At 41.2% G+C, this 72,089-nt stretch overlaps 1 protein-coding gene across 1 annotated transcript; it reads right to left on the bottom strand.

Moving 5' to 3' along the window:
• Window positions 1-735: 735 nt before the first annotated feature.
• On the bottom strand, window positions 736-48,248 carry LOC120045887 (E3 ubiquitin-protein ligase NEURL1-like). The gene is made up of 5 exons (XM_038990816.1): window positions 48,140-48,248; window positions 47,166-47,413; window positions 46,312-46,633; window positions 844-1,545; window positions 736-767 (listed from the first exon to the last, which is right to left on the bottom strand). Exons 1-5 carry the CDS (start codon window positions 48,246-48,248, stop codon window positions 736-738), a joined length of 1,413 nt encoding a protein of 470 aa, XP_038846744.1.
• Window positions 48,249-72,089: the final 23,841 nt, after the last annotated feature.

Consider the following 72,089-nt stretch of genomic DNA (forward strand, 5'->3'; position numbering starts at 1 on the left):
GAGTGTGGATATGTTGGAAGTTTTGCATCACAGCTCAGTACCTAGAACAGATAGATGCCCAATGAGGACATGATGCATTTCTCACTATGAATGAGACTAGGATCTGTAAATTAATTCTGTCTATGTTTTAGTCCCCATGTAATTATTTAGCGTTCCTTCATTGTTTGCTGTAAATGATAGCGAAAAGTTTTTTTTATTAAATCAACAACAACTTTCTCAAATATTCAAATAGAAGTGGTCATAATTAATCGTTCTCTGTGTCACTGTTGACAACTTTGTGGAATTTCTCAAAGGCCATTTCAAAAAGTGCCTATTGGATAATGCAAATAAATGCAACCCCCTTTTTTTGCAAGAAAACTAGCTGACCGATCTCAGTGCCATCTGGTGACAAAATGGGAAGGACGTTCCGGAAATATGGATATTGAACGAGAAAAGAAGGGGAAAAATTCCCTTTTAAAATGCATTGGCCAATCAAAACCTAAACTATCGTCTTTCCTATAATTGAATGACTTTGGTACATAGGAATCTATCCTCCACATGTCATTCAAGGATCAGACACTGAAGTTGTTTCTTAAATGGGGAAAAAATACTTTATCTGAAAAGTCTCACCATTTTCAGTTAAACAACAAAGATTAATATGATGTATTTGCTAGAGTCGATTACATGAGATTGACTTTATGAAAACAGATTAGCATTGTATTAACACATAATGAAGCCTTAGTTTATACTGGAATTTCACTTGATGCACTTGTCATAATCCCTTAACTCTGACATGAGTTTAACAGAATTATCATAACAATTTTACAAAACCGTTCAGTGTCACAAACCCTCCAATAAACTCACCTAGGATCCTGAGTTGTGTAACGTCTCCATGCAGACCAAAGAACATCCATAGAGGTCTGGAGTTGTCCACACACACCTGCATCCCCGCGTTGATCCCATTGAGGCTAAGAAATACCTCCCCCTCCACGTTCACCCCGAAACCCAGGATATCACTGTTATGCAGGGGCGTCCCTACCCGACACACCGCCCAGAATTCCTTGCGGTCGACCAGAGACTCCGGGCTGTATGGCAGGTCATTGGGCCGAAGCCCGGCCGGGTCGCACGACGTCATGCCGTAGGAGAGTGACCCGAGACGAGTGCCACCCGCCTTGGTCACTTTCACAAACACACTCTCTCCACAACCCAGTGGCCGGCTGGTGAACACCAAGGTCCTCTCGTCACCGCTGCGGTGCTCCACGCCCCGGGTCACCGTGTTCTCATCGAGGGCTTTGACGTTGGCACCTCGGAGTGGGTGGAAGTGGAGATCGCTGTCAAGAAGCGAGGGGAGCAGGGAGCACTGCTGGGAGTTGAGGGAGTTCTGGGGGATGGAACAGGAGGTGGAGCTAAAGGGGTGCAGGCGCTCCTCTTCCTCCTGCTGCTGGTGGCGAAGGTCACACAGTCTGATAGAAAGGCGAGGGTCGTCTGTGTCCCGCCATAAGGACGCCCGGTGGGCCGCGGTGAAGGAGTGAGGACGCAGGCAGTCGAGAGGCACCATCTCACTGTCTGTAGGGACAGAGAGACACAAAAGCAGAATGGTTAATCATCTGATTAACACTTTTCTTATAAAGTCCATGAATCAAATGGTCAAATGTGTGTAAAAAAACTTTCTATGTTAGTACAATGCACAAATTTGTACACTGAAGTGTCTTTTTATTTTTATTTTTACATTGGAATATAAGTATTATGAGCTGTTTGCCTAAAGCTTTTCAGTTGTCTTTCTTATGCATTCAAGATCTACTTTACTCACTGTTATGAAACATAGTCACAAATGCACAAATAGCTAAATGTGCATGTTTATGTGTTTAGAAATAGAAGCGTTAAAGTGGGAAGGGACATTGCTGGGGGGTAATGTCCATATCAGAATTAAATAGACATAATAGCGTTACATAACATTGACTGAATGAGCAGTTCACTTGTCCCCACTACAAAGACCAAAAAGCTCAGCTGTGCCCTGGACGGGACAGTTCTACACAATATCAGAGTCCAAACATTCCAGCTGTTCCACACACTACACAGATACCATTAAATAGGCTTTCAGACTCCATATAGCTAACCATTCTGTTAAAAGCACTTATCAGCCTCAAACAGTTCTCATGGAATGTTAGTGCACCCAGAATTAAGTATGGGAACTAAAATGGTTTAATGTGCAAGTCTTTGGGTTAGTACAGTATCTTCTCATGCCACTACAAGTTAAGCAACATGCATAAACATGTTTCAAAAAGCTATACTCAGTGGCCAGTTTATTAGATACACTCATCTAGTACAGAGAGTCAGACCCTCCTTTGCCCCCAGAACAACCTGAATTATTTTTGGGCATGGACACATTGCTCAATTGGTATCAAGGGACCTATTGTATGTCAGGAAAACATTCCCCACACCATTAAACCATCAGCCTGTACCATTGCCACCAGGCAGGATGTGTTTATGGCCTCATGCTGCTTACGCTAAATCCTGACTCTGCCATCAGCATGGCGCAACAGGAACCGGGATTCGACGGATTAGATCATGTTTTTCCACTCCTTAATTGTACAGTGTTGTTGATCAGGTGCCCATTGGAGCCAATTTTTGTTTTTAGCTGATAGGAGTGGAACCCGGTATGGTCGTCTGCTGCAATAGCTCATCCGTGAGAAGGACTAACGAGTTGTGCGTTCCAAAATATCATTCCGCACACCACTGTTGTACTGCGCCGTTGTCCTTCGACCACATCAACAAACTGTTTTCGCCTACTGGAGGTTTTTTGTTTGTTGCACCATTCTCAGTAAACCCTAGACACTCTCGTGCATGAAAAGCCCAGGAGGCAGGGCGTTTCTGAGATACAGGAACCGGCACAACTGGCACTAACGATCATACCACGCTCAAAGTGGATTAGGTCATTCACTTTGCCCATTCTAACATTCAATTGAACAGTAACTGAATGCCTTGATGCCTGCTTTATATGGCAAGCCATGGTCACGTGACTCACTGTCTGTTGGAGCGAACGGGCTGGTGTACCTTATAAACTGGCCACTGAGTGGGTTTATGCACGTGCAGTGACGTGTATACACATGACCCGACTTTACATAAGTCACATTAACATTGACTTTCAGTACAGTATGTCCTCTGTAGCCATTTGAACTATCCCATATAAAAATACTATATTATAGTGTGGTCTAAATACTATAGCATTCACTGTAGTGTTTTTGCATACTTTACTGTAGTGCTAAGGGCTGAAGTCCGCAAACACATTAGTGAATATTGTAGTATTTACTGTAGTGTTTTTGCAGACATGACAGTAGTATATTGTAGTAACACCTGCCGACTAGGGTTAGCCAAAATGGCACAACTACCAGACTACGCCTACTGTTTAATGAGGAGAACACCTCAAATCACAACAGGTTTGTGACAGGCCACCGATTGAGTTGGGTCAACAGTTTGAGCAATGCAACAGACCAGACAACATATAAAGTCCCACAGTTGACAGTGCATGCCAGGGCAAAAACCAAGCCATTGAGGTCGAAGGAATCTTCCGAGACAGGATTATGTCAAGTTACGGATCTGGGGAAGAGTACCAAAACATTTCTGCAGCATTGAAGGTCCAAGAACACAGTGGCCTCCATCTTTCTTAAATGGAAGAAGCTTGGAACCTCCAAGCCTCTTCCTAGAGCTGGCCGCCCGGCCAAACTGGGCAATCGGGGGAGAAGGACCTTAGTCAGGGAGGTGACCAAGAACCTGATGGTCACTCTGACAGAGCTCCAGAGTACCTTTGTGGAGATGGGAGAACCTTCCAGAAGGACAACCATCTATGCAGCACTCCATCAATCAGGCCTTTATGGTAAAGTGGACAGACGGGAGCCACTCCTCAGTAAAAGGTACATGACAGCCCACTTGGGGTTTGCCAAAAGGAACCTAAAGGACTCTCAGACCATTTTTGGCATGAATAACAAGTGTCATGTCTGGAGGAAACCTGGCGCCATCCCTACGGTGAAGCATGGTGGTGGCAGCATCATGCTATGGGAATGTTTTTCAGTGACAGGGACACTAGTCGGGATCAAAGGAAAGATGAACGGAGCAAAGAGAAAAGAGAGATCCTTGATGAAAACCTACTCCAGAGCGCTCAGGACCTCAGACTGAGGCAAAGGTTCACCTTCCAACAGGACAACGACCCTAAGTACACAGCCAAAACAACGCAAGAGTGACTTCAGGACAAGTCTCTGAATGTCTGAGTGTCCCAGCCAGAGCCCGGACTTGAACCCGATCGAATATCTCTGGTGAGACCTGAAAATAGATGTGCAGCAGCAAAGCTCCCCATCCAACCTGACAGAGCTTGAGAGGATCTGCAGAGAAGAATGGGATAAACTCCACAAATACAGGTGTGCCAAGCTTGTAGCGTAATACCCAAAAAGACTAAGCTTTATACAGAATTCCCTGCTACAGTAGGTGACGTGGATGTGGGGGAGGGTAATTATGGCAGGTGTACCCTCTATATAACTCTATGGCAAGGTATTTATACAGGCAGGTTCGAGGGTGCCTCCTTTCAATGCAAGTTCTTCACCCGGACAGAGTTGAATAGTTGAGCACGACAAACTACTCACAAACAACAACCAATATGAGTCATTGAAATGGGAGTACAAGTCTTTTAGCTTATCAAAGAGGATAAGAAGAGCATTCTCGACATTGTTTTGTATATTGTTGATATCGAAATTCTAACGGCTTATTCAAACAGACATGGAGTCTCCTGAGCTGTTCTCTTTGGTACGTGTTGTGTTATTTGAACATGTTAATAAGTGTTGCACTTTTTGTGCTTTGCCTTTGTTACGCTAACTAGGCCTGCTTTATGACTATGTGTGTTACTTTTGTTAGCTTTATATTGTTTGTTTGCTTGCCATACTATGCTATGTAACGATTGATAAATTAGCCTGCTATAGCTTAGGCCTATCATGCCACATGATATTGCACCCCTTTCTGGCCATTCATTAACTGCTGCTATATTTATGCATAGCTTTGCCAAGTTATATGCTTATTGCATATTGTCATTGATTTTCTTTTAACAGTCGATTAATTATATATGTTCATTGCTGTTATTGCCTGTTATTCCCACCTTTCTTTCCTTTTAGATCAACCATACTCATTTCTGCCTCCGCCTGCTCTTTAACTGGAATTCCATAGTAGATGGGCATCACCATAACCCTCACCTCAATCAGTTACAATCTTGTAATTTAAGAATATTGTGACAAGCTAGGAACCAATGCTTTGGTCAGTGTTTCTCTGGACACGCTGATTTGGGGAGGGCATGTATGAAATGTATAAAAGCACCCCTCGGTCATGTTCAGGTGAGAGCTTTGTACCTGGAAGGTCCTTTGTGTGTGTATAGGCTGTACGGTGCCGCTGCTGTTGGCTTATTTCTGTAAGCAACCACTTCTGGTCACCGTGCTGTCTTGAAATAATGTTTGGGGCGTGGTCGATTGTTCTGAATGGGATGTGTTGTTCGACCATCAGTAGGCAGGTTTCCATTGATCCAGGGTGATTCCACAAAAGCAATGTCGCAACAACAACAAAAAATTGCGACATATGTAATGGAAACTGCAGATATAGGGGAAATTTTAAAAGCTCAAAAACATTTTTATCCATTCGACAGGGATGGATTTTGTTCAAATGTATTGTGACAAATGGTAGAATGATTTGTTTTTCAAATAAATGATTTCCCGAATACTTCGGAAGTTATGCGGGGCACGTGATGTAGGCTAATCACATAACTATAAGCGCTATTCTAAATGCCAACTGCCTGCAAAACCCCCCCCCCAAAAAGTGTTTCTTTGCAGGGCAACGATTGTTCGTTCTGACTTTCAATGCCCGGATTGCTTCGCCTTGCTTTTCAAGTTGGCTGGCAAGTTTCACCATCCGATTACTTCAGATCTACAGGAACGCAAATTTCACCATGGCACAGACCGTGGCGATACGGTGGCACATGATAATTATTAGAAAATGGCAAATATTAGTCTATTGCATTCTATCCACGCTGGCTTTCATGGTCTACATGAAATATGTGGACAGGCGTATAGGCGGTCACCAATTTATTAATGTGCAATGGAAACACTAGATTTTTATTGAACACTAGATTTTGCAATTTTTTGTTGGTGTGACATTACCTCCAGTTGTTTCCATTGACATAAGATGGTTCAATGGAAACTAACCCTAGCAGACAATTGTTGCATCTATATCAACTTTCTAAATGGCAACAAAAATCACTGGACAAGTTAATGGAAACAAAGCTACTGAGTTTATTAAATGTGACAGTATTCAAGATGTCATTATATAAAGCCACTGCAATAATGCCCTTTTGTTTTCAGTTGGTTTGTTTGGAGAGATTTTGCTGGTATGAGGTCCAGGTAGTTTTTTGTGAAGTCATTTGTATTTCTAAAATATCTGTTTATGTAAATACAGTGGTTAACTTATTTTTTTTAACCATCAGTAGAACAGTATTGTTTATCACTGTTTTTGGTCATCTTGTGAACTTGGTCAGCTAAAGCTCTGTGAAAGCACTGTTGTATATCAGAAAGCCATCTATTGGAAGTAACAGATCTAAGTAATTTTGGTGTACTTTTGTTAATGTGTTATTTATGTGTGTTAAACAAGCCAATCGAATCCTCTAAGCTTAAATAAAATGTAGCTTGTTCTTTATATCTGACTCTGTACTGTTTCCCTTTAATGGACCTAGCTAGAATGTGTCTAATGTTAAGATATTACAACTCTAATACACATTTTATATTTTTTCTAAGGTGTTGTCTGGTCGTTGCATTTCTCAGAACTGTTGACCCAACTCAATAGTTGGTCTGTCATGAACCTGTGAGGTGTTCCCCTCACTAAACAGTAACAGGGGTCGTCTGGTAGTTGAGACATTTTAGCTAACCCTAGTTGGCAGGTGTTACTACAATATACTAGTCATGTCCACAAAACACTACAGTGGATACTAAAGTATACTACAGTAATATCTGCAATACACTAGTGAATACTATCGTATACTAGTAATTTCTGTAAAAACACTAAAGTAAACACTAGTATACTACAAAGTCTGCAAAAAAACACTAGTGAATACTGTGGTATTTAGAACATAGTATATAATAGTATTGTTTCATGTGTGTTAGCTGTAAATGGGTAACATGTTTGAACTAAGACCACAAAGGAAATACTTAACTTTGTATTATTCTTGACACATATCTAAATGAATTGTATTCACGTGTGGTTGTATTCTTTTTAAACAGTCAATCAATCAAGGGATATTACAATGTGGAGTATAATATTCTACAGTATACTACAACATTCTATATTAAGGACTACACGATCGAGGGGGTAACTCAGAGTTAATCCCCAGCATGAGCTCCCCAAGGACAGCACTTTCAAATCAAATCAGCATAAATAAAGCTAGCAGTCAAATCGATCTTAAAATCCTAAAGTAAGCACTATGTGGTCGAGGGATAGTACAGTGTGTAGTATAATATTCTACACAGTATACTACAAAAGTGTATAGTTAGCACTACACGTTCGAGGGATACAATATACTGTATAGTATAGTATTCTCCAGTATACTACAACATTCTAAAGTAAGAATTACATGACTAGTGTGTAGTACAGTATTTTACTGTATTCCACAAACGTCTATAGGAAGCACTACACGATCGAGGGATACTACAGTATAGAGTATATGATTCTATAGTATACTACTGTTAACTACAGAATTCTATAGTAGTAAACATATTTGTTTATGTGGGATGTGTTTGGGTGGTATAGAGATGGCCAATGCTGCAACTGAAGGGACAGACATTCTGAAGCACCAACAATCTCCCCTTTCCTTTGGCTGTGCTCAACACCAATACATAGGTCTCCCTTAGGGATGAAACGGTTACCGTTCCACGGGAAAATTCCCAACGGTAGTATTTACATTTCAAATTGTAAGTATCATTAAAACCGTGTTTGAAAAACTCACGGTAAATACTGACCAGCATCAACCAAAGTTAGCAACAGTCTGACGAAGGCGCAGCATGCAATGTGGGTTTTATTTTGTGTGACAACATGGCGGAAGGCAGTGGCAGCGCTCGGGGGATTTTTCAGCCTTCTAAGAGGACCACATCTGAAGTGTGGTCTTATTTTGGGTTTTACAAGAGTGCTGAGGGAAACTTAAAATCGAAGATGGTCACCTTGTCTGCAGAACATGCAACAAAAAATTGTTGCGAAAGGGGGCAACACAAATCTCGAGTCATCTTCATGACCACCACCCAGTACTTTATAGCGAATGCAAGGTAAGTTCACTTTTAGCTCAATGCATGATGTGGGGACTTCGGAATGGGGGAAAATGTCATGGTTTGTCTGTCTAACTTGCTAATAGCTTGTCAATAATGTAAACTGAAGCTTTCAGTGTTACACGTTGTTCCGCTGCTGTATGCGTCATGTGTCTGCAAACTCTATTCATCCATTGCACACGATAACACGTTATGTAGTTGTCACCCAACCAACATATTTTGTTCATTTAAAATCCGGCAGTCGTCGACTTGGTTGTAAAAGTGTTCCAACAGGAGACACGCTATAGAGTCCTATACAGACTCCTACATTTATGTCAATTGTTGGGCTCATTGCAATTATTATCACTGCTTTCTTAAGACTCATTCATATTTATGTAAATTGTGCATGGTGTCATTGCATATACTAAATGCAACACAGAAGATAGACTGTGCGTGTGTGTGTGAATAATACTTATAATATAACACCAACAATAATACATGTGCAATTCCCTTGTTTACAGAGTGGGCGTGCAGCAGGCAAACCCAGTGATGCTACGGGTCCCTCCTTATCTACAGTTGTGACACTGACACTCGAGCAAGCATTTAAAAAGGCAGGCTGCTTATGCACCCACATCAAAAAATGCTCAAGACCTCACTGCAGCCCTTTCATATTACATTGCAAATGACATGATGCCATTTCAAATTGTTGAGAGGCCTGGCTTTCTGAGGCTGCCGTGCCTCACTACAAAGTGCCATCATGAACATTCTTTTCCAAGACAAATCCCAAACCTGTACATCCAGGTTAAAGCTGATGTTGGAAAAAGTTTGGCTCAAGGTGGTTTGCTGCAACTACTGACCTCTGGACCAGTGAAAGCATGGGTGGTCAACCCTACATCAGCTTCACTATCCATTACCTCACCCCAGTCTGGCAACTGGAATCAAACTGCCTGGAAACAGTTCTTCCCAGAAGATCACTCGGCTCACAACAGAGTTTTTTGATAATATGCTGGAAGAGTGGGGATCAACAAGAAAGACCTGGTCTACATAGCCACAGACAACGCAACAAACATGATCAAGACTTTTGAAGAGTTCCCAGATCTGTGACTTGGGTGCATCGGCCATATTTTGAAACTGGCCATCTCAAAGGCCCTGAAAATTCAGAGAGTTGACACAGCAGTCAAGGCCTGCCGTCATCTGGTCCAAGGCTTCTCATGGAGCTGGAAGAGAAGGAGAGAACTGAGAGAAAAGCAAGCTGCCCTCAACATGCCACAGAAGGCTCTGATCCATGATGTGGTGACCCGATGGGATGCTTGAGCGTTTCCTCAGCCAACAGCAGCCAGTCTGTGCGACACTGGCTGGAGAAAGAGGAACATGGCATCTGATGCCGACATAAATGTCATGGAGCAACTGTGCCAGCTCCTTGAACCTCTGAAGCAAGTGCATCTGTAAACTTGCTCAGACACACAAGTGACACTGTCAGCCATCAAGCCTGTCCTGGACCACATCACCCGTGATGTTCTGGTAGAAAAGGATACAGAGCCATCCCTGACCAAGGAGATGAAAAGGGTAATGAGAGAAGACCTTAACAAACAGATCCACAGAGAAGGCAAAGAGAGTCATGCACATGGCTTGTTTCATTGACCCCCGCTTCAAAAATGTGCTTTTTAGATGAGCCTGAGGCTGCAAAAGTTGACACTGACAGCTGTGTCCAGGAAGCCTTGAAGCTGGCAGCTGCACAAGTCAGGGAAGAACCACAAAGCACCAGAGGCACCTCCACCACCAACACCTCCACAGCGGCATCGGAGGGGAAAGGCCTGGCTGGGTTGCTAAGAAAGATCACCTCTCTGCTGCCTTGTTGAGGTAAAGAGGGTCAGATTCCGACCACCCCAAAAGACAGAGTGGAATACCTCTGTCACACATTCCAGCAGAAGAGGATCCACTGTGTGGTGGAGGGGCCATGCATCAGAGCTGCCTCACCTTGCCAGGGTTGCCAGGAAGCTTTTGTGCATCCCAGCAACCAGCGTGCCATCAGAGAGAGTGTTCAGTGCCAGTGGGCAGGCACATTGTCTCCCCTCGCAGATCACTACTTAAACTGGACAACGTAAATATGCTGAAATGTTTACATTTCAATCTCAAGTGAACAAAGACGCAAACATACAGGGTGTTAGGCCAGCAGCACCTTATTTCTTTATGAAGGAGAGAACGGACATACAATCAGTGCTGTTCATTTGATTTGTTTACATATTTTGTGTTGTTATTTTAATGTCAACACATGCACATTGGATTTGTTTACATATGGTTGTATTGTTCTTACATGCACATTGCTTACTTGTGTTGCTTTTATATGCACATTTGATTTGCTTACTTAAGGTTGTATTCATTAAAACCTACACTAGGGAAACTTTTACCTCTCATGGCCACATGGTGCCATCTTTAATGTTAATCTTATTATTTTAATATTTATGCACACAAAAAGTAATTAGTGCTGCTAACTGTATTTGTTGTTTGCCGGTTTTCAATATAAAACTTGGTGAAATGATTTCAGTGTGTGTATCGGTACTTTCTGAACATTTCCAGCACATTTTAACAATACCGCGATAATACTGATAATAGTGACATTAAATTTTCATACCGTTTCATCTCTAGTCTCCCTTGGGCTAAATTTGCAAACTTGAGTGAGACAGCCTCATAGACAGCGAAAACAAACCTTGGGTTGATACAAAAATATCTGCATCATAGCATGCTTGTGGACAGGCAGAACAAAATTAACCTTCCCCTCTAAACCTGGGCTAGAATTAGCCATATTGGATATGTGAGAAGAGCGGAAAGGGGTACTGGCCAGAGGTTGACTGACATTAGAGGGAGAGCCCATTCATTGTACAAAAGAGAGTGCAAAAGAGAGCGTGCGAAGGAAACACTGAATGTGTTTGTGAACTGTACGTATGTATGACTCGAGGGACTAGGCTCCGTCCAGAGTGAGAATATTTATTTTATTAAACCCTTATTTTATCAGGTCGGTTGACTGAGAACACATTCTCAATTACAGTAACAACCTGGGGAATAGTTACAGGAGATGGGATGAATGAGCCAATTGGAAGCTGGGGATGATTAGGTGGCCATGATTGTATAAGGGTCAGATTGGGAATTTAGCTAGGACACCGGGGTTAACACCCCTACTCTTACGATATAAGTGCCATGGGATTTTTTTGCGACCACAGATTGTTTAAAGTCCCGTTTCGAAAGACTGCACCCTACACAGGGCTATGTCTCCAATCACATATTTTTTTAGACCAGAGGAAAGAGTGTCTCCTATTGGCCCTCCAACACCACTTCCAGCAGAACTCTTTCTAGAGCTCCGACTTTCCGACCTGAAATCATCACTGACGTCATGACTTCACCTCGTATTTTTCTGAGTTCCCAGTTGTTTTGAATGCAGTTTTGTCTGGAATGTGACAAGTTTATTTTTGGATGCAATGTTCAGACAGTAGAAACAGCATACACAATCATGCAAACTGGAAAATGTAAGCTACATTAGTCCTAGCACTAACTGAGGAAATATTGACTTAACACAAGCGGTCATATTTAGATAACTCTCAGCTGACAGAAACCACATTATAAATTATCCAATAGCAATTAGTATTTATAATTCATCACATCACAGGTGAGCTCAACATTGATTGAAATAATTGAATAAAACACTTTCTAGAAAAATCTAAAGTAATCCGATGATGGGTAATTTGTGCGTGCCTCCATGTTTGTTTTTCGTGTCAACCAAAGATAATAAGAGGAGACAAGATGAGTTTGGTCTGTTTGCAGAATGCATGTTGAAGGGGGTGTGTCGTCTACGATCATTCACTTCCCTTCATTCACTTCCGGAAGTTTACCCGAAAGATGAGTTAACCATTCCTTCACCTCATTATAACATCTTTAGTCTGACAGACGTTTACGTGACACCCAGAATGCATTGTTTAATGTCAACAAACATAGCTGGCAAATAGCTTAGCATTAGCTCATTTTAAAATCAGTACAACCCTCAAAAGTATTTTACACACATTATTTGTCACCAGTACTTGAAAACATGTGAATAAAACTGTAAATACATTACGCTCCATACATACAAAATTCATGCTACAGCAGAAACGACAACACAATATACAGAATAAGGCACTTACTTTGATAGGAATGCACACATGTCCAAAGTTATTATTTGTAAAGAAAACAACAACGGAGTTAATGCGAGCGCCTGCCAGAAAATGTGCCAAGTCGTGCAAGACTGCGCAAATGTCTGCATACTTGATGTGCGGAAGAAAATGGGGAAGGGCGTTTCTGAGATACTGGTTCCGGGGCACCTGAAATCGACGGTCATACAACACTCAGTCGCTTAGGTTACTCATTTGGCCCATTCAATCAAACAGTAACTGAATGCCTCAATGCCGGTCTGCCTGCTTTATATAGCAAGCTATGGGCACGTGACTGTCTCTATAGCAGCAATCCATTTTTGTGAACGGGCTGGTGAGTGTATGTTTCAATGAACTCTGACTTTGAGATGTCAAATGTAAGAGGAGCTGCATAAGCATCATTCTTGGAGCATCAAGTTAGATTATCTGGCCCAAAGCCAGATGTCTCAGATTCTTGGACCTCCTTCCATATTGGAAAGAAGACCACTATACTGACCCACACCTTCCGCTAATCATTTAATTACCAAGGAGGACAAAAAAATAAGGTTATTTGATTACTCCCAACATTACTCATATTGTGTGAGCAAAATGTGACTTATTCATGTCACTGCACTTCTACAGCTGACTAGAAATGTATTTTTTTATTTTTTATTGTGAATCGAGAATATTTTGCTTTGGTTCTAGTGTATGTTCTAAAGACTGTAGTATTACTATACGATAGTATTCACTGTAGTGTTTTTGCTGACTTTACTGTACTATTCACTGTAGTGATTTTGCGGACATAAAAAGTATACTACATTATTCACAGTGTTTATGAAGACGACTAGTATTTACTGTATGGTTTTTGTGGACATGACCTTAGTATATTGAAGTAACACCTGCCGACTAGGGTTCGCCAAAATGTCCACTACCAGACTACGCCAGTTACTGTTTAATGAGGGGAACAACTCAACCAGAACACAAGACACAGGATCGTGACAGGTCACCTATTGCGTTGAGTCGACAGTTGAGTAATGCAAAAGAACAGACAACACAAAAATTCAAAATGCTTATTACAATTAACATCTAAATGTTATATAAGTTCTAAGCCCATTAAAGGGAAACAATACAGAGTAAGATATAAAGAACTAGCAACGTTTATTAAAGCGTGTTTGACACATAAATAACACATTAACAAGAGTACACCAAAATTACTTGGACCTGTTACTTCCACTAGCTAGCTTTCTGAAATACAGAGATTCTGCTAATCAAGTTTTCAAGATGACCAAAAACAGTGACAAAGAATACTGTACTTCTGATTGTAGAAAAGAACAGTTAACCACCGCATTTACATAAACAATAGATATTTTTGAAATACATGATAGTCATACTTCCTAGACCACAAACAAGCAAAGCCTCTCCAAACAAACCAACTGAAGGACTTTATTGGAGTGGCTTTACATAATGAGCATCTTGAATATTGTCACATGAACAAACTCACTGAAGGTCAAACTCAACACATGGCATTCAGAACAAATGGACCACACCCCAAACCTTTCTTCAAGACAGCATGGTCACAAAATGGTAACTCAGGGAAATAAACCAGCAGCATATACAAACGACCTTCCAGGTACAACACTCAACTGAACGAGGTGTGCTTTTATACATTTCAAGCATGTCCTTCCCTAATAAGGGTGCCCAGGGAAACACTGACCAGCCGGTCACAATATTCTTCAGTTACAAGCCTGAATGGATTTCTCTCAGGTTTTCGCCTGCCAAATCAGTTCTGTTGTACTCACAGACACTATTTTAACAGTTTTGGAAACTATAGTGTTTTCTATCCAAATCTACCAGTTACAGTGGGGAGAACAAGTATTTGATACACTGCCGATTTTGCAGGTTTTCCTACTTACAAAGCATGTAGAGGTCTGTAATTTTTATCATAGGTACACTTCAACTGTGAGAGACGGAATCTAAAAAATCCAGAAAATCACATTGTATGATTTTTAAGTAATTAATTTGCATTTTATTGCATGACATTAGTATTTGATCACCTACCAACCAATAAGAATTCCGGCACTCACAGACCTGTGAGTTTTTCTTTAAGAAGCCCTCCTGTTCTCCACTCATTACCTGTATTAACGGCACCTGTTTGAACTCGTTACCTGTATAAAAGACACCTGTCCACACACTCAAACAGACTCCAACCTCTCCACAATGGCCAAGACAAGAGAGCTGTGTAAGGACATCAGGGATGAAATTGTAGACCTGCACAAGGCTGGGATGGGCTACAGGACAATAGGCAAGCAGCTTGGTGAGAAGGCAACAACTGTTGGTGCAATTATTAGAAAATGGAAGAAGTTCAAGATGACGGTCAATCACCCTCGGTCTGGGGCTCCATGCAAGATCTCACCTTGTGGGGCATCAATGATCATGAGGAAGGTGAGGGATCAGCCCAGAACTACACGGCAGGACCTGGTCAATGACCTGAAGAGAGCTGGGACCACAGTTTCAAAGAAAACCATTAGTAACACACTACGCCGTCATGGATTAAAATCCTGCAGCGCACGCAAGGTCCCCTGCTCAAGCCAGCGCATGTCCAGGCCCGTCTGAAGTTTGCCAATGACCATCTGGATGATCTAGAGGAGGAATGGGAGAAAGTCATGTGGTCTGATGAGACAAAAATAGAGCTTTTTGGTCTAAACTCCACTCGCCGTGTTTGGAGGAAGAAGAAGGATGAGTACAACTCCAAGAACACCATCCCAACCTTGAAGCATGGAGGTGGAAACATCATTCTTTGGGGATGCTTTTCTGCAAAGGGGACAGGACGACTGCACCGTATTGAGGGGAGGATGGATGGGGCCATGTATCGCGAGATCTTGGCCAAGAACCTCCTTCCCTCAGTAAGAGCATTGAAGATGGGTCGTGGCTGGGTCTTCCAGCATGACAACGATCCGAAACACACAGCCAGGGCAACTAAGGAGTTGCTCCGTAAGAAGCATCTCAAGGTCCTGGAGTGGCCTAGCCAGTCTCCAGACCTGAACCCAATAGATAATCTCTGGAGGGAGCTGAAAGTCCGTATTGCCCAGCGACAGCCCCGAAACCTGAAGGATCTGGAGAAGGTCTGTATGGAGGAGTGGGCCAAAATCCCTGCTGCAGTGTGTGCAAACCTGGTCAAGAACTACAGGAGACGTATGATCTCTAATTGCAAACAAAGGTTTCTGTACCAAATATTAAGTTCTGCTTTTCTGATGTATCAAATACTTATGTCATGCAATAAAATGCATATTAATTACTTAAAAATCATACAATATGATTTTCTGGAATTTTGTTTTAGATTCCGTCTCTCACAGTTGAAGTGTACCTATGATAAAAATTACAGACCTCTACATGCTTTGTAAGTAGGAAAACCTGCAAAATCGGCAGGCACAGACCTGGATAGTAAGACAGAACTCTGCAGGCTCTCTCTGGAGTAGATTGCAACTCCATCCCCTTTGGCAGTTCTATCTTGTCTGAAAATGTTATAGTTAGAGATGGAAATTTCTGGGGTTTTGTGGCCTTCCTAAGCCTGGATTCAGACACGGCTAGGACATCCGGGTTGGCGGAGTGTGCTAAAGCAGTGAATAAAACTAACTTAGGGAGGAGGCTTCTAATGTTAACATGCATGAAACCAAGGCTTTTACGGTTACAGAAGTCAACAAATGAGAGCGCCTGGGGAATGGGAGTTGAGCTAGGCACTGCAGGGCCTGGATTAACCTCTACATCACCAGAGGAGGAGTAGGATAAGGGTACAGCTAAAGGCTATAAGAACTGGTCGTCTAGTACATTCGGAACAGAGAGTAAAAGGAGCAGGTTTCTGGGCACGGTAGAATAGATTCAAGGCATACTGTACAGACAAAAGGTATGGTAGGATGTGAATACAGTGGAGGTAAACCTAGCCATTGAGTGACGATGAGAGGTTTTGTCTCTAGAGACACCATTTAAACCAGGTGTGGTCACCGCATGTGTGGGAGTTTGAACAAAAGGGTTAGCTAAGGCATATTGAGCAGGGCTGGAGGCTCTACATTGAAGTAAGACAATAATCACTAACCAAAACAGCAATGGACAAGGCATAGCCGAGTGATCATGGGGTCTAGTGAGTAGCTAGGCGGGCTGGAGTTACGGCGATTCAGACAGCTAGCGGGCAGGGGCTAGCAGAAGGGCCTTAGGGGGACGTGCGGTTACGTCGGCAGACTAGTCGTGATGGATCGGCAGGGCTCCGTGTAGTAAAAGGGTCCAAGCCAATTGGCAAAATAGGTATTGTAGCCCAAGAAATTGGCTGATGGACCTCCTCAGCTAACAGTCTGATATGCTCTAGAGAGCTAGTGGGCCACGGCTAGCAGATGGGCATTCAAAGGACGTCGCGATGGCGGAGCCTGTTGAAAACCCCTTCGGGCGGATTACGTCGGTAGTCCAGTCGTGATGGATCAGCGGGGCTCCGTATCGGCAGTAAAAGGGGCCCAGTCCATTTGGCAACATAGGTATTGTAGCCCAAGGAGTGGCTGATGGACCTCTTCAGCTAGCCGGGAGATGGGCCTAGCATAGGCTAGCACCAGGCTAATTGGTGCTTGCTTCTGGACAGAGACAACAGCCAGGAGTAGCCACTTGGATAGCAGCTAGCTAGCTGCAATGATCCAGGTGAAAAGGTTCAGAGCTTGCGGTAGGAATCCGGAGATGTGGAGAAAAAGAAGTCTGATATGCTCTGGGATGAATCACGCTGTGCAGACTGGCAGGAGTTGTCCGGGGTAATGGTTAGCTGATGACCACTAGCTAGTATCTAGTTAGCTGGCTAGCTTTTGTTGGGGGTTCCGGTTCTAATGTAAAGAAAATAGCAGATCCATACCACATTGGGTGAGGCGGCTTGCAGGAGAGCATGTTGAAGATGAAGTAAAAAAATATGAAAAAAATATGCGAAGAAAAAAAAGACGCCTGACTGCAACGCCACCTTGGATGATTAACATAATTATAAATAATTTGTAGACAAAAAAAATTTACCGCAAGAAGCCCAAACCGATACAGTTGAAGTCAGAAGTTGACATACACCTTAGCCAAATAAATTTAAAGTTTAAAAAAAAACCTCATCCAGCGAGGGTATCATTTTCTTAGCAAGGGAGGAGAATTCTCCACCTGGACGGACTGTGAGAGGTTCACTTACAAAATGCAGTGATATCTGTGGGAATGCTGTAGTCTTCAAATCCGGTGGATAAATTGTCCCTCAGCTGCTTGATGAAATCTTCCATCACCTCGCTGACAATGCCCCGGCCTGGTCCCTCTGCCTGTCATTTCTTCAGTGTGCTGAAGTGCAGTAGCCTTTCAGATGACAAGTCCAAATCGAACAGCTCAAGCTTCCTAGTAAAGGCCTCACATTTCTCAACCATGTCTACGACTGTTTCCCTCTTCCTTGTAAACTGCAGATTTAATCCTTTTAAGATAGAATATTTCCCCCAAATAACTGTACAGCTAGCAGTTAATGATTCAAGGTTTCTGCGTCGGGCCTCTACAGTTGAAGTTGGAAGTTTACATACACCTTAGCCAAATACATTTAAACTCAGTTTTTCACAATTCCTGACATTTAATCCTAGTAAAAATACCCTGTCTTAGGTCAGTTAGGATCACCACTTTATTTTAAGAATGTGAAATGTCAGAATAATAGTAGAGAGCATGATTTACTTCAGCTTTTATTTATTTCATCACATTCCCAGTGGGTTAGAAGTTTACATACACTCAATTAGTATTTGGTAGCATTGCTTTTAAATTGTTTAACTTGGGTCAAACGTTTTGGGTAGCCTTCCACAAGCTTCCCCCGAAAAGTTGGGTTAATTTTGGCCCATTCCTCCTGACAGAGCTGGTGTAACTGAGTCAGGTTTGTAGGCCTCCTTGCTCGCACACACTTTTTCAGTTCTGCCCACACATTTTCTATAGGATTGAGGTCAGGGCTTTGTGATGGCCACTCCGATACCTTGACTTTGTTGTCCTTAAGCCATTTTGCCACAACTTTGGAAGTATGCTTGGGGTCATTGTCCATTTGGAAGACCCATTTGCGACCAAGCTTTAACTTCCTGACTGATGTCTTGAGATGTTGCTTCAATATATCCACGTAATTTTCCATCCTCATGCCATCTATTTTGTGAAGTACACCAGTCCCTCCTGCAGCAAAGCACCCCCACAACATGATGCTGCCACCCCCGTGCTTCACGGTTGGGATGCTATTCTTCAGCTTGCAAGCATCCCCCTCAATGGTCATTATGGCCAAACAGTTATATTTTGTTTCATCAGACCAGAGGACATTTCTCCAAAAAGTACAATCTTTGTCCCCATGTGCAGTTGCAAACCGTAGTCTGGCTTTTTTATGGCGGTTTTGGAGCAGTGGCTTCTTCCTTGCTGAGCGGCCTTTCAGGTTATGTCAATATAGGACTCGTTTTACTGTGGCTATAGATACTTTACCTGTTTCCTCCAGCATCTTCACAAGGTCCTTTGCTGTTGTTCTGGGATTGATTTGCACTTTTCGCACCAAAGTACGGTAATCTCTAGGAGACAGAACGCGTCTCCTTCCTGAGCGTTATGATGGCTGCATGGTCCCATGGTGTTTATACTTGCGTACTATTGTTTGTACAGCCTATCAGAAGCTTCTAAAGCCATAACATCAATTTCTGGTATGTTCCAAGCTGTTTAAAGGCACAGTCAACGTAGTGTATGTAAACTTCTGACCCACTGGAATTGTGATAGTGAATTATAAGTGAAATAATCGGTCTAAACATTTGTTGGACAAATTACTCATGTCATGCACAAAGTAGGTGTCCTAACCGACTTGCCAAAACTATAGTTTGTTAACAAGAAATTTGTGGAGTGGTTGAAAAACAAGATTTAATGACTCCAACCTAAATGTAAATTTCCAACAACTGTCTATTTGTTTAAAACATCATTTCAAACCTAGATTACATTTGTATACCATCACACACACAGTGAGCACCATAATTCATTAGACAGTGACCATGTTGTTGTTATTTTGGTTCTGTACTCTAGCACTGAGTTTGAAAGGATACAATGACAATGAGGGTGAAGTGCAGACTGTCAGATTTAATTTGAGGGTACGTCTTACATATCGGATGAACCGTATAGATATTATTGAAGCTTTTGTACATAGTCCCCCCTATTTTCGGGCATCAAAAAACATTGGACAGTTTAACAATGTAGAATAAAGTAATCATTGTTAATATTTGGTCGCATATTCTTTGCATGCAATGACTGCTTGAAGTCTGCGATGCATCGACATCACCAGACGCTGGGTATCTTTCCTGGTGATTATCTGCCAGGCCTGTACTGCAGCCATCTTCAGTTCCTGCTCGTATCGGGGACTTATTGCCTTCAGTCTCCTCTTCAGCATGTAAAATGCATGTTCAATTGGATTCAGATCCAGTGTCTGACTCAGCCAGTCAAGGATTTTCCACTTTTTGGCCATCAAAAACCCCGTCATTGCTCTAGCAGTAGGTTTAGGGTCATTGTCTTGTTGCATGATGAAGTTCCGTCCAATGAGTTGAGGCATTTGGTTTTATCTGAGCAGATAAAATATTTCTGTAGACTTCAGAATTCATTGTTCTACTTCTGTCTGTAGTCACATCATCGATGAAGACAAGTGAGCCTGTTCCACTGGCAGCCATACAGGCCTAAGCCATAACACCCCATCCACCATGTTTCACAGATGAGGTGGTATGCTTTGGATCATGGGCATGTCTTTTTTTTCTCCACACTTTCCTCTTTCCATCACTCTGGTACATGTTATTCTTTGTCTCATCTGTCCACAATATTTTTTTCCAGAACTCTTGGGGCTCTTTTAGGTGCTTTTTTAGCAAACTAATCTCGCCATTCTGTTCTTCAGGCTTATCAGTGGTTTGCATCTTGTAGTGTACCCTCTGTAGTCCTGCTGGTGCAGTCTTCTACGTATGGTAGACTGACACATCTACACCTGCATCCAGGAGAGTGCTTTTGATCTGTTGGGCTGTTGTCAGGGGGGTTTTACTTCACCATAGAGAGTATTCTCCGGTCATCCACTACAGTGGTCTTCCTCAGTCTACCGGGTCTTTTGACATAATTGAGTTCACCCGTAGTTTTTTTCCTTGTTAATGATGAACCAAACTGTTGACTTGGGCATGTCCAGGGTTTTTGCAATATTCCTGATTGATTTTCATTTCTGAGCCTTATGACAGCCAGCTTCATTTGAATTGACACCACGGTCTTCCTCATGTTGTCATACCCCAACAACAACCTCCAAAGGCAATAGCAAAGTCTAGAATCAATACTATTCATCAACAGCTTTCCTGCATTCACAAATGACACAAATGAATACACCTGCCTAACGACACACATCTGTGAAGCCAAGTCAACAAATACCTGTAGTACCTTAAAAATGGGGGGGACCATGTACAAAAGGTGCTGTCATTTCTAAACGATTCACCCGATATGTATGAAAATACCCTCAAATTAAAGTCAGACAGTCTGCACTTCACCCTCATTGTCATTGTATCCTTTCAAACTCAAAGTGCTAGAGTACAGAACTGAAATAACAAAAACATGGTCACAGACCAATGAATTATGGTGCTCACTGTATCTATCTATCTATTATGTGTGGGAATACTTTGGAACAGACTTCCAAACGTTAAAATCACTTAGAGCCGATTTACTGTTGTTTTTACAGTCCTTTATATCCAACGATAAAATGAAAATATACAAATAATATTTTTTGCTCAGAAAACTTGGGGGGAGTCAAATAAAATCACCAGCGGGACGCCAGTTAGGGATCCCTGCTGTATAGTATGATGTTGATGAAAGGCCAAACCATATTCTAGATTCTACTTGTCCTCGTAGTCCAGTTGGAGGTCCAGTGTGAAATGTTTGGATGTGAGGAGTAGCATCCCAGCAGCATAGGCCAAAAACTGTGTCAAAATGATTGATCTTGTTACAACAGCAGAGTATCCTGGGCAACAATGTCATGGGGACTAGAGCATTTCTAAGGGAGTGCACTTATACTGTACTCTAGTCTATGGTTTATCAAGATTTGATATTTGAATAATGATGGACTATATTATTCACAGTAATCCACACTCCATTTTTATCAAAAAAACTTCTGAACAAAGGACACATTGGCTGACAATGGCTGTTGATACTTAGCACTACCTTGCTTGCTAGCACCCACATGAGGGCAAAGCTAGCATGGCTAGGCGAGGGCTGCTTGTATAGTCAAAACCCATCCTTCATACCCTCTATTTCTGCTCTAAAAGCACAGTCGTTGTGTGCGGTATACAATTGCTTGTAGGAGCGTACTGATTAGAAATAGAACTCAACCGTGAAGAAATACTGTATATGCTGAACAATTCAAAAATGCCCATGCTGATGTGCTCTACTTAAGCTATAAGGCACAAGAGGCAGTGCATACATCATGAATGTAGCCACAGGTAAATGGGGTTTTTCACCCGACGCGATAGCGGAGAGCCAGTCAACTCATTTACCCGTGACTGTATTCATGATACAGCACTGCATAGCCTGCTTTGTTGCTTTTATAAAACTGTTACCAAAATAACAATGAATTACATATTTTCATTCAAACGCTATTTTGATAATTCATACAATTTAATTATTCCACCAGAACATATAGTCTGGACAAAAATCTGGTTGTTAGTGCTTTTAGTCATGTTGCTACAGACACGACCTAGTCGTAAATTATTTCAGCATAGTTGCTATGCAAAAGGACTGGTCTTCTGTTCTTAACAAAATAGCTGTTATGCAGGCTGTATAACATTCTTGTCATTTGCTAGCTAGCCAACTTCAGCAAACTCAGTCACGTCAAACATTGAACTTGCAGCATTTTCGTTTGAGCTTTTTTTCTACTGGGATGTGTCATGATAATGATGTTGATGGGTGATTTCGACTGGCTCAGAAAAAGTTGTCTTGTCTGGGCACCATTTGTATGGTACAACATTGTTTCCGAGGTCAGACAGGCTGTACCAAACAAAATGCCAGGCAAAAGGAAATAATGTGCGACTTGAGATAAATACAAGAGATGATTCAACAACATGAACATGATATTCTTATGGAAGTGCAGTGATAATTTTCAGATGAAACTGTTAGCAGCCATAGGTGTGTCTGTGACGGCCAATACAGCATGGCTTGGAACACTGCTCGTCCAAGCAGCATCCAGGGTTCAAACCACCAGTTTTATAATGTACTGTATTAGAGGAAACCTTTTCTTAATCTTTCTATAGGGCTTTGGATTAGCCTTAGCTAAGTGTATTCTTAACGTCACTGGATTATAACAGTATAATAACCAAGCTTTTCTGTATTGATATTTGTGAGTAGGAAGAGAGCCTAGTGATGTAACATATCTTACTTAAATTGCAGGGGCAGCATTGTTGGTCTAGAAGACCCCCGAGGCTCAGTTTGATTCCGGCAGATTTATTTAGCTTCCTTGGTTATGCAACACCATCTCAGCTTTCAAGCAGTCGCACCAGCCTCTGGATCACCTTTGACTCCTCGCATGGGTGGCTATAGCTACTGAGCTACACCCCTGATACTGTAGCAGCCTGAGATGAAACAGAGCAAGAGATCCTCAGAGATCTGAGTAATAACACCCCAGGAATGCAGACAACATGAACACCACCATTGGTATCAAAAACAAGATAACAGATCTTGTTAAGTTATGAAAAGTCTGAAATCATTGGTTAATTCAACATAAATGTATTCTCAGGATATTTTATCTATCACTACTGTGCTGGATATTTGACCAGAAATGTTTTTCTCTATGTGACATGTTAAAGCAAGTCCCTAGAGGAAATGGTGACTGAATATGTGGAAACAAACTGAATTGAACTGGCAGTGATTTAAACTCCACATTCCACCCCTTCTCTACTATACTGCATTTATTTACACATACTATCTTAATAGAATATATAGCATTGTGCCACTACCCACTATGTATTATCCACATCACTCAAGTCTTGCCTCAACAAATGAGGGGAAATAAATGTATAGCACAGAGCAGTCTTAGGGCTGGTACTGAGGAACTGCTTCAGTTACACTAATGTAACTGACAAAATCAATCCATCAAACGTGAAAGGCTAGGCACCAGATTATTCAAAGAGGACATGCAGCTACATTTACAGTTGAAGTCGGAAGCTTTACATACAACTTAGCCAAATACATTTAAACTCAGCTTTTCACAATTCCTGACATTTAAATGAGAGTAACAATTCCCTGTCGTATGTCAGTTAGGATCACCACTATTTTAAGAATGTGAAATGTCAGAATAATAGGAGAGAGAATTATTTACTTCAGCTACTGAAGCTTCCCACAATAATTTGGGTGAATATTGGCCCATTCCTCCTGACAAAGCTGGTTTAACTGAGTCAGGTTTGTAGACCACCTTGCTCGCACACGCTTTTTCAGTTCAGCCCACACATTTTCTATGGGATTGAGGTCAGGACTTTGATGGCCACTCCAATACCTTGACTTTGTTGTCCTTAAGCCAGTTTGCCACAACTTTGGAAGTATGCTTGGGGTCATTGTCCATTTGGAAGACCCATTTGCGACCAAGCTTTAACTTCCTGACTGATGTATTGAGATGTTGCTTCAGTATATTCACATCATTTTCCATCGTCATGATGACATCTATTTTGCACCAGTCCCTCCTGCAGCAAAGCACCCCCACAACATGATGCTGCCACCCACGTGCTTCACGGTTGGGATGGTGTTCTTTGGCTTGCAAGCCTCCCCCTTTTTCCGCCACACATAACGAGAGTCATTATGGCCAAACAGTTCTATTTTTGCTTCATCAGACCAGAGGACATTTCTCCAAAAAGTACGATCTTTGTCCCCATGTGCAGTTGCAAACAGTATTCGGGTATTTTGTGGAAGTTTTGGAGCAGTGGCTTCTTCCTTGCTGAGCGGCCTTTCAGGTTACGTCGATATACGACTCGTGTTACAGTGGATATATATATACTTTTGCACCCGTTTCCTCCAGCATCTTCACAACGTCCTTTGCTGTTGTTCTGGGATTGATTTGCACTTTTCGCACTAATGTACATTCATCTCTAGGAGACAGAACGCGTCTCCTTTCTGAGCGGTATGACAGCAGCGTGGTCCCATGGTGTTTATACTTGCGTACTATTGTTTGTACAGATGAACGTGGTACCTTCAGGCATTTGGAAATTTCTCCCAAGGATGAACCAGACGTGTGGAGGTCTACAATTTGTCTTGGCTGATTTCTTTTGATTTTCCCATGATGTCAAGCAAAGAGGCACTGAGTTTGAAGGTAGGCCTTGAAATACATCCACAGGTACATCTCCAATTGACTCAAATGACGTCAATTAGCCTATCAGAAGCTTCTAAAGCCATGACATACATTTTCTGGTATTTTCCAAGCTGTTTAAAGGCACAGTCAACTTAGTGTATGTAAACTTCTGACCCACTGGAATTGTGATAGATTATTTCACTTATAATTCACTGTCTGTAAACAATTGTTGGAAAATACTTGTGTCATGCACAAAGTAGATGTCCTAACCGACTTGCCAAAACTATAGTTTGTAAACAAGAAATCTGTGGAGTGGTTGAGTTTTAATGACTTCAACCTAAGTGTATGTAAACTTCCGACTTCAACTGTATGCACTGAGACTGCGCACATGTTGATAAAATGCGGGACATGATTGTTAGGTTGCGGAATGGGGATAAAGGGACGAAATGTGGGACGTGGTCACCCTATGTTATCTGTTACATCTTTGTGAATGCCCTCCTATCAAAGCCAAAAAATAGCAGAGTACAATAAAATGACTAAGAATGCTCAAAACTATGTGCTGTAATTTTTTCATTCTTCAAAATTGAGTGGTGCCATTATTTTCTAACTAAGTATACCATTTTCACATGCTTGGGAAATTAATAAATTGACTTGACTTTAGTGTTAACCATGTAATAAATGACAGCATGCCACCCAAACAGAATAACTGTTATGGCCTTGAAGTGTGTTCTCCTTTGTTTATTCTCAAATTAATAGCAACATGTCCTGTTCCCTATATTTCTCATTCCGGTTGAGATAGGAGACGAGCCTGCTGTGGACAGTCCACAAGGAACGGACTCCATGTCTGCTGGAATAACGTCACATTCAGAAACAGAAGACACCTCAACCATTGCTGGTAAGTACTCAAACAATGCCATAAATGTTCTGGTTTACATTTTAGCACTTGTTTTGTACTGGGATGGTAATGCAATCCCTGGCCTATCCAGACAGTTTTATTCTAACGAAAGGACAAGGTATTGGCCCATCCGAGATACTTTGGTCAACATGTTATGTCATATTGGGATGGAAATGCAATCATTGGCCTGTCCAAAAAGTTAACTTAATTGCCCCTCCTGGTTGACTTGGGAAAAGTGGGGGGTTTCTTTGGGGGATGGTGCTCCCTTTCAAGTGTGCTCCGAGCCACCCCTTTTTAGTGTGAGGCCTGACTATATCCACTAACTACACTAATCTGATCAACTGAACCCAGCCTGAATGCAATGTAGTAAACCAAGAAATGTTCCATATGTTCTTTCTATATGTATGGCAACGTCTTTGTGTTTAGATTGAATTCACTGGTTTATCATCTTCTCTTTCCAGGCACTCCAAGATTCAACACTGTCTCCCAAAACAATCAAAACACTGGATTGCATGGCCAATATATATCAGCCCACCACTCAAAGATTCAGGAATAACCTGATAGAGCGTGTCCTGCAGAGACTCATGGACAAATACAGGGAGCCCAAATCCTGTGGAAGAAGCCGTCGTCTGGCTGACAAAATTGCTCCAACCCAAAACCCAGCAAGGAAGACATCATTGACGCACACACATCAAGATTCAAGGACACTTGGAGGGTATTCTGACACCCCAACATCCATGGACATGGCTCTCCTTGCACTACAGCCTAATACAAACACACTAACGCAGTGGTGAGTCAAGATTATATTGAGTCAAAATGCAAGCAGAGATCTACTGTACCGCTCAGATTTTTTACGTAAGCCTATGTAACATTAACCAGTTAAAAACAGTTATGTAGCAATGAGTTGTGTGCAGTAAGCTATAGGCCCAATACATTATCACTGCATATTGCCATGTATGAAATGCCCTGCCAAAGTTGTTCTTTTCAGACCATTTTGAAATTCTATTTAAAAAATGTAGGTATATGTTCACACTGGTAATAGATTATTTGTTGTATTACTTGCGAGGCACAGCTGAGTGAGCATAACAATTAATTAATAATTTTTTACTGGACTGATGACCAGCATCTGATGGTCAGTCTGAGGGGAAGGGAGGGAGCAGTGGTGAGGCTGCCTATTACCCGACTAACCGTCCCTCTGCTCTCCCTCCCTCCGCTGAGAAAAGGGGACAGTCTTCGAGCTGATGGCAAAGTCACACTGCATTATTTCTGCCTCATGCACCAATTAATGTTGTTACTCCTATGACCAGAGAAATTGAAATATACCTTGACATAAAAAAGACAAGCCGCTAATAATAATGCAACTTATCGGAACACATTGCTATACTCATTCAATGCAGCTGCAGCGCTGGTTGTAGTGTGAGTGGAAGTAGGGAGACAATGTAATTGTCTGCATCATTTCCAATCCCATATATTTTTGGTAAATATATCCATACACGTATGCCTACATATACACATACATACTTTTTTAAGAATACCTTATTATTCCCCGCAAACCCTACCACCCTTCCCCCAATTGGAGTAAACTAATAAACACAGACTTCTACCTTCAGTTTATACAATCTATTTTACAATAGTTATATATATATATATATATATATATATTTTTTGTCCTTCCTCTTTTTGTGATGTCCATCCAGTTTGATTTCTATTTGTAACTGCTATTTCACAACATTTGTTGATGGATTGACTATGGCTTTTCAAATCACCCAGTATTGCCATCTGCAGCGTTAGTTCTAGGCAAATGTTGCAATTCTTCAGCCATTCCTGGACCTGTGACCAAAAACGAGCTACATATGGACAGTACCAAAGCAAATGATCTAATGACTCTGCCTCCTCACAGCAAAATCTGCAGAGCTGGGAAGATTGTATCCCCCATATATACAACATTCTATTGGTTGCAAGAATTCTGTATAGTCATTTAAATTGAAAAATTTGAAGTTTTGAATCCGGCGTTGTTTTGCATATCAATTCATAAACTACATCGAAAATCTCTTCCCAACTATTTAGCAATTTATATATGGCACAGCTGTCAGTTTTTTGGTCCTTAAATGAAATTGGTATACGTTCTTACTTATCACACTTTTCTTTAATACAGGGCCGACATACAAGTTCCTTACTTTTTTCCCCTCTTCCATTTTTGTGGTAATGCTGCAATTAATTGGTTGTAATTTTGTGTTGAGCAGACAGTTCCATATGTCTGTGTTAGCTGCATGTGTGACATAACTCCACCAGTCCTATTTATGATATCATTCACTAACCTTTTAAATATATATTTTTTTTAAGTGTCTTCGAAAAATATATATATTTTTAAATCAATTAGTATATTTGAGTTTAACCACAATATTTGTTGTATTATTTGTTCTGTCTTCTCAGGTGGATTAAACTGAAATTGCAACCAACTTTCTAAGGCTTGTTTAAAAAATAACGATATTTTGGAGATTATTTCCTTTTCAAACAACCGAAAGTGAGCAGATGTAATCTGAATAAAGGGAAAATGGCCATACTTGACCATAGGATGAGACATTTCTACCAATTTACTGGAAAACCAGTTAGGATTTGAGTATAACTTTTGAATGACTGATACCTTTAGTGAGAGGTCTAATGCTTTAATAATTTCTGCCCTCCGAATTCATATTCGTTATATAAATAGGCCCTTTTAACTTTGTCTGGCATGCTGTTCCAAATAAAATTGAATATTTTTTGTTCATATAATTTAAAAAGCAAGTCACTAGGTGTAGGCAAAACCATAAGCAAATAGGTAAACTATGATATGACTAAAGAGTTAACCAGGGTGATTTTTCCACAAATAGACAGGTATTTTCCTTTTCATGTTAGCAAGATTTTATCTATTTTTGCTAACTTTCTATAAACATTTATTGGAGTGAGATCATTTTTCTTTTGGGATTTGTATACTGAGCGAGTAATGTCCATCCACATCTCCGTCAGACTATTTAATTGGTAAACTACACAGTAATGTAAAATTTGCATTTGTTAGAGATCCAATACATAATATAGTACATTTATCATAATTTGGTTTTCGCCCAGAGAAGATAGCAAAATTATCTAGATCCTCTATGAGGCCGTGGAGAGATTCTAATTGTGGTTTTAAAAGAAAACATGAATCAGCGTACAATGACACCTTAGTTTTTAAGCCATGGATTTCTAATCCCTTAATATTATTGTTTGATCTCATTTTAACAGCTAACATTGATGGTAATAATAAATAGATATGCCGATAGAGGACAACCTTGTTTTACTCCTCTAGATAGTTTAAAACTTTCTGAGATGTAGCCATTATTTACTATTTTACACCTAGGGTTACTATACATAACTTTAACCCATTTTATAAGATATTCCCCAAAATTGAAATATTCTAGGCATTTATATATAAGTCGTACTTTATCAAAAGCCTTTTCAAAATCAGCTATGAAAACCAGGCCTGGTGTTCCCGATATTTCATAGTATTCCATTGTTTCCAGTACTTGTCTTATATTATCTCCAATGCATCGTCCATGTAAAAAAAACCTGTCTGATTAGGATGAATAATATCTGACAATACTTTTTTAATTCTATGCACCAAGCATTTTGCAATGATTTTTGCATCACAACACTGAAGTGTAAGAGGTCTTATTAATTTTTTTAATGGACTGGATCTTTATATATACACACACACCACTTGGGTCCTGTTTCAGTAATAATGATATCAGACCTTGTCTGATAATCAACTATTTATATAGGAGTGGTTAAAACATGCTAATAATGGTCCTCTGAGTACATCAAAAAAAGTTTTGCATACTTCCACTGGTATGCCATCCAGCCCTGGAGTTTTCCCAGCCTTAAAGGCTTTAATTGCATCAAGAAGTTCCTCCTCTGTAATTTGGCCTTCACACGAGTCTTTCTGTACAGATGTTAATTTTACGTTATAATTAGGAAAAAAATCCATACAATTAGTTTCAGTTAGTGGAGATGGGAGACTGAAATGAAAACATATTCTTAGAGTACTTTACTTCCTCTTTCAAAATATCATTCGGTGAATCATGCGTGACTCCATTTGTAACAAGTTTCAATATATTTCTTTTGGTAGCATTTCTATATTGAAGATTGAAAAATAATTTGGTGCATTTTTCCTCATATTCCATCCAGTTCACTTTATTTTTTATAATATATTACACTGGATCTTTATTGAATAAGTTCCTCCATTTCTTTTTCCTCTAACTTATTCTGTGCCTCTATGGTACAGTTTTTATTGCTATCTATCTAACTGTACTGTTAGTCCTTCAATTTCCTTTGTTAATATGGACTCTTTTGATCTAAATTGCTTTTGTTTCATAGATGAGTCCTGAATTGCATGGCCTGTAAAAGGCACATTTAAAAGTGTCCCATACAATAAGTGGATCTGCTGTACCTATGTTATGTCTGAAAAAGTCAGTTATAAATAGTTTAGAACTAGGACAGAAGAATTGAATCATCTAGTAGGCTTTGATTAAATTCCCAATATCCTCGCCCACGTGGAAATTCTGTAAGAGTAATATATATGCCAAATATGTGATGATCCGACCGCATTCTGTCCCCTATCAACACTTTGTGCCAGAGAGAATGGCATAAGAAAGTAGTCAAGACGACTAGCTTGATTAAGCCTCCGCAATGTATATCTCACTAGGTCAGGGTGGCTTAAAGTGTTGACAGTGCTGAATAACAACCTAAACATGAACCTACTAATAAAAACAGCAGCTCTTTGCTGTATTCATTGAGTCTCTCTATAGTCATGGTTTTACACGTTTTGAAACCTCACAGTATAAATTTTGCTTTGCATTCGAGGATTCTTTTTACAGTCTATGGCTCGAGGAAACTGTGCAGACACGGTGATCCGAGCCATCTGATTAGCCAGTTGTTTGATTTGCTCTCTGGGCCTACCGGTTAGGCAGAGTTCTACTTTCAGACACATGACATGGGAACAATTTGCCTTCACAGAGCTAGGGCTGCTAAATCAAGTGTATCACTTTTTCAGGACCCTCCTTTCAAAGATTATTCGTAAAAGTCCAAATAACTTCACAGATCTTCATTGTAAAGGGTTTAAACACTGTTTCCCGTGCTTGTTCAATGAACCATAAACAATTAAATGAACATGCACCTGTGGAACAGTCATTAAGACACTAACAGCTTACAGACGGTAGGAAATTAAAAGGTCAGAGTTATGAAAACTAAGGACCCTAAAGAGGTCTTTCTACGGACTCTGAAAAACACCAAAATTAAGATACCCAGGGTCCCTGCTCATCTGCGTGAACGTGCCTCAGGCATGCTGCAAGGAGGCATGAGGACTGCAGATGTGGCCAGGGCAATAAATTACATTGTCCGTACTGTGAGACGCCTAAGACAGCGCTACAGGGAGACAGGACTGACAGCTGATCAACCTAGCAGTGGCAGACCACATGTAACACCTGCACAGGATTGGTACATCCGAACATCACACCTGCGGGACAGGTACAGTATTGCAACAACTGCCTGAGTTACAGCAGGAATGCACAATCCCTCCATCAGTGCTCAGACTGTCCGCAATAGGCTGGACTGAGGGCTCGTAGGCCTGTTGTAAGACAGGTCCTCACCAGACAGCACCGGCAACAACGTCACCTATGGGCACAAAACCCACCGTCTCTTGACCAGACAGGACTGGCAAAATGTGCTCTTCACTAAAAAGTCAAGGTTTTGTCTCACCAGGGGTGATGGTCGGATTCGTGTTTATTGTCGAAGGAATGAGTGTTACACCACGGCCTGTACTCTGGAGCGGGATCGATTTGGAGGTGGAGGGTCCGTCATGGTCTGGGGCGGTGTGTCACAGCATCATCGGACTGAGAGTGTTTTCATTGCAGGCAATCTCAACACTGTGCGTTACAGGGAAGACAACCTCCTCCCTCATGTGGTACCCTTCCTGCAGGCTCATCCTGACATGACCCTCCAGCATGACAATGGCACCAGCCATACTGTTCGTTCTGTGCGTAATTTCCTGCAAGACAGGCATGTCAGTGTTCTACATTCTTAACAATTTTAACATATTCCAAGCAAAATTGTACTACACCGGCTCCGACGCTCGTCGGATGCAGCAGGGCTTGCAAACTATTACAGACTACAAACGGAAGCACAGCCGAGAGCTGCCCGAGAGCTGCCCATGGCCAGCGAAGAGCCCGGATCTCAATCCCATTAAGCACGTCTGGCACCTGTTGGATCGTCGGGTGAGGGCTAGGGCCATTCCCCCCCAGAAATGTCTGGGAACTTACAGGTGCCTTGGTGGAAGAGTGGGGTAACATCTCACAGCAAGAACTGGCAAATCTGGTGCAGTCCCTTGAGGAGATGCACTGCAGTACTTAATGCAGCTGGTGGCCACACCAGATACTGACTGTTACTTTTGATTTTGACCCCCCTTTGTCCAGGGACACATTATTCAATTTCTGTTAGTCACATATCTGTGGAACTTGTTCAGTTTGTGTCTCAGTTGTTGAATCTTGTTATGTTCATACAAATATTTACACATATTAAGTTTCCTGAAAATGAATGCAGTTGACAGTGAGATTACTTTTCTTTTTTTGCTGAGTTTATATAAAATATGAATTACCATGTATAGCTTTGTAAGACTATAAATGACCAACCACCCAGGTTGAGTAGAGAGGTATATTTCCCTGCTTTTTAGATGAGCTGGCTAGTAGATACCCATAGACTTCCAGAAATTGTGCTAAGCTAACGATATGCTTCCTTAAACGTCGTTCAAACTGCACGTCGATACATAAAAATTTGTGACTCTGGGAAAGTCAGAAATAACCCAAAATATCCCTTTAAGTGCTATGGAGAGCTGCTATTCTGGAAACCTACAGTAGGCAGAATCTACATTCGACATTAAAAAAAAATATATAGAAAACAATCAATTCAAATTTCGGATAGATTTTAAAATGGAATGTTTGTAGATTACTGTAAAGAATCATGATTGCATATGATTATGTTCCAATGCAGTGATTTCCACAATGCAAATGCAACCTACTCTTTCTTAGCCCAGTGAAAACATTCCATTTTTTTTTCACGTCGGGGAAAATGGCTTCAGTCGTGCCATCACCTCTACTCAACGTCTGTCGAGGAACAAGAGCTTTGTGCCATGTCATCACAGCTCACCGCAAGGCCACTGAACTCCAGTCACACTCTAGTGCTGGATACGAAACAGCCCAAAATAAGATAGCACACTTCTTGTTGTCAGCTTAATGCCACCATAAAATAGGTTAAATGATACTAATCTACACTATATGGGAGCTTATTTTATTTTATTAAGGGTGACGATTCTTGAAAACGACCCGAACCAGCAACCTTCCCGCTAGCCATGATTGGCTGAGATAATGAGTGGGCTGGACATGCTGAGAGATGAGTGAGGATTGGTCTGCCATATAGCAAGCTTCTGTCTATTTGAGCTGGTCAGTATGTGTAGGTAATCCTGTTTAGCGCTGCTTTTTTTGTGTGTGTATTAAAACTGCATAAGTGTTGCTCTCCACTTTGTGGAAGACTGAGTTTTGAGTATGATAGCTAAGGAGATGGAGAAAACACCCGTCTCCGGATTACATCTTCAAATAAAGGGCAACCATGGCATCCGACGCGTCCAACCACGAACGATGTATACGGGCTACAAGCTACATTCTGTTATTACACATTTCTAATTTTGACAGAAAGAGCCATTTGATTGGCTAGCTATAGCCTAATGTTAACTGACTAACATTGAACTTGGTTGGTTAGCCAAGTTACCTGCAGATTCATGCAGGGTAGTAACGTCATGAGTTGCGATTATGGTTCATTGTTCACCTAGAGCTAACGTTACATGTATGACCATATTATTCACATCTCAGAGCCATTTACTTAGCTAGCTATAGCCTAATGTTAGCTAGCTAACATTGAACCTGGTTGGTTAGCTATCTGCAGATTCATGCAGGGTATTAAAGTCACAACTTGTGATTATGCAAGTACCCTTTTCAGTGCTTTCTTAAATTTAGTCTGGCCATCTACCCCGATTGCAGAGCACTCTCAGAGGGTGCCAGAGAGCGCAGAATAACTGATGAATTTACGAATGCTCAACACCCGTTGAATATGGCCGGTGTCAGTAAATTTCGGCAAAAAAAACGTAATTAAATTGTTGCCAGCAGCACAGTTACAGTCACCAACGCTCTGGATAACCAGCTCTGCTAGGGCGAGTAAAATGGTCCGAGTGAGGTGTTCTCTCATTATGTGTATGGAAGTAGCTAGCAAGCTAGCCAATATTAGCCAGTTACAACAGCAGTCAAGCACCTGAGCTGAGGTCAGAACGTTCGGATCAACCCTACTAAAATCGGCCAAAGCGTCCAGTGTGCACTCAACGCGAAACGCTCTGAATTTACAAATGGACAAACTGACAAAACAGTTTGGATAACGCTCTGGATAATATAACAGCCTAACCACCTCTGCAAGGGCCAGTAAAGTTCAGTGAGCTGTTCTCTCACTTAGATGTCTGGAAGTAGCTAGCAAGTTAGCTAGGGTGCTTGACTGTACATTCAGATCAATCCTTAAAGAGATGGGTGGGGCTAAAGCTTAAGAGGGTGTGAACGATGCTGAATGGGTGTAGACAAAGAAGGGCTCTCCAATAGTAGTATCAAAACATTCAAGGGCCAATTTCTCAAAAGTGAGTTTACAAGTTGATCAACTTTCAGAGCAAAATTATTTTCCCATTGTTCCTCAACTGTAGTGTATGATATATAATTTTGTAGCTATAAGTCTCTACTTTTATCCAATGTAAAAAACGCAATTTCAAATTGTGCAACACAAGACCGATTTGAGTCAGTCGGTCAAAGATTTTACTTTTCATAGCATTTGTCAATAACAAAATGTGAAAATACATTCAATAACATAATAAGAATATTCATTTACATTTTGGAGTAGGTGCAAGATAAGAAAAAACAATTATAAGGGATTGAGTGAGTGGTCTAAATGGTGTCTCAAAGTGGCCACACACGTCTCCAAACTGTGCACAGTTCTTAAGTAACTTCAATGCACTTTTATGATTCAAGGAAAGAGCCTTCAACTACTTTTGTTGGAGCTCTCCTAGGTTTGCCATTGAGGAACTGAAGCAAGCACAGTGGGCATAATTTGAAAGCTTATTCTATTGCCAACATGGCTAGCTATGTTATAAAATACAATCTTAAAGTGTTAAGCTTTCAAAGGGCACTTCAGACAAACAGATTGTAATTTGTGTGTGCATAGAACGGAGTCATGAGTGCAGTGAAATGAGTGTTCTGTGGTTTAACTTGTTATGGATAGGGGGCAGCATTTTCAAGTTTGGATGAAAAGCGTGCCCAGAGTAAACTGCCTGCTACTCAGTCCCATTTGCTAAGATATGCATATTATTAGTACAGTTGGATAGAAAACACTCTGAAGTTTCTAAAACTGTTTGAATTATGTATGTGAGAATAACAGAACTCATATGGCAGGCAAAAACCTGAGAAAAAATCCAACCAGGAAGTGGGAAATCTGAGGTTGGTTGTTTTTCAACTCATTCCCTATTGCAGATATAGTGGGATATGGGTCATGTTGCACTTCCTAAGGCTTCCACTAGATGTTAGTGGGGCCGAATGAGAGGGGAATGAGCCAGAGGTCTGGCAGAATGCTTTGAGCTCGTGACACTCGTTCACATGAGAGCGAGCTCTGTTCCATAGCTTTTCTACAGACAAAGGAATTCTCCGGTTGGAACATTATTGAAGATTTGTTAAAAACATCCTAAAGATTGATTCTATACTTCGTTTGACATGTTTCTACGGACTGTAATATAACGTTTTGTCTGAACTTTTGCCTGGTCCTGCCCGTGAACAACAAGGAGGAATTTGGACATAGATGGACTTTATGGAACAAATCTAACATTTATTGTGGAACTGGGATTCCTGGGAGTGCAATCTGACGAAAGGTAAGGTAAGTGGTATACAAAGGTAAGTGAATATTTATAATGATATTTCTGACTTATGTTGACTCCAACATGGCGGATATCTTCTTGGGTTGTGTTGGTCTCTGAGCGCCGTACTCAGATTATTGCATGGTTTGCTTTTTCAGTAAAGTTTTTTTGAAATCTGACACAGCGGTTGCATTAAGGAGAAGTATATCTTTAAATCTGTGAATAACACTTGTATCTTATATTAATGTTTATTATGAGTATTTCTGTGATTTGCTGTGGCTCTGTGCAAATTCACGGGATGTTTTGGAGGCAAAGCCAAATGTAAACTGAGGTTTTTGGATGTATTGTGTAACATGTTGTCCCGGGAGCATCATCTGATTAAGAATATCAAAGGTTAGTGATTAATTTTATCAATATTTCTGCTTTTTGTGACTCTCTTTGGTTGGAAAATCGCTGTATGCTTTCTGTGACTAGTTGCTGACCTAACATAATGATATGTTCTGCTTTCGCCGAAAAGCTTTTTTGAAATCAGACATTGTGGTTGGATTAACGAGAATTGTATCTTTAAAATGGTGTCTAATACTTGTATGTTTGAGAAAAGTTTATTATGAGATTTCTGTTGATTGAATTTGGCGCCCTGCAATTTCATTGGCTGTTGGCGATGCGGAACCCCAGTCCTAGACAGGTTAACAATACGACAAACATTGCCTCATTCTGTTCAGGACAACCCAGGGTATAACGCATGTCATCCTTGTAACTGTGGATCAAACATAGCGCTCGTTAACGTTGATACCGTAAATGAAAATTGAAAAGTTAACATTTGGACCCCCAGGTATGTGATTTGCTTGAATGACATCAAAGCAGTATTTATTATAAGCCTCAATGTCTCATCTTTCAGAAAAAAATTAATAATAATAATCGACTCGATTTACAGCATTTCCCTCACTCAGAAAACAACAAATGTGCAAAAGTAGCCCAATTAGTGGGAGGGATGGGGGCATCTTTTTGTGCTCAAGTTTATAACGGCTGTCAGTCAAAACCCATACAGCATTTTGCAGTGGAGAACCAGAGCTCTGACGTCATGTATAGCATGTTACTGTACAGCCACTGCGTTCCAATTTAGGTGCTTATCATTGAAAATAAATCTGCCATTTCTAAATGGTATATGGGATGTCAAAGGCCGTGAGCGGAAAGGGCTACTCAGATAACCAGCTCTCAAACTGAGTAAAACTTCAGATACTGGTAATAACATTAACTACAAGTCTCTTTTTTTTTTAATGGTACTTTTAACCCCTTTTCCTCCCCAATTTCGTGATATCCAATTGTCCCATCGCTGCAACTCCTATAAGGGCTCAGGAGAGGCAAAGGTCGAGAGCCATGCGTCCTCCGAAACACAACCCTGCCAAGCCGCACCGCTTCTTGACACACTGCTCGCTTAACGCGGAAGCCAGCCACACCAATGTGTCGGAGGAAACGCCGTACATCTGGCCACCATAATGAGTCGCTAGAGCACCATGGTACAAGGACATCCCAGCCGGTCAAACCCTCCCCTAACCCGGACGATGCGGAGCCAAATTGTGCACTGCCTCATGGGTCTCCCGGTTGCAGCCGGCTGTGACACAGCCCGCGATTGAACACGGATGTAGTGATGCCTCTAGCACTGCGATGCAATGCCTTAGACCGCAGCACCACTCGGGAGGCCAAATACAAATCTCTACTTACAAAATATGTCTTCAACTTGAAATATTTATTTTTAGTTTCTACTTTGCAAAATCTGTTGGCTGGGAAACATTTTCTTGAAATTAGTTTAAACTGTTTGTGGTAAACTCATCAAACAGAATGGTTAACATTTCGGAATAGATGCCTTGTTTCCCCAGGTAGGGTTGCAAAGGGTCGGAAACCTTCTGGGAAATTTTCACACATTTTTCCATGGGAAGTTAAGCCCTGGATTTGGGGAGTTTTGCTTAAATTCATCAAAAAGTTCAGCTTATGTATTCTTTCATCACATGTGCAGTGCACTCTTCCAACACATGTACAGCGGATTCTCAAGAGCTTGCACATTAATGAGATGCTATTGAGCCCACACTACTACACTGTCTGAGCCAATGCTTTCTAGTAAGTTTTGATTACAATACTGGGTGGGGTGAATATATTTTATAAGACATAGATGCTTTTTTTGTTAACCTCACTAGCGTAGGGGGCAGCATTCGGAATTTTGGATGAAAAGTGTGCCCAAAGTAAACTGCCTGCTACTCAGGTCCAGAAGCTAGGATATGCAAATAATTGGTAGATTTGGATAGAAAACAATCTAACGTTTCCAAAACTGTTAAAATATTGACTGAGTATAACATAACTGATATGGCAGGCGAAAACCTGAGGAAAATCCATCCAGTGGATTATTATTATTATTTTGAAATGCCTGTTTTTCCATTGAAAGCCTATCCACCATACAAAGACTTATGACCTAGTTCACGATCCCTATGGCTTCCACTACATGTGGCCAGTCTTTAGGCATTGTTTCAGGCTTTTACTCTGAAAAATGAGGGAGAAACACCACTTTCAATTGAAAGGACAGTGGAAATTTCCAGACATGAGTCCTGCGCGTGACCGGGACCGTGCCTTTCTTGTTTTTCCTTTTCTATTGACGAAGCTATTGTCTGGTTGAAATATGATAGATTATTTTTGACAAAAACAACCTGAGGATTGATTATAAACATGGTTTGACATGTTTCTACAAACTTTTATGTTACTTTAGATTTTTTGTCTATGTTGTGACCGCGCTTTGTTCCAATGGATTACTGAACAAAACGCACCAACAAAACGGAGGTTTTTGAATATAAAGAGGGACTTTATCGAACAAAATGAACATTTATTGTGTAACATGGAGTCTTGGGAGTGCTACCATATGAAGATCAAAGGTAAGTGATACATTTTATCACTATTTCTGACTTTAATTACTCCTCTTCTTGGCTGCTAACTGTTTGTAATGATTTGTCTGCTGGGCGCTGTTCTCATATAAATCGCATGGTTTGCTTTCGCCGTAAAGCCTTTTTGAAATCTGACAGCAGTTGGATTAACAAGAAGTTATCTTTAAACTGGTGTATAACATTTGTATATTTTATGCATGTTTATTATGAGAATTTTTGTTTTGTTGAGTTTCACGCTCTGCAATTTCACCGGATGTTGTTTGAGACAGTGGATTACTGAACAAAACGCTCTAACAAAAACTGAGGTTTTTGGATATAAAGAGGGACTTGATCGAACAAAACTAACATTTATTGGGTAACTGGGAGACTTGTGAGTGTAATCATATGAAGATCAAAGGTAAGTGATTAATTTTATCGCTATTTCTGACTTTTGTTACTCGTCTACTTGGCTGGTTACTGTTTGTAATGATTTGTCTGCTGGGCGCTGTTCTCAGATAATCGCATGGTTTGCTTTCGCCGTAAAGTCTTTTTGAAATCTGACACTATGTTTCATGAATATAACACTTGTATGTTTCATGAATTTTTATAATGAGTATTTCTGTTTTTGAATTTGGCGCGCTGCAATTTCACTGGATGTTGGCCAGGTGGGACGGTAGCGTCCCACACCCCCTAGAGAGGTTAACTAGTAAATAATAGCCTACAGCAAATCATTTCAAACTTGTTAACAATTTCTGCTAGTTCGTTTTTGCTACCATGTGGTTTTTAGCTTGCTTGCACCTGCTAACTGAGTACTGTTAATTCACCTGTTTCCATACATGTTTCATTTAAAAAAAATGATCTTACAAAGGAGTTGTTTAAAACTTCTTAGGGATAGGGGGCAGTATTTGGAAGTTTGGATGAAGGAGGTGCCCAAAGTAAACTGCCTGTTACTCAGGCCCAGAAGATAGGATATGCATGGTAGTATTGGATAGAAAACACTGTTTCTAAAACTGTTCAAATAATGTCCGAGTATAACAGAACTGATTTGGCAGGCGAAACCCCAAGGACAATCCAGCTTGGATATTTTCTTTTGGGAAGCCAAATTATTAGGACCCAGATTGCAGTTCCTATGGCTGCCACTAGATGTCAGTCTTCAGAAGTTACTCAATGTTTTTTTATGAAGAAGTAGTCGTATTCTTTCTAAGTGTCTCTCAGGTGGACTCTAGTCTTTTGGTGCACGTGAATGAGAGTGCACTCCGTGTTGTTTTTCTCCGGTATTGGAAACAGTTTATTCTGTCTTAAAATGTATCGATTCTTTACATTTTAGGGTACCTGGGGTTGGATTAGAAACGTTGTTTGAAATGTTTGGACCAGGTAACTTATTAGATCCTCTGTAGGCATGTTGGGCGAGTTGGAACCGGTGTATTACTGAATCAAACGCGCCAAATAAAACAGACATTCTTGGGATATAAAGGAGGACGTTATCGAACAAAAACGACCATTCATTGTGTAACAGACCTTTGGGATTGCAAAAAGATGAAGATCTTCAAAAGGTAAGCGATTTATTTCATCGCTATTTCTGACTTTCGTGATGCATCCGTTTGGTTGGAAAATGTTTTTCATGCTTTTGTATGAGGGGCGCTGTCCTCAGATAATCGCATGGTATGCTTTTGCCGTAAAACCTTTTTGAAATCTGACAAAGTGTCTGGATTAACAAGAAGTTAATCTTTAAACCGATGTATAACACTTGTATGTTTCATGAATGTTTATTATGACTATTACTGTATTTTGAATTTGGCGCTCTGCAATTTCACCGGATGTTTTCGAGGTGGGTCGCTAGCGGAACGCCTGCACCAGAAAGGTTAATCTAACTGTTTAACTATTTATCTGTACATGGAATTGTATTTGGGTTTTCCCCCAAAAAATGTACAGGAAAATTCCACAGGCACTATCTGATGTGTGGAGACATTTCACTGCAGCTAATGTAGAAGGAAAAGCTGTGTATATTTGCAAATACTGTGCCAAATCATATGTGAAGAAGCAACAAAGATGCAGAGTCATCTGGCCAAGTGCATAAAGTTCCCTCGGAGCTCACAAGCAACCTCTGACAAAAGTCTCCCTACTTCTATTCGAGGTGAAAATTATGAATCAGACACCTTATCGATAGCAACAGCTGATGTTCCTCCTGGAATCAGAAGTTTTTTTTGATTCAATGGAGGAACGTAGTCAGAGAAATGCTGATGAATGCTCGAGCTGTGTATGCAACTGGTTCACCTCTGATGCTCACAGGCAATGTGTATTGGAAGAGATTTCTGAATGTTCTTCGCCCAGCATACACCCTTACAACCAGACATGCGTTATCTACTCATTTGCTGGAGCAGAGTCCCATGGAGTTCAAGCAGTAGCGTGCCGTGGGCCTGGGCCTTCAGTGAGGTCCTACACAGTCCCACCCGAATTAATCCACCTCTTATTACCATCATTATGATGCCATGGCTCTAGACACTATACATTTAGACAGAAACGCAGTATAACCAGGCGTTGCGTCACCTTGAAATTGACATTTTTATTCAGAGAATTGCAGGGGAAGAGTACAATACAGTACAGTTCAACTAATAGGCAAGAACATAGTCGAGTGCAACAGAGTTATATTAATATTCTTCCTCTATCCATTTCTGGTCCACAAACTTTGAGCTTTAAGTCCCCCAAAAAATAAATACAGTGTGTTCACTAAACAGCGCATTGTCGCACCCAAAGCAGTTTCACCGTGATGATAAAGACACATAACTATTCACTGAAAATAAAAGAAAGAAAACAAATCATTTGCAACATAGGCTATTTGCCATTTTATTTTGTTAATATATAGGGTATTTAATATTAACGAAATAAAATGCGAAACATACATACACATTTAATAAAAAAATAACATGCATTGTATGCCTACTCACCAAAGAGTGATTATTTGAACAAAATCCTTCCTCCTTTCTTTCCTCAAGAAGACTTCAATGACTCTGTTGTACAGTCTATCTGTGCGTTTTAGTTCCACCAATAAGTCCTTTTCTATCGACATGGAGGCTAATGCTGAAAGCCGAGTCTGTCCAGTAGCATTTCTGGAATACGTTTTGATTCGCTTTAAGGCCGAGAATGACCGCTCGACAGAAGCCGTGGACACAGGGATAGTCACTGTCACACATGCCAATGTGTAAAGTTGCCCCATGTCCTCATTCAGATTTTTCTGCTTAAGGAAATCAAGGAGATCAGAGGGACTTTTCCCTTCAAAATCAGTCATAGCATACATTACAGTCAGTTCTGTTTTTAGCTTGGATAGGTCGAACAGTGTTCCGTGACTCTCTGTTAAGCTGGAGAAGGCTGTTTGTGGGAATTTTTTCCGGTAGGTCTGAAAGTGCCGGGGGTCCAGGAGGGAGAGAAACATTAATTTTTCGTGGTCTTGAAACCTGTTTCGTATCTGGCAAAGAATGTTGTCCAGAATATTGCTGTGGAGTTGTTGATAGTATGTGCGAGGGTCTCCTTGTGCTGGGCCTCTGCGTGCGTTGGGTGAACTTGAGATGCGCGCTGTGTCATCGTAGATTTGACTGAACCTGCACCTCTCTCGCTCAATTGTGTCACAAAACTCGTTCACCCTTGTCAGGCAGAATTGTACATCCAAAGTTTGTTTCTGTAGAATTCCAAAAAGCACATCCGAATAATTAAAAATCCCATTGAATGTTTCAAGCAAAAAACAAAACTCAAAATCATCCAAACGTGCATTAAATCCATCAGCCATAAGCACAGTATCCCCGTCATGGTCATCATGATGTTCCAGTAAGTGGTTAAACAGCTCCTTTAGGGCAACTCTCTTTTCAAAGACTGCATTGACCAATCTAGATGTATATTGCCACCTCGTTGGTGCAACCTTAGGAAGACGACGCTTGCAGATGTCATCCAGCAGTTGCGTGCGCTTAGGGGATCGTGAGAAAAATGCTGCAAGGCCATTGAGGTTGGCAAAGAAGACCTTGCATTCTTTAAGCTTTGAGGCTCCTTGAGTCAGTACTAAATTTAGTCGATGTGCATAGCAGTGAATGAATAAGGCCATCGGTGCCCTTTCCTTAACTTTAGCCTGCACCCCATTGAGTCCAGATGCCATGACTGCTGCGCCATCAAAACACTGTGCCACAACTTTATCCAGACTACATTCATTTTCCTCCAAGAAACGGAAAATAAGAGCGGCAATGTCATCAGCTCGCTTGCCGCTTGTCACATCTTCAAATCGGATAAATCGCTCCTTGACTCCTGTGTCCGTCACATAACGCAGGACGAGTGAGAGCTGTGCTGCATTTCCCACATCTGTTGTCTCGTCCACCATAACAGCAACAAAGGGAGCTTTTTTAATCTCCATTTTGATCTCTTCTCCCATCACTTCAGCAATAGCATAAATTAGGTCATTTTGTATTTTGCCGGACGTCCCAATGAACACTTTGTTAGTGGACAGGTGGTATTGTAAATCTGTGTTGCTTTCAGAAAGAAAAGAAAGAAGCTCCATGTAGTTCCCTTTGTTTGTGGAGTCAGCACTTTCATCGTGTCCCCTAAAAGAAAGTTCCTGTTTACCCAAAAACATGACACAATCAATGAGTCTTTTCAATATTTCCCTATTTTTCTTCACCTTTTCATTGTGCAGCTCCGTTGCCCTGCGCGATTGTTCATTGAGCTGTAGATCCACTCGGGTGTCCCCAAAAGTTTTCAAAAGCACCATTGCTTGTAAGTGCCCAGCCGTACTTTGGTGTCTCGTTGCTGCCTTGGTTAGACAACTCAAGTTTGCAAAGCCAGTGTGGCTCCAAACACCAAATCGATCACTTGCAAATAATAGGCATTCCCAGCAGTACAGTTTGCAGTGCTTCTCGGAGCCTGTGAGCCATTGGTAGCGCTCGTAGTTGGAACTTTGAAAGTGGCGAACGAACCCCTTTCCCGCCTGTGACAGGCTTTGTAGCATCGGCGTCGGGCGACCTCTCCTTACAATGTCTAACTTTTCTTGAAAAGTTCGTCTTGAGAATGGCGTTATAATTATATCCTCGACCAAATCGATATCTTCTCCTCCTTCCGCCATTGTGGGTTGAAAAAACAGCTTAGTCGTACGCAAATTAATTTGTTTATCAAATTCAGTTTCCTAGTTCTGAGGATCTGCATAGACCTGCCCATAGGACCTGCTTCTCAATATTGGTAATCCAATCAAAAGACGTGCACGCACTACGCCTGCTAGCTGGCTCCTGTGTAACACTGGAGCCAGCCAGCAGGCGTCAATAGCCAACTCTAAAGCTGATTGGTTGACACTAAATGTTCATTTCCATTCACTTTAAGCTACAAGCGCCCGCACTGTTGATTCTGAAGGCCTGAGGGCAGATTTTAGACCCCTGGCAACACATGATGGCTGAATATGATTGGATAAAAGATCTAACATAAAGACCAGCCCTCCAAATTTCAACCTGGGGCTGGAAGCAGTGCAACCAAGTGGAAAGCTATGAAATGAAGAGTATAATTCTTACTCTGGGGAATAATTTAATACATATTTGTGGGAAAATATATTTAAAAAATATATATATTCTGATGATGTTTAGGCCAGCAGAGAAGGCCTTGCTGGCCCTGACGGCCCACCACTGAGTTCAAGTGAAGGTCAAGCAAATCATAGAGAAAGCAGACTATTGCAATCATCTCTGATGGGTGGTCGAATGTTCGTGGGCAAGGAATAACTAACTACATCATCTCGACCCCTCAACCACTATTCTACAAGAGCACAGACACAAGGGACAACAGACACCAGTCTCTACATTGCAGATGAGCTGAAGGAAGTCATCAATGACCTTGGACCACAGAAGGTAATGGCACTGGTGACAGACAATGTTGCGAACATGAAGGCTGCTTGGTCTAAAGTGGAGGAGTCCTACCCTCACATCACCCCATTGGCTGTGCTGCTCATGCATTGAATCTGCTCCTCAAGGACATCATGGCATTGAAAACACTCTACAAGAGAGCCAAGGAAATGGTTAGGTATGTAAAGTGTCATCAAGTTATTGCAGCAAAGTGAGAAGAATAAGAGCACCACATTGAAGCTGGTGTTGTCATCATGTTTGACAGTCATATCACAGTCTGCCGATATGGACAGCCCCATCAAGAGGATCCTCTTGGATGATGTATTTTGGGAGAGAGAGGTAAGTAGACTGAAACATATAGCAGTAGCCATTGCACGGATTGAGGGAGACAATGACATCCTGTCTGATGTTCAGACTCTGCTTGCAGATGTAAGAGAAGAAATTCGTAGTGCCCTACCCACTTCACTGTTGCTCCAAGCAGAGGAAACTGCAGTTCTGAAATACATCAAAAAACGTGAAGACTTCTGCCTGAAGCCCATACACGCCGCAGCGTACATGTTGGACCCCAAGTATTGGACCCCAAGTATCATCCAGGCCAAGGTGGCGAGGCACGGTAGTCATGACACCATAGGCCTTGTTGATCTCTGCACCAGACAGGATGGTAAGAGCATCCTGTCTGGTGCAGAGATCAACAAGGCCTATGGTGTCATTACTACCGTGCCTCGCCACCTTGGCCTGGATGAGGGCAAGGTTCTTGGCAGTCTGGCGAAGTACACTTCCAAGCAAGGGCTTTGGGATTGAGATGCAATATTGCAGTATTGCCAACATAACTTATCAGCCACCTGGTGGAAGGGACTTTGTGGATCTGAGGCTCTTTCCCGTTGCCTCCATCATCCTCCAAATCCCACCAACATCAGCCGCCTCGGAGAGCAACTGGTCCTTGTTTGGGAACACATACATCAAAGTACGCAACAGGCTGACCAATACAAGGGTTAAAAAATGTGAGTCATTTTGAGCCTGACAACAAGCCATCCTCAATAAGGTTGGAAAGTGAAGATGAGGCCTTACAGTCACAACAAGCAACAAGATGAGGCCTTAGAGGTGGACATTGAGGAGGTCCAGGGAGAAGACATGGAAGCCTGAGAGGAAGACAACCAAAGCTTTAGTTTCTAGACTATCATTTTACAGATGCATGTTGAAAACATTTTTTGGAAATGCGATGGATCTTTGGGGATCATTCAATATTCCCTTTCTTTTGTTGTTCAGTGAAATCATCCCATGTGAAGAGTCAACTCATTTAATTAAATTTCAACTCGTTACTAAATTGTTTTTTGTATTTCTAATTGGAAGGATTTAATCATTAGCAATTATGTCTACTTATGATAAGGTAAAAGGTTAATGTTTCTGTCTCCATATTATATGGTAAATATATCCAATGCAAAAAACATTTACATTTAAATGCTATATTAATTTGCATATATTTCCGTTAATTCCCATATATTCCCACAGAAAGTTTCCACCTCTGAATATTCCCCAAAATGTGCAACCCTATTCCCAGAGGGTTCTCTAAATCCACTATGGTGGCATTTATTTTATGCTAACTGTGCAATCCTTTTTTCCCCCAATGGACTATTTTGATATGATTGTGTGTGGGAAAAGTAGAGCAGCATTACAAAAAGTGACATCACCAAACAACCAACCGCACTTAGACCAGGCACATAGCATTTTAAACATTCAACCACCACTTGCCATCACTAGTCAATTTGGGAAATTCATCAAAATGAATTTGAATTGTAAACTAATCTCAAATCAGACAGAACAATGTATGGCCAGAAGCATCATAAGCCGCCATTACACTGTCCTTTCTCCTTGTGAAACTCACCCAGTAGCTGGACCCCTCGTGTCAGGCCGTAGACGTCTATGAGAACCCAGAGTGGCTCGGAGGCATGGACCCCGCAGAAGAACAATATGGGGCTAGAGTCAATGATACGGTAGAAGACCCGGCCCTTCTTGTCCACCCAGAAGGAGATGATGTTGCCCTCGTTGGACAGCTCCTCGGGCAGGGCCTTGGCCCAGAATCCGTTCTGTGAGACAAGGTCTGGGCAGGCGTACTTAGGAAGGTTGTCTGGGTTGATGCGGGATGGGTCCTTGGAGGTGAAGCCCAGACGCAGGGCTCCGCTCCAGCAGCACTGCTTCTTAGTGATCTGAACAGGTAAAGGAGAACAGGTAAAGGGGTTTGTACCATTTAAAGCATGATAAAGGGAGTTAAGCTGGTGAATAACCTAAAGACCATTCCATTAGTCGTATTTGTCTAAGATTTATCACTCCACATTCTGGTTGGCCATATGTTAAAACTTTGACAAACAAAATGGTAAACAACAACAAAAATAGACATGTCTGTTTATCATCTGCTGACTGGCTATTCTTGTCTCACCTCTATTCTTGTCTCACCTCATTTAAAACCTACATTTACACTGCTTTCACCGTGCAATATAACAGTACGGCTCACATGGCAATGCTTCCCATGCTCTTTCACTTTCGAGACATAGATGGACTTATATGTGAAGTGGAAACGTTTGCTATGCTGCTTTGGCCCACAGAATCAGGGGAATAATGAAGGCAAAATACATAGTGAGAGAGACAAACAAAAACATTTATGGAAAACAGTTAGACTAAAAGAAAGAGATGAAAGAGTTTCTGCTGATAAACATGGTCCACCTCCCAGTCTGTCCATACCTTGAGGCGGACCTGCTCGAACAGGGCAATGGGCCGGTTGCTGAAGGTGATGGCGTTACAGAAGCTGGCCTGTCTCTTGACGGTCCTCTGGGCCATGTCCATGACGATCTGGGAGCCCTTGGCACTAGGGTGGAAGAGCAGGGGAAAGGAGGACCTGCTGCCCCCACACTGCTGGATAGGGAGACATCTCTTGGTGGGCTTATGGTGGCAGCGGTGAGACGTGGTGGGGAAGGGGCCACCCAGAGAATCTGAAAAGCAGGAAGCATAGGGGGAGTTAAGTGATGTTCTTTGTAGATATAACTAAGAGAGCAGAAAAGTATTACTGAACAAAATATAGGAACCTAAATATTTCCAGCTGTTGTCTATGGCATCCACTGTATAAATATGCACAACGTCAATATAGCAATGCATCAGCAGTACACAATCAAAACTTCCTTTCTTCAATGTTGTGATGATGACTGGGTGTATGTTCCTTTAGTAAGCATTTAACTCAAGCTCCATTTTCAGAAATCCTATCAAGGAGTGCAAACAAAATGAAATATAGTTATGTTAGTCATCTCGATTTTCTCATTAGATAAAAAAAATAAGGATAAGAGCTGCTTGGTAGGCAGAGAAAATTGTGCAGCTGCGAGAAACTCATCCAAAATGAGGTCATTTCTGTAATAGGTCAAAATATTAATAAAAAATAAAAATAAACTGGAATCTCAGTTATGAACAATACACACCAACGCCTATATTTTTTGCTATTCCACATCTTGCCAATTTGGCACTGGTTTGGTCATGAGTCTTGAATATATCTACATGAGAAAATAACCGATTTTGAGAGCAGCAGTTAGCGCTGATGATAAATACTCTGGCAAGAACAGTCAACATTTGGAAAACAGGCAGATGTTCCCTTTCAGTCAGTCAACTTCGGTACAACACACTATGGGGAGTAGCACTCTCCCGACTTCGGTTTAAGGATCTACAATCACGCCTGACAATCCACGCCTTGCTGGAGCCCCGCCTTCCACAGGTGATAAGTGTGAGGCACTGTTCTCCTACTAGTCCTCGGCACATGTTCTCTTCACAATCGTGTAGCATTCTTTAGGGGGCTTGGTGTTTCCGATAGCGACTTCCTCTCCCGGGTGCCTGTACCTCAGCGAAGTCTGAGTTGCAAGACGCGGAGATGGATTGGGTCTTATGTCTCCAGGCTCCTGTGCGCTCTGTTGCCGGTTATAGGACGCTATTCAAAGGAGAGAGGGTGACAGGGTTCTGTGGGTATCTTCCCGCCGCCTGTGTCTGCCTCGGTTAAGCACCGCTTGCGTCTTCTCAGAAGGGTCCTGGTCCCATCTCAGTGATCCGGTCCTATGTAGACTTGAGACCAGGCTAGCTAACATGCCCTGCATAGCGTGCTAGCCAGGTAAGCTAACTCGAGGAGGCGAGCTAGCTACTGCTGGCTATTCCAGCTTCCTAAAGGTGAATTGCTTGGGTAGTTATTTTGTTTAGTATACGTATCTAGTGTTAAGTCGCTTGGTTATTCTAAACAGACCGTGCTGCGGTCAAAAGAGGCTAGCTAGCCTAGCTTAGATTAGAAGCCTCATCATGCATAACTTCCGGCTAATGAAGCTTAATATCTCCCCTCCAGCGTTATGGCAATCCCATTCATATTACAAATTCCTGAAGTTGGAGGAATGTGGGGCTTGCAGGAAACCTCCGATGAGGAAGCAGTCTCCGAGCACTTGGATTGGGTAACGCCAGGAGCGAGGGGCCTTAGCACGGGTCTGAGTGACCGGTGCACCCCTTCACAAAAACATTTGTGACGCCAGTGCCCCCACGTTTGGTTACAGCCAAAAGGGTGCTACGTCAGCCATTGCCAGAGCCACCTGTGTCCATTGGCTCCAGAACAGCGCAGCGGTCTAAGGCACTGCATCTCAGTGCAAGAGGTGTCACTACAGTCCCTGGTTCAAATGCAGGCTGAATCACATCCAGCCGTGATTGGGAGTCCCATAGGGTGGCGCACAATTGCCCCAGCGTCGTCTGGGTTTGGCCGGGGTAGGCAGTCATTGTAAATAAGAAAATTGTTTGTAAGTGACTTGGCTAGTTAACAAAAAGGGTTTGGGCTTCATCCAGGCCTGACAGTCTCACAACTTAGTTTGGAAGCTTGTCCATGTTTAATGCCTCTGTTACCCCACATTCCATTGTGTTCACAGGGCTCAAGGTGTATATCAATCTCCCCATGATGGGAGTAATAACTTGGAAGTAGAGGTCAACTGATTAATCGGAATGGCCGATTTCAAGTTTTCATAACAATCGGAATGATTTTTTTTACACCTTTATTTAACTTGGCAAGTCAGTTAAGAACACATTCTTATTTTCAATGACGGCCGAGGAACGGTGGGTTAACTGCCTTGTTCAGGGGCAGAACGACAGATTTTTACCATGTCAGCTCGGGGATTCAATCTCGCAACCTGACGGTTAACTAGTCCAACGCTCTAACCACCTGCCTCTCATTGCACTCCACGAAAAGCTTAACTGTTACGCGAATGCAGTAAGAAGCCAAGGTAAGTTGCTAGCTAGCATTAAACTTATCTTATAAAAAACAATCAATCAATCATAATCACTAGTTAACTACACATGGTTGATGATATTACTAGTTTATCTAGCGTGTCCTGCGTTGCATATAATCGATGCTGTGCGCATTCGCGAAAAAGGTACCTAACCATAAACATCAATGCCTTTCATAAAATCAATACACAAGTATATATTTTTAAACCTGCATTTTTAGTTAATATTGCCTGCTAACATGAATTTCTTTGTGTCACTTCTCTTGCAACAGAGTCAGGGTATATGCAGCCGTTTGGGCCGCCTGGCTCGTTGCAAACTGTGTGAAGACTATTTCTTCCTAACAAAGACAGCCAACTTCACCAAACGGGGGATGATTTAACAAAATCGCATTTGCGAAAAAAGCACAATCGTTGCACGACTGTACCTAACCATCAATGCCTTCCTTAAAATCAATACACAGAAGTATATATTTTTAAACCTGCATATTTAGCTAAAAGAAATCCAGGTTAGCAGGCAATATTAACCAGGTGAAATTGTGTCACTTCTCTTGCATTCATTGCACGCAGAGTCAGGGTATATGCAACAATTTGGGCCACCTGGCTCGATGCGAACTCATTTGCCAGAATTTTACATGATTTTGACATAACATTGAAGGTTGTGCAATGTAACAGGAATATTTAGACTTATGGATGCCACCCTTAGATAAAATACGGAACGGTTCCGTATTTCACTGAAAGAATAAACATTTTGTTTTCGAGATGATAGTTTCCGGATTCGACCATATTAATGACCTAAGGCTCGTATTTCTGTGTTATTATGTTATAATTAAGTCTATGATTTGATAGAGCAGTCTGACTGAGCGATGGTAGGCACCAGCAGGCTCGTAAGCATTCATTCAAACAGCACTTTCGTGCGTATGCCAGCAGCTCTTCGCAATGCTTCAAGCATTGCGCTGTTTATGACTTCAAGCCTATCAACTCCCGAGATTAGGCTGGTGTAACCGATGTGAAATGGCTAGCTAGTTAGCAGGGTGCGCGCTAATAGCGTTTCAAACGTCACTCGCTCTGAGACTTGGAGTAGTTGTTCCCCTTGCTCTGCATGGGTAACGCTGCTTCGAGGGTGGCTGTTGTCGATGTGTTCCTCATTCGAGCCCAGGTAGGGACGGAAGCTATACTGTTACACTGGCAATACTAAAGTGCCTATAAGAACATCCAATAGTCAAAGGTATATGAAATACAAAAATGGTAGAGAGAAATATTCCTATAATAACTACAACCTAAAACTTCTTACCTGGGAATATTGAAGACTCATGTTAAAAGGAACCACCAGCTTTCATATGTTCTCATGTTCAGAGCAAGGAACTTAAACGTTAGTTTTTGCATTATTTAAACCAAATTGAACAGGTTTCATTATTTATTTGAGGCTAAATTGATTTTATTTATGTATTATATTAAGTTAAAATAAGTGTTCATTCAGTATTGTTGTAATTGTCATTATTACAAATAAATAAATGTAAAAAATATATATTTTTTTCTCTCTCTTTTTCTTTAAAAAATAAAAATAAAATATGTCGAGTAATCGGCATCGGCTTTTTTTGGTCCTCCAATAATCGGTATCGGCGTTGAAAAATCATAAATCGGTCGACCTCCAGTTGGAAGATTCGCTCTCTGTCCCCAAGAGGGCACTCCTTCCCATAGGTGGGTCATTACTGGCATTCATTGCTGATTCCTGCCTGTAACTCACTAGTCCCTATGAGGTGCTTAGTGATACAGGTTATGGGTTTCTATAGGCGATTGGTTTCATTCCTAGGAATAAGATTAAATTGCGATTCACCGGTCTGTTACCACAGAAGGGGGTCAGTTTTTCAGAGCTGTCCATCCCTTTTCCAGTTGGGTTAAAAGGTGCTGTGGCACTGGTACCTATGACTGATGGTTATTAAAACTGCTATAATTAAGGTTTTCCACTGGGTCCATTTTTAATGCGCTGGGTGGCAGCTGGTTATTGGGACGCATCTTACTGCCTAAACCGGGTGAGGCTCGTTGTGACAGAAGAACTCCCAAGAGGCACTGCCAATCAGAATTCATCACTGTTTGCCTGAGCCCCGTACCCAGATTAGACCAGGCTTCAGGCAAACCTTGGTGCATAAACACAGTTGTGTCAACCCAATGTTCCAGTGTTTATGGGTGTCAGAAGCATTGTGTCTTCCACATGTGGGATCAATGAACTGTCCCTTCTCCACATTCAAACACATGGTGCTAGAGAGTGATGTAAAGGGAAAAATAACCAAATCTCTCCCAGTCCACAATGTGGCACCCCTTCAGATGGCACTTGACTGCTCTAACCAAATGGCACACATGCGCAGTGTTGCTCTGGATCAAGCGAACAGTGATGTCGGGGTACCGTCTGAAATTTGTTGCGCGTCCCCCATGCTTCTGCGGCGTAATCACACCGACTGTTCAAGGCCTCTGTGCCCGTTTTGAGAGGGGGAATATCCTCCAGTCTCCAGACGCGGGCAATCCGAGTGGTTTCTATGTCAGATACAGGACGGCTGGTACAGCTGGTATTTCCTGGATCTGGAAAGGGGTCAGGACTTTACGCCCCGCTCAAGACTTGTGTCCCCTAGTAAGCATCTAAGTCTATGAATTCAGAATGCTCACGAGCCACCGGCTATTACAGTCAACAGGCTGGTGGCAAGCAGTGTTACACACATACATGCTGGTGTCCCATACTCAGTCTCAAGGCTTCATAGGAAACTGAAAAAAAAACTTTCCGACTCCATCTCAGAACATTCCGTTTCTGGGTCTCGAGTTAGAAATGCGCGATTCACTATCCCCATAGGGGGTGTCCAGGTTCTGCCTCTGATTAACCCAATTTCATCAGTGTCACGCAGTGTTTTCACCAGTGCCTACGCCTGCCACGCATCTCACAGCCTAATCAGTCATTTCGGGTGTCCCCGTCGAGCCTACAGAGCCTGGCCAAGGGTTGGGACCCCCAATTATTGTCAGGAGGCTCCCATGGTGTCAGTTGTACCCCGCAGGATGATCATGAAAGATGCATCCCCCAGCTAATCCAGCTCGCGGCAGGCACTCTCTTAGCAGCGTCTCTCCAGCTGGAGCAGGAGAAATTCACTAAGCAGAGCACCTTGTGTGTAATACCCAGACCACCACAATCTTGCAGGGTCAGGCCATGGGCCATTTCATTTAGTATTCATTGGGGGGGGAATGTTGTACCAAAGTTGTCTGACTGGAAGGTAACGTTATGACTATAACTACTGTTTGGCCCCTACCTGTTCCTGTGATCGGTGAAGAGCAGTATTAAATTGAAGGAATTAATCCGAGCCTCATGCTTATCACCTGCGGAAGGTGGGGCTTCCAGCAAGGCGCAAATTTAATTGGCCTTGTAAGGCGTGATTGTAAATCCTTTACCAACGATGTTGCACCTCGTTTCCCTCTTTCAGTGAACAGTAAGTTATAGTCATGACGTTACGTTTTCATCATACAATAGTTGCAAGTGGGAGAAAATGAATGAGTCATTAATGAATGTGAAATGCATGATTCCAAAGGCCCTTGAGAAGGTAGGTAACAAGAATAGGTAGCCAGGATATTAACTTTGGTGATGAACCGTAAGACTGCTAAAATACTCGTCAGAGAGATGGTGAAAGCGACACAGTAGTGATGGTGAGGATGACTAGCAGTTAGCTTTATGTGTAACCCAACATCTCTGGATGTGCCTAATGTTTAATTGATTGCATGAAGGCTGCATGAATGACTGTCTTTATGAACATGTTGCAGGCAGTCATCAGGAAAAACAAAGTCAATGACTAAGAGCAAGAAAATAGGATTGCCAATCAATGTGCTATTCAAAGCTTTGGGCATGTTAGAGGAAGCAGCAAATATAAATCCCAAAAACATATTGTATACATTTCCCTGAACAAGCAGAAACACGAATGTGTATAACAGGGGTTGAAAAACTACTACAAAGCTACTGTGGGGCGTATCTGACTTGTAGTAAATTAAAGAATGCATCATGGGTAATAAACGGCTCGTACACATACATCCTTCAATACCGCTGTAACTGACTCCAAATCTACTTCTCACATCTGCCATTTAGTAAAATACTAAGCGTTAAATCAACAGTTAGGCTACTCCCCTTGGTTAACCTAACCCCCCCCCCCCATCTCTCGTCAAATCATTACAACAATGCCAAGGACACCGAGTTATCATAGAGATATTTCTGGTGAGATCATCCCAAATAATGCATTTTTCAGACAAATTTGTGGGAATGAGGCATATGTACCTCATGTACTTTTTTGACTTTCATTTAGCTGATTGTCAAATTAACAAATCAGTCACAAATAGCAGTCCTTTACCAACCTACAGACAGTATTAACTAGTAATTGTGAGGGAGCAGTTCAACACTAACCTGAAAAGCAAAATGTCTAAGGATCAACAAAGAGAGAATGTTTGCATGCCTAATAAAAAAAGATACGTGTGTGTGAAGATGTGAGTGTGTGTCTGTGCACATGTAAATGTGTGTGTGTGTGTTCATAGCCTAATCTAGACACATGCCCTGAGGAACAGAAAGTTATTCTTGCTCCTCAGCTCATAACTTCTAGGGGTCAAGAGCTTTTCAGACTACCCAGGAAACAAATCAATTAGGCAGCACAGGCAGCCGGTGCCACATTAAATTGGGGAGGACGGGCTCAAAGTAATGGCTGGAACGGAATAAACTGAATGGTATCTTACACATCAAACATGGTTTCCATTCACACCATTTCAAACGGTATTATGAGCCTTCCTTCCCTCAGCAGCCTCCTGTGTTAATATTGGCAACAGAGCATCATGAGGCATTTAAGACCACAGGCTATTTGCAGCCGCTTCAATTTCAAGGCAGAAATATTGTGCGGTGGGTAAACACTCCCGTATCCAGATCCATGAATGTAAATATAGCATAATTTGAAGAGGACATCTTATCAGGAAATTAACCAAATGTGATTTTACAGAGTTTGTTTATTTGTGAAACTCTTTTAGGTTGTGGCTGCCAATAGAAATCTAATGAATTGTTTGGGCTGAACTGTCATAGGATCCTTATTTGTTAAAGTATACACTAATGCCTTGAGGTATTCAAATCAGGCTTGGGCGGTATGCAGCTTGGCATACCTTCAAACCAAGCTTGTGCCATACCAGGATATTTCGGTAATACTTGCACTGAACAAAAGGGGTGCCGTTTTCAAACTGTAATCCGAAGGTTAGCAATGCTAACAAGTACATGTAAAACCCCATAGAGAATGCTAACGAGCGCATTGCAAACATTTTGTACAGTTTCTGACCTAAACTATACAAGTAACTCAAAAATGCTACTCACAGTTTGCTGTACGCACAAAACAAATATTAGCCAGCAAGGCTCTTGATCCAGAAGGAGATTCTCTGCTGTTACCAAGCGAATGCTTGATTTTGGAAGAAGCTAACCACTTAGCTAGATAGTTACTCGATTAGCAAACCAAATGCACAGCTGCAGAGCATTTTAGACAGTTATCTAGTTGTGAATTACATACTGTAATTAGATCACCCTGGCACACCCTGCACTACAGTGAGTGACTCTCGTTGTGTGCTTGTAAACAAACTACCATACGCTTCATAATAATGTGAACGTATTTTACAAATTGACTGCAGGTATTTACTTAAAGTAGCGACAAATATTCAAATGTATAAAAACAAATTCAAAGAAATAGTTCATGGTATTGAAAAACCCTTCCGTGGCTTTTTCCACATACCTCGGTATACAGTATACTGCCCAAGCCTAATTCAAATGTCTATCCCTGGGCTACTTAACAATGTTGAATGGTTCTCTATATACAACATTGGTCTTAAATTAAGTCAGAACAAATCAATTAAACATATTGTATTCAATGTCAAATTAAGGGCTTTACATTCAGCTGGTGCTAAGGTGGCGCAAGTATCAATGTAAAAACTGGCTCACTGGCTTTTCCCAGCCCTTATGCCAGGTTCGGCAATTTACCTGTCCATCATCAGCTCGCTTGTGCTGAGGTGGGAGGAGTAGCAATATCTGAGGTGTGTCCTTAAAAACAAGTGCGAGCGGTTTTAAGACCCACAAAAAGTAGGTCTTAATGGTAATGCAGCTGATAATGATAACGCAGTTGATAATAGCATTGATTTTAGCGCGGAAGTGCCACGCACAATGCCCATGGAAGAAGAGATGTGCCTTTTTTGCCAGTGAATCTCATATTTAGAAACATAAAAACAAACAATTGGCATCTACCCCATTTCATTTAAAAAACAAGAATAGCCTCCCCTTAATGAAGACTGGTTAAACAGCATCACATAAGTGCATATTTTTTATCCTGAACATTAGCCAAAAGTAGCCTGAATAAAGGGGTTAGATTTGCTCCATCAAGAACTGACTGAATTCAATCGTGAGTTGGTTGTGGGGGGTGGTTTGATGTGGGTGTCTGTGTGTTCGCAGGTGGGAAGAGTTAGCCAAATTATTTCACCAATTAGCTTCAGCCAGCTGGTGTACAACCATGGCTAAATTGGTTTGACTTTGGAAAGCCTATCTCAGGGGATAGTTAGGGACTGTCAATAAATGAAACAATATAAATTAGACAATATTTTCATGTTGCACACCTTTTGGATCTCAAATGCTTTCAATATTTGTACACTGAACAAAAACGAAAACGCAACAAGTGTTGATCCCATTTTTCATGAGTTGAAATAAAAGATTGCAGACATTTTCCATATGCACAAAAAGCTTATTTTTCTCAAATGTTGTACACATTTGTTTACATATCTGGTAGTGAGCATTTCTCCTTTGCCAAGATAATCCATCCACCTGACAGGTGTGGCAAATCAAGAAGCTAATTAAACAGCATGATCATTACACAGGTGCACCTTGAGCTGGAGACAATAAAAGGTCACTCTAAAATGTACAGTTTTGTCACAACACAATGCCACAGATGTCTCAAGATGAGGGAGTGTGAAATTGGCATGCTGACTGCAGGAATGTCCACCAGAGCTGTTCCAGAGACCTTAAAGTGAATTTCTCTACTAAAAGCCAACTCCAATGTCATTTTAGAGAATTCGGCAGTACGTCCAACTGGCCTCACAACCACGCCAGCCCAGGACCTCCACATCAGGCATCTTCACCTGCGGGATCTTCTGAGAACATCCACCTGGACAGCTGGATGAAACCGAGGAGTATTTCTAACTGTAACAATGCTCTTTTGTGGGGAAACAAAATATTCTGATTGGCTGGTCCTGGCTGCCCAGTGGGTGTGCCTATGCCCTTCAAGGCCTACCCATGACTGCACCCCTGCCCAGTCATGTGAAATCCATAGATTAGGGCCTAAATGAATTTATTTCAATTGATTTACTGTAACTCAGTAAAATTGTTGTGAGATATATAAATACACACACAATTTATAGTTGGTTTGAAGTCACTGTGTAAATTTACCGATGGTCACTAACTAGCCCCATAGGGATATTCCAAGTCAACCCAAATGTACCAAAGGCAATATGATCAGGTCACGTGCAACTGCACTCCGAATGTATTATTCATTGTGTGCTGCCAGCTGTACGCAAAAAAAAAATAAAGCCCTTCATTTACGTTGTGATGCGGTCACAAACAAGTCTAAAAACGACCAAATTATCCTATTTACACTTTTCAGTAAATTTGTCGGTAGAATAAATGTTTCTGACTCATATCTATGCCACATTGGAAAACAGCCTAATGGATAGTTGGTTTTAAGGGGCAGTTGCTGTATAATTACAACCAAAGATAATGTAGCGATAAGAAAATGTACATTTGTCATTCAGTACACTTATCCAGAGCGATTTACATTTAGTGCATTCATTTTAAGATAGTTAGGGACAACCACATATCAGTCATAGTAAGTACATTTTCTTCTCTTAGTATGTAGCTATCTGTCAGAGCTAGTAGGCCTAAGGGGGAAACAAAGTCAAGTGTTATTCACGAAAGTATAAATACCATCAGCCAAATTGCAAATACGAATTTCATTCTTGATCTAGACTACATTCACGTTTCTGCGCTAACAAAATATTGCACTGCTATAAGTGTGTGATAACGTTTGCATGCATTTTACATACAATTTACACATGAAGTCATAGCTTGAGTATTCATAACACTTCCACTCATTTTCTTGCAGACTTTCTTTCCAAATGTGTGCATTACTGACCCTTAACTCTCAATATATAATCATCCTCGATTTGCCATTTCTGCTACAAGGTTTTCGTTGTAGCCTCTGACATCAGCAACGATTTGATTATTACTAAATATATGCAATCTATAGTAGAATATACCTCCCCCTCAAATATAAAATATCCTTACCGTACAAGGTATTTCTTGTTATCTGACCTCCCATGTTTAAATACAAGGCAAGTTCCTCTTCTCTGGGTTTGTTAGACCAAAAATTCAGAGACATGCGCTCCTTGGCTGTCAACATAACATAATCGAATAATTCACGATTTCGTTCTCTCCCGTTCACAGAAGTCCTAACACTTAACCCTCCGTGAGAGTAGTGGCTGTCCAAGCCGATTCACATCGGACCGACACAGATCGGATACAATAGCAGCACCACACCGCAGCGTAGAATCACATAAGGTGAAGCTTCAATAATTACCATTAACGCTATCGATATCACCAACGAAGGAGAATTCCAACTCCTTTTGAGGTCCGCGAAAAAATGACCGTATAAACAAACCTAGCCCGCCCCAAAACAAGTTGTTATGCATTGAGAGGAAGGAAACAGGCTATAGGAAATATGGATGACCTACACAGCTTTGAAAAATGCATGGAAACTCCGCCAAGTTACTTTTATCTCCCGCGCAAGTAGCCCAAACGGCCGCAAGATGGCCCTATTATTATTTTGTCATCTTACGTCTGAGTAATGTGCACAGCCAGCAATACACTCCTGTCCCCCAGTGACCGGCGTCGTAAATCATACCCACTGCGCAAAAAATGGTTGAGTTGTTTCTACGTCATTTCAACCAAAATAATCAAATCAAATTTTATTAGTCACATGCGCCGAATATAACAGGTGTAGTAGACCTTACAGTGAAATGCTTAATTACGAGCCCCTCACCAACTTTGCAGTTTCAAAAAATACGGATAAGAATAAGAGATACAAGTAACAAGTAATTAAAGAGCAGCAGTAAATATATATATATATACAGGTGGATGCCGGTACAGGTAATCAAGTTGATGACGTTAAATAACCGTGGAAAACTGATTGGATTTGCAAAAAGTAATCAACACAATGGAATTTCGTATTATTTTCACCTAAATCCGATGACATGGTGATTTGTTTTCTATTTCACCTTGAATTCACGTTATTTGACAACTCAACCAAATTTAAATCTAAACATTGAACTGATGTATGTGCCCAGTGTGTCCTCCCTTCAGGCTGCTAAGGCGTCAGTTTCCTCCTTAACTCAATTTAATGGTTGCCCTGTGGAAACAACTGCCAAAATATTAATATGTGTTAATAAAATACAATTTTCCACCACCATTTTCGGATTTTCAGACAACTTCCGGATGGTGCGTGACTGTTGCTTACCCCTGGCTGAACAACATCAGGAAGTAGCATTAGCCACCCTAGCATGGTGGTGGAAAATTGTGTTTTATTTAGACAGTACACATATTTTGACAGTTTCCTTTCCACCAACGAGCCATTCAATCGAGTTAAGGAGGAAACTGATGCATTTGCAGCCTGAATGGAGGATGTTTCATGTAAGAACCAGTCCAAGGGGTACACGAGTTTATTCCCGGCTGTGCACATTAAAGTCGGACGTAAGACGAAGTAAAAGGAATAATACCGCCATCTTGCGAATGGTTGGGCTATTGCACAAGTTGAATGGATAAAACCAGCCACAATGCATGTCAATTGTATGCCTCGTGTAGCTTACATTTTTAGGTTGATATTAATGAAGACATTAATTAACAAATCAATGTGTCTATGAACAGTGTAAATATAAACCTGCATCAGGTGTTAATAGTGCTGACCCCATTTAGTCGACTGGTTGATTGATAGGCTGTTGGTCGACCAAGATTGTTTTAGTGGAGCAGTGGCAAATGTATAAAACAAATGTATGGCACACGAGACACCTGTCTGATTCACGCCTGTCTCAGTGGACTAATTAATTGTGGAGGCCGCGGGGATGGCACACCAGTATCACATTTACTGTTCATTCCCATAATTTATAATCTACAATGTTTTGTTTTTTTACGGTCATTTCTGTTAATGCATTCAATATATGTATTATTATTACAGTCTTACCGTTGTCATTGTAGGAATGGACACGTTGTTTGCAGAGCGCACAACCTACGCTACACTTGTGAGCTTTTTTTTGTCCATTCCATTTACGAGTTGTCAATTTATTAATTGTCTTTTGTTTGGAGCGCTCCTGTCAATCTTGAGTAAGGACAAGCATCTGATTACGCATAAAAGTAGTCCTAGGCTACCTGGCCTGCTTGCAAATGTAGGCCTGTAAATGTGCCCATTTGGGGAGCTGATACTATTTCTGATTGTCTTAAATCACCATCACTCCTCAAAGTAATCGTTCTTCGCCTCAAACAGTGAGTACAAAATCTGTTTTTACATCCATTGAGAAAGGCAATATTGAGGAACTATTGTCAATTTGAAAACTATTTCCAGCTCTTTCACTTTCAATAACCACTCAGCATGAAAGGGGAAAAAATGTCATGCTCTGAGCCGGTGAAAACGTCATAAATTAAGCCTCATAAATTAAGCCTAACTGACTACTTCTTATCTCTTGGGCAAATAGTCTAGAGCTAGACGTCTGTCTGTCCGTCCGGAGCTCACTGATGTGGGAAACTCGGAGGGCCCAGAATATTTTATACAATGTTGCAAGATTGCTAGCATAATCGACCTGGACCAAGTTAATAGTGCGTAGCCAATGTGATTTATAGAATATTTATTATCAGTATATGTTCTACCAGCAGGCTGCAATCTTTTTATTTGTTGGTTTATGTAGGCTATCTTTTCATATTGGCAATGGCAATATAAGTTACTTTTAGATTTGTATAATTTTCATTTAGATATAATTTTGATTAACCACATGGTATTGATTTTGAGATATTAAGACTTTATTATAAATGAAACTGTTCCATGAAAATATGCTAATGAAAATCAAAACTGGCACGCAGATCAGTAGAAATTGTATGATATTTTGGCACTTTAAATGGAAAAGGTTGCCTATCGCTGGTGTAGCCTATTACCGGCAACTGTAGGAGCATAATGGCAGAATCTGCGAAGACCAGCAACAGCGGGCAGTTGGAGGGTCGGGAACAGTTTTTTTTTATTCTTCTGGTTAGGCTATACTGATCTCTGGCTCCATCTAATAATTAGTGTGGCTTAATTTTTAATCGCAGTGCTGAAAGCATCAAACAAGCTCAGTAGCCTACATATAGTTTATTTTATTCAATCATAGGGTGTGTCTATATATGGAAAAAGGCCTCCGCACAAGCTCTGATATTGGTTGCACTTTCACTGTGTCAGGTATATACCTTGCTAAGCTATATGTAGCCTAGTAGAAATGATCCAGACTGAACAAATGTTACTAAAAATGGTGCACAACTTTGGGATTTGTTATGCTCATGTGAGCCCATTTTTAACACTGATGCATTTTGACAGGTTTAACTGTATAGCAACTACGATGCCCATAGACAGCTAGCTGCGGGCTGGAGCTGAATAAAATTATTGAAGATACCAAGACAGCAGAGCTGTGTTGTGAACACCAGTAATCAAGTCAGGTAGGCTGCACACACATGCTTTTGTAGACTTGTATCATTAAATGTAGGAGTGATGAGCCCTGGTTACCATTTTTCCCAAAGAAAATGGGAGTGATTTGTTGGTTATTTGTCAAAGCAAATCAGCCACTTGTTACAGTGTAGGTCTGCTCTGCAGTGTCTGGGTCCAACCATGCCAAGTTGACATCATCACAGCCCTGGCTCTCAATGGGCACTTCTCTGAATTTTCTTTGTCACCTCAGCCATTACATAATGCATGTAACAAGCCAGCCTTCAGATACTGTATGTAGCTTGGCTAGCAGCAGCGGTGGTATTAATAAACTGGTTGAAGACATACTGGTTAATTAGACATGTGTTTGACTGACAGGTGAGTTTGTCAGAAACAGCATATCTTTAGCCACCTCTGCCTGCCCAGTTGTTGTCAACTGTTGTTGTCAATAGTCATCCAAAGCACAATGACAGAATGGAAATCAGAGAAAAATGTATCCATTCTTTACTTGACAATATGTTCGCTTGACCTCTGATGATGGATTGTGCGGTTTATTTATAAGAAAGTTAACAAAACACTCTTGACTCAGGAAATGAAATAAAAAGAGAATAACAGTGCACTTGGAGGATGTTTTCATGTGGGATGGAGACCCCTGTGGCGATGACATTTATTGTTAACATCACTTGACTTTGAAAATATGATTGGGCATTTTCTGATCATAGGATGAGCATTGTAAACATGTAGGACAACATGGCCTGGAGTGGAATAAATATCTCTGCACTGCATGCCGTTTAGCCACGCTTTTGAAATGAGCTGAATCAGTCAACAAAAAGTATGGATTTCAAAAACAACCTTGAAGATAATTAAATAGATACCCTTAAAACTAGCATGGAAAATTACCTATAACATTACCAGTGGTGTAGTGGTGCCTGAAGAAGTGGGTATACTCTTTTGCCATACATTTCCAATTCTATGACGAACAGCAGTGTGTAGGAAGGAGATTCCTATGTGTGCAGGAGGACATGAGACAAAGGAATGTGTAGTATCAGTGGAAAAAGATTTGTGTGTTAATTCATGGTGCGGGAGATCAGAATTGTCCAGTGAGAAAAAGGCAGGTTGAGGTTGGCCAGGATGTAAGTAGTACAGAAGGTGTTGTATGCTGAGGCAGTGAAGAGCGCAGCAGAGGAAGATGGGTCCAGGGCAAGGGATCCTAAGAGAATCCCTGTGAGTAGGTCGAGGCTAATAGAGTGATAGGAGCAATGTGCGTTATTTGCGTTCATAGCCATAGAAATCAACTGTACCGCAGAAATGGAACGTAAATCACAGAAAATAGATGTTATGGTGACAGCTGCAAAGAAATACTTGGCTGTATGAAATTTTACTGCAGAAGAGTTACAATGTGTGTTGAGCGATAGTGTCTGTCCTCCCAGGCTGCTGGGCTGACGTAGGATCAGATGGGGTCAAAGTAGTTGAACAGTGGTGAGCTTTTAATGGGTGTAGGGTTAGTTGTTAGGGCATTTTTTCATGTCTTTTCCCCTTTTTCCCTCCCATTTTTGTTACAAAGTGTAATGAATTCACACTCCAGAACCGTAGGCTGACACACAGTCCACACAGTAGGTGGTGGCATGCACCTCTAACGTATGTTTGCTGACTGCCATAATACTATAGCAGAAGAAGAAGAATCCTTTTCATCTACCAGAAGAGGTTTTGGCCTATTATTAGCATCACTATATTTTTTCTGTTCCTTAATTGTTTGAAACCTGGACTTCATATCATGAGGCTTGTTTTACCTTGGTTCAAAGTAGCCTATAGCCAAAATCCCACCGTAGAAACGTGGAGGTAATTATTTTATAAAGACTTTTTCATATGAGCTCCTGTTCTATTTGTTTTCAAATAAACGTTAATTTTCTAGCAGTCAAATGCATTATCCTAGTCAAATTAGCAACCCATGATAGTTGTTGCTTCTTTAGAACTCCCCTATTTCTAAATTTCTAACGGATATTTCCATCTCTGTCCATGTGCAGTGTGCATTTTATGTGTTTTCCTGCAAATTAGATTTGAAATTACTGGCCACTTTAATAAATCGAACACTAGTCACTTTAATAATGTTTACATATCTTGCTTTACTCATCTTATACAGTGGTTCTTCCTGTAAAAGTTGTCATACTGCAGCAAAATTTTATGGCACGTTATTTAATTGTCAGCCATTGTTGCCATTAATGCTAGTTAGTGCTAGTTTGACCACCAGAGGGCACTTTGAGAAGCATTTGACTGTTCAATATTGGCTATACTAGAGAATTTAAAACCTTTTTTGTGAGAACATAGTATATGGGATTGATTTTAAATTTAGCTTAATTAATTTGATTAATATTATGGTGTTTCTATTCCAAGAAAAACGAAAAAGGAAACCCTTAGCATTTCCATTAGGAAAATATGGCGCTGTACAATGTGACCGTTTCCACACCCTAATTGTAGGCTGACCAATACCCAAACGGAGATTCGGTGGGAAAAAAATCTGATTTATCAAGACCAGTCCCCATGCTTGTCTCAGAGCAGCGCGAAACAGTGATGAAATAGTTGACCACACCGGGTAGGCTATTGCTTCAAATCCTATTATAACAATTGGATGACGGCCAGCCAGAACATAATAAGTATATAATATTAGCACAATTAATTGGCCCACACTACAAATTTAACATGTTTAACACACATGATTAGTACATAATAAATTCAGTGACAAGATCATTTTGATCTGATTACACTCATAAAATCACTCTATTAAATTATTATTTTAGTTTATTTCTCTGTGCGTTGATTGGTGGGGAAAACCAGGTCTAGTACGTAGCCCACTGTAGGCGACACTACTTTTTTAACGTCAACATTTGTTCAGAACAATTTGCTTGATAGCAAGATAAAATGTTGCTCAAAAAATATCAAGAATAAAGGTGGATAATGAAAATCTAAGTGTCAGAAGAATGTACAAAGAGATATGCGTTCATCTCTCCATCTTTTCCCAATGCCAAGCCAGTGTGTCTTATTTGCAATGAAAATATCGCTGTTTGCAAATAATTCAATCTGACTAATTCTGAATCTAAGCATAGAACTTCAGTGGCCTTCCTGCCCCATATAGAAGCCCTACACAGAAACATTGAATCGTTAACTGCAAGCTGCACACTTTTTTTTTTTGCGGACATATTCTGTAACTTAAACAGATTAAATCTGCAGTTACAAGGAAGAGGGAAACAGTCGTGGACATGGTGGAGAAATTTGAGGCCTTCACTAGGAGCTTGAGCTGTTCAATTTGGACTTGTCATCTGGAAGGCTACTGCACTTCAGCACACTGAAGAAACGACAGGCAGAGGGACCAGGCCGGGGCATTGTCAGCGAGGTGATGGAAGATTTCATCAAGCAGCTGAGGGACAATTTATCCACCAGATTTGAAGACTAGAACATGCCCAATGATATCATTGCGTTTGTACGTGATCCTCTCACAGTCCACCCTGGTGGAGAATTCTCCTCCCTTGCTAAGACAACGATACCCTCGCTGGATGAGGTTTTTTTTATTTATTTTTTTATCCCATTTTCTCCCCAATTTTCGTGGTATCCAATCGCTAGTAATTACTATCTTGTCTCATCGCTACAACTCCCGTACGGGCTCGGGAGAGACGAAGGTCGAAAGCCATGCGTCCTCCGAAGCACAACCCAACCAGCCGCACTGCTTCTTAACACAGCGCGCCTCCAACCCGGAAGCCAGCCGCACCAATGTGTCGGAGGAAACACCGTGTACCTGGCCCCCTTGGTTAGCGCGCACTGCGCCCGGCCCGCCACAGGAGTCGCTGGAGCGCGATGAGACAAGGATATCCCTACCGGCCAAACCCTCCCTAACCCGGACGACGCTATGCCAATTGTGCGTCGCCCCACGGACCTCCCGGTCGTGGCCGGCTGCGACAGAGCCTGGGCGCGAACCCAGAGACTCTGGTGGCGCAGTTAGCATTGCGATGCAGTGCCCTAGACCACTGCGCCACCCGGGAGGCCACTGGATGAGGTTTTTTAAATGGAAATATGACCTCTTGCACTGAGATGCAGTGTCTTAAGACCACTGCGCCCCTCGGGAGCCATGATCAATATATATTGTCCTGCTAATAGCCCATCCTAGAAACGTTGTTTGCAGAATTCACAGCCTGCTACGCTTGTGAAAACCAAAATGCCTCCAGCTGTCCATCACTACTGTAAATAAAATCACAGAATATCTAAGGGGCTTTATAATGCAGGGTTAATAATAATAAGAATTATGATACTTTTTCCCCCTTCCACTTGTTAAAGGTTCCAATTGATAGTTAAAAAATATATATATATTGTATTATTTGTTCTGTCTTTTCTGGTGGATTAAACTGAAATTGCAACCAACTTTCTATGGCTTATTTAAATTTATAGAGATCCTGGTCATGGTGCTACAGTATGTTGTTACAGAAAAATCAAAGTGAGGACAATTGGCAATCTGCTGTATACTTATGGCCTATTGTAACCTGAGTCACACCTTTCAGTACTCCTCAGCCCACCCCAAACTCCACCTTAACACAGTTACCATTCAAAAACAAGCTGTTTATCTGAACAAAAATTCCAGAAATACTCATAATAAACGTTGATCAAAGATACAAGTGTTATACATGGAATTTTAGAACCACTTCTCCTTAATGCAACCGCTGTGTCAGATTTAAAAAAAAATCTTTACTGAAAAAGCAAATCATGCAATAATCTGAGTACGGCGCTCAGAGCCCAAACCAGCCAAAACGATATCCGCCATATTGTGCAGTCAACAGAAGTCAGAAATAACATGATAAATATTTACTTACCTTTGATGATCTTCATCAGAATGCACTCCCAGGAATCCCAGTTCCACAATAAATATTTGTTTTGTTCGATAATGTCCATTTGTCCAAATAGCTACTTTTATTAGCGCATTTTGTAAACAAATCCAAAGTCATGAAGCGCGTTCACTAGGAGCAGACAATGTCAAAAAGTTCCGTTACAGTCCGTAGAAATGTCAAACGATGTATAGAATCAATCTTTAGGATGTTTTTAAAATAAATCTTCAATAATGTTCCAACCGGAGAATTCCCTTGTCTGTAGAAAAGCAATGCAATGCGAGCTACCTCTCACGTGAACGAGCGTCACGAGCCTGTGGCACTCTGCCAGACCACTGACTCAGAGCCCTTATGAGCCCCTTCTTTACAGTAGAAGCCTCAAACAAGTTTTTTAAGACTGTTGACATCTGGTGGAAGCCTTATGAAGTGCAACATGACCAACATCCCACTATCTTCAATAGGGAATGAGTTGAAAAACGACCAACCTCAGATTTCCCACTTCCTGGTTGGATTTTTTCTCAGGTTTTTGCCTACATGAGTTATGTTATACTCACAGACATCATTCAAACAGTTTTAGAATCTTCAGAGTGTTTTACATCCAAATGTACTAATACTATGCATATATTAGCAACTGAGACTGAGTAGCAGGCCGTTTACTCTGGGCACCTTATTCATCCAAGCTACTCAATACAGCCATAATAAATTTAAATTAGCAGATTAGGGCTTTCAGGAGGAATGGAAAATCTACTGGAGACATTTAAAAAATACTGGTAGACTTGGGGATTTTGGTCACGGACAGTGCTATTCGCAAACACTATCATCAGATGCCTGTGTTACGCCTAACGTGAAAGCCTGGGAAAATGAACAGGTACAGTAGGCTACAATACTGTAAAGTAGGCCTAATAATGCTTAAATAAATCGACTGCTGGTGTTTACTGTATGCTGCACATTTTTACATTGTATTCCATTTCCAGCAAGACTATTCAAGCTATTGAATCAATAATGGATGAAGATGAGCGCTCGGCAAAGGCCATCTGTAATCTGCTGGCATCACAGCACAACATCTACATCGCTCTAATCGCAGTCAGAAGACAGTTGAAGAAACTTGCGTGGACTTATGGAAAGGCTTGGTAAGACATTTTATATACAGTTGAAGTCGGAAGTTTACATACACCTTAGCTAAATGCATTTAAACTCAGTTTTTCACAATTCCTGACATTTAATCCTAGTAAAAATTCCTTGTTTTAGGTCAGTTAGGATCACCACTTTATTTTAAGAATGTGAAAAGTCAGAATAATAGTAGAGTGATTTATTTCAGCTTTAATTTCTTTCATCACATTCCCAGCAAGTAAGAAGTTTACTTACACTCAATTAGTATTTGGTAGCATTGCCTTTAAATTGTTTAACTTGGGTCAAACATTTCGGGTAGCCTTCCACAAGCTTCCCACAATAAGTTGGGTGAATTTTGGCCCATTCCTCCTGACAGAGCTTGTGTAACTGAGGCAGGTTTATAGGCCTCCTTGCTCGCACATGCTTTTTCAGTTCTGCCCACAAATCTTCTCTAGGATTGAGGTCAGGGCTTTGTGATGGCCACTCCAATACCTTGACTTTGTTGTCATTAATCCATTTTGCAACAACTTTGGAAGTGTGCTTGGGGTCATTGTCCATTTGGATGACCAATTTGCGACCAAGCTTTAACTTCCTGACTGATGTCTTGAGATGTTGCTTCAATATATCCACATAATTTTCCTACCTCATGATGCAATCTATTATGTGAAGTGCACCAGACCCTCCTGCAGCAAAGCACCCCCACAACATGATGTTGCCACCCCCATGCTTCACGGTTGGGATGGTGTTCTTTGGCTTGCAAGCCTCTCCTTTTTTCCTCCAAGTGAGGGTGGTCATTATGGCCAAACAGTTCTATTTTTGTTTCATCAGACCAGAGGACATTTCTCCAATAAGTATGATCTTTGTCCCCATGTGCAGTTGCAAACCGTAGTCTGGCTTTTTGGAGCAGTGGCTTCTTCCTTGCTGAGCGGCCTTTCAGGTTCTGTCGATATAGGACTCGTTTTACTGTGGATACAGATACTTTCGTACCGGTTTCCTCCAGCATCTTCACAAGGTCCTTTGCTGTTGTTCTGGGATTGATTTGCACTTTTCGAACCAAAGTACGTTCATCTCTAGGAGATAGAATGCGTCTCCTTCCTGAGCGGTATGACGGCTGCGTGATCCCATGGTGTTTATACTTGCGTACTATTGTTTGTACAGATGAACGTGGTACCTTCAGGCTTTTGGAAAGAACCAGACTTGTGGAGGTCAACAACAACAAAAAATCTGAGGTCTTGGCTGATTTCTTTTGATTTTCCCATGATGTTAAGCAAAGAGGCACTGGGTTTGAAGGTAGGCCTTTAAATACATCCACATGTACACCTCCAATTGACTCAAATTATGTCAATTAGCCTATCAGAAGCTTCTAATGCCATGACATCATTTCCTGGAATTTTCCAAGCTGTTTAAAGGCACAGTCAACTTAATGTATGTAAACTTCTGACCCACTGGAATTGTGATACAGTGAAATAATCTGTCTGTAAACAATTGTTGGAAAAATGACTTGTGTCATGCACAAAGTAGACGTCCTAACCGACTTGCCAAAACTATAGTTTGTTAACGAGAAATATGTAGAGTGGTTGAAAAACGGGTTTTAATGACTCCAACCTAAATGTATGTAAACTTCCGACTTCAACTGTGTATATGTATATTTTTCAGAACATTAATGATGTGTATTCTCTTGTTTTGTACTGTTCTGTAGTTTCGACCCAGTGATTCGTCTGACAAACAAAGAACTTCGCGACCAGGCATGGATCAAAGCTGGCGAGACATTCAATGACACCATCTTCAAAGACTAATCAACGGTGACCCTTGAGCAATTTGCTCAAAATTGCTACAGAAAAAAGGAAGAAGATCAAGCAAGCCGAGTCCCAAGCATCCCCTTATTAATGAAAGCATAAAGGTGTTGATGAAGAACTGTTAGGGCCAAATTGGGGGATTTTCACACCTACAGAAGCCGGGCTATGAAGAGTCTATTGTCCTGCTAATACAAAACATTGTTTGCATGATGGACTACACCTGCTACAGTACACTTGTGAAAAACAAGTTTTCAAACACTTGTTTCAAACACCAGCTGTCCATCAAAATGCCTCCAGCTGTCCATCACTACTGTACAGCATCTTGTTTACATTCTTTATTGTATCCACAATGTCAAATACTTTGTATTACTTTTAGAGCTTGGGATTTACAAATGTGCGCTGTGAGAATATCTAATAATAATAATTGCCTTGTAAATAAGGATGCATTATGAAAGGAAAATGACATGCGGAAGAGACAGTGGTAATATTTTTCCCTTTAGGACGCCATGTATAGTATTATAGTCTCATGTCATTTTCGTTTCTCTTAGAATAAAAATCTTAGTATAACAACCGTTTTAGTAAGTAATATGCTACAGTCCAGTTACAGCTTGTTCTGATCATGTAGAGTGTGTGTGCAGGACAGAGGAATCGCAATTCTTACGCTATTGTTCAGGAGTAACAGAAAATTGCGTGTCAATTAATAAACCATGTGCCAATGAAAATATCTCTTCCCAACTATTTTGCAATCTATATGGCTCTTCGCTAATAATTACATTTAGAAGATTGGAGTATTCAAAATTAATATCTAAGGGGCATTTTTTGTTAGGGCAAAGCTGGAAAATAACATGCGTAAGAGACGGTGGTAATATTTTTCCTTTTAGAGACTTAATTGTGTGGCAATGGTGCGTCGCCCTATGGGACTCCCAATCACGGCCGGATGTGATACAGCCTGGATTCAAACCTGGGACTGTAGTGATGCCTCTTGCACTGAGATGTGCAAGAGGAATCACTGTAGGCTACTGTAGGCTACACAATGAGAAAATATGGAAAAATAAATAATGAAATGTTAATTATATAGAGCAGCCAGTGTTGGCCCGAGCCCAGTCATCATCAAGAGATATGCTGGACCCTATGTCAGAGAGGGGTTTTTGTGACCACATGTCTATTGTTTTGCTAATAGCCCTTGTGAAAACAACATGTTTTCAAATGGCCTCCAGGGCCGACAGAGAAGTTCCTTACTTTCCCCCGCCTTCCACTTGCCTCTTACATTTATTCCCATAGTCATTCGTTATGGTTTGCATTGTAAATGAGGGCGTAAACTGGGTCAAGATGTCAGCAGAGTAAGTAAACCGTTATGTAGTAAAAAAGGTTAAATAAATGTATATACTGTATTCTTTACTATTCTACTGTATCTTAGTCCATGCCGCTCTGACATTGCTCGTCCATATGTTTATATATTCTTAAATCCATTCCTTTACTTAGATTTGTGTGTATTGGGTATATGTTGTGAAGTTGTTAGATATTACTGCTGTAACGGAGACGCTGTGAGTCGAGAAGCAGGTGACACGTTTAATTAAACAACAAACGAGACAACATAACAGTGGCGTTTACGCATGAACACAGGAACAGTACTGACTGAGGAGGGAACCCAAGGGAGTGACAGATATATATAGGGGAGGTAATGGAGTCCAGGGGAGTATCATGAGGATCTGCAGCTGTGCGTAATGATGGATGCCAGGTGTGCGTAATGGTGGATCCCAGGACCGGTGGTTAGTATATCGGTGACGTCGAACGGGAGTAGACATGACAACTGCACTGTCGGAAACACAAGCAATTCGCTACACCCGCAATAACATCTGCTAAACACATGTATGCGATCATTAAAATTTGATTTGGAACTTTTGCGTGTAAGCCTATCGTTGTGTGTACATTGCTGTGCCTAAAATCATCACCGTCGTCACCCATCTTCCTCATTATACCTGTGTTCTGTCTGTTGCCAGTTCGTCTGGTCAGTGTGTTTTTCTGTCTCCCTGCTTTCTCAAGTTCTGTTTCCTAGTTTTCCTGGTTCTGACCATTCTGCCTGTCCTGAGCCTGTCTGTTGTTCTGGACCTTATTGACTCTGCCCTGGATTACAGACCTCTGCCTGCCTTTGACCTGTCTTTTTTTTTTTTTTTTTCTTGGGGTGGATCAGCTTAATATTGCGGAAAGAATGTTGCTTCCAATGTAATTGTCTGCATCATTTCCAATCCCCCATATTTTTTTGGGTAAATATATATATCCATACACGCATGCATACATATATACATATATACATACACATACCTATATAGACATACATACTTTTTTAAAGAATATACCTTTATTATTATTCCCCGCAACCCTACCACCGCTCCCCCAATTGGAGTAAACTAATAAACACTTCTGCTTTTACCTTCAATTTATACATCTTATACCTATTTTACAGACACAGACTACTTTATAATAGTTCTCTCGTTTGTTCTTAGTCCTTCCTCTATTTCTGTTGTCCATCCAATTTTATTTCCACTTGTAACTGTGCTATTTCACAAAAGCTCCGCACCTATACACATTTCACAGATCCCGTATGCCCTACATTGTTTATCTTGTTATTAGTCCCACCCTTCAGTTCCACTCAACCCTTCCCATCTATCTTCCAACATCATCCATTTCGGATTTTTATTTGCCATATATTTTTCAACTGTGCTGTGATGCTTCACAAAAGATTTGAACCTTCCTATTCTCATAGCTTCTACAGATTGTAAATTAAAAATAAACATTTTTGCTAAAATAATTA

The sequence above is a fragment of the Salvelinus namaycush genome, chromosome 4, assembly GCF_016432855.1.
Source record: "Salvelinus namaycush isolate Seneca chromosome 4, SaNama_1.0, whole genome shotgun sequence".
In the NCBI taxonomy this organism is placed as follows: Eukaryota; Metazoa; Chordata; class Actinopteri; order Salmoniformes; family Salmonidae; genus Salvelinus; species Salvelinus namaycush.

What these genes read in the sequence shown, in the direction of transcription:
- LOC120045887 (XM_038990816.1), bottom strand. Translation starts at nt 48,248, where the DNA reads ATGCTACACGATTGTGAAGAGAACATGTGCCGAGGACTAGTAGGAGAA. An exon ending in CAAGGCGTGGATTGTCAGGC is followed by an intron (nt 47,414 to 48,139) that starts GTGATTGTAGAT and finishes CCTGCTTTTCAG; the next exon opens with ATTCTCTGGGTGGCCCCTTC. An exon ending in TCGAGCAGGTCCGCCTCAAG is followed by an intron (nt 46,634 to 47,165) that starts GTATGGACAGAC and finishes TTACCTGTTCAG; the next exon opens with ATCACTAAGAAGCAGTGCTG.